Source organism: Schistocerca americana, chromosome 4, assembly GCF_021461395.2.
Source record: "Schistocerca americana isolate TAMUIC-IGC-003095 chromosome 4, iqSchAmer2.1, whole genome shotgun sequence".
Lineage (NCBI taxonomy): Eukaryota > Metazoa > Arthropoda > Insecta > Orthoptera > Acrididae > Schistocerca > Schistocerca americana.
In genome coordinates, this window is record NC_060122.1 from 47,544,645 (window position 1) to 47,616,733 (window position 72,089).

Here is a 72,089-nt window from a genome sequence, read left to right on the forward strand (position 1 = left end):
GGACCACTGTGTAATTGAGTGAGAGTGTTTGTGTATTTGAAGATATGTTTCGCGATTGGTGATGTTAAGTTGATGGCGAAATTTAGGTACCACTGTAAAAAATAGCTGTCTGCTGCTGAAAGAAGGAAAGAAAGGGGTGACCTTGCCCCCAGACCTGATGGATGAGTTATTCAACAACTATCACTTGCTCTTGCCTAATGATGTTCGGATATAGGAGTCTCTAAACGGAGCGCCAGATTTTTTTATGTGGAAATTTATGCAATCTATAGATAGTGATATTCGACCGCTAGTAACAACATTTAAGAGCGGAAAAATAGGTCGAAATCGAGTGCTGGCAGAATGTTGGGGCAATGGTAATAATACTTTATTCAAGGTGGAGGTGTTAAATGTGGATCAGGCTTTGAATATTGGTGTGAGTGTCGTATGTGCTTGATGCTCTGTATAAAAGTTTGACTCATTAATTGCGTTTGGTATTTCTGGGTGTGTGTAATATTAATTTTACTGTTGAAAGTGCGAGAAAGACGAGTTGATTGGTGTTTAGATAGAGGCTACGTTTGTACGTAATTCGAATGGGGGTTATGAGAATGGTAAATTGAAGAACATGGTTTGTGGGGTGATATATGAGTGTCAAGATAGTGTTGAGGACGACTGCGTATGTTGATGGTGGGACGGGTGTGAGGTGAGGTGCTGTGGGAGGTGTAAATTAGATCTCATAAAAAAAAATGTTGCATAGTAAGAATAATATTGAGAAGGTTTTAGATGGCTGGTCACGCGACGAGGCGAGAGCAGGGATGTGTAGTTACGTTTAGTTAAAGGGTCGTGTAATGTCGTGTGAGGAGCAATGCGCAGTGTGCTACAGTGTCATAGGAGGTAAAGACATGCGCTGCTATGATGTGTCTAGCGTATGGAGAATGGGCTTTCGAATTATGCTACGTTGATATTACGTTGTCTTTCACCCGAGTTCGGTGGCCGCGGCTCGGGATTGAGACGGATCTTGGTCCTGGACAGACGTATGTGTGTTCTTTGACTGCTGACGAGCGCGTTTACCGCGCCAAGTCACGCTTGCGGAAGCCGAACAGGGGCTGTGTGAGGTCTGAAATCAGGCGGATGGGTGACTTCACGATCCTGTAGGCAGGGTGCGGAGTGGGGGAGGGGGGGGGGGGGTACCTGAGCACGTCTGCTGAGTTATTTTGCGAGCGGATCTACAGGCTCTGCTATGCGTTATTTGGATAGTTTACGAGTACTGAGCGTATCTACACATCTGTGTGAAGAATTATTTAGCAGCAGTTTGCTATTGTATGTACTGAAATTATGATTGGATGCGTGTCTGTGGGCTGTGCAACATGGCCCAGGGCACATCTGGGTGGGTGTTTAGTGATAGCGTGATAGATATACTGTATGGTTAAATAAGTTGTTCGAAAAAAAAAGAGTGTTCTCAATGATTACACACACCTGCAGCGCAAATCAGAGTGATTGGTTTTCCATCACGATCTCGGTTGCTTGCGAGTAGTAAATGTTTTCCCGGCCGCGTTAATCATGTGTGTCAACGAGCTATAGGCTGTTCTGACAATAGACCTGATGGCAGGTCAAGACCTGAGACGCCGGCGGTAAACATGAGAAGAACAACGCAGCTTTCACATGTCAGAGGAGAGTGCCCTTTCGGGTCGGCTGTCACGAGCGAGCGCGGAAGCTGAACTTGGATTACGCTCCAAGCCAGGCCGCGCGCGCGTGCGGTCGGCGGGAGGAGGGATTCCAGAGCCTCCATCCAAGACGTATAGGTGATATGAATTTTCTCGGGTGTTAGGCGCGAATGCGACTGTGACGAAGTCATGTTTGGAGGCGGCCGAGCGGAGACTTTGTTTGGTCCAACCAACCAACCCATCAGTCCCTTGTTTCAAATGTGGTCCATTCCGGTAGATTGATATCTCAAAAAAGTCAGAACGATGAAAGGGAAAAGGCTAAAAATGTAAAACGGCAGTCATGTTGGCAATGGTAAAAACAAAATGAGGCAAGTCTGCAAGAGAGCGAACCCAACGCTACGCTGAAGCAGCAGAGGCAAGACCACCTGCGACTTAAAAGGTGCAACCGCTGGAATGTAGAAGTGTGTATGGGAAAAGGAGACTGCTTTTATCATTTTTTTTAGGATTGGCTATAGTAAAAGGGGAAGAAAACAGGATCTCAGCCAGGGAGGGGAGTCGGGAATCTCCAAACACGGCGTACAGTGGGAGATACCCCAACACTCACCGCCCTGCCCCAACACCAGAAAGATTAAAAACCTTGAAACTGAGAATACAAACCACTTTCCTTGAGGAAGCCGAGAACCAGGTCGACCATCTGGGAATCGCCAGCCAACATTAAAGGTGAAGTGTGGGGGAGCCTGTACTTAGCACACAGAACCAGTAGAATGGGGCATTCAACCAAAATGTGGGGTACTGACTGGAAGAATCCACAACCACAAAGTGGGGGTGGCTCATCACACAAAAGAAAACCATGAGTCAGCCTGGTATGGCCAATGTGGAGACGACACAGTGTGGTCGAGTGCATTCGGGAGAGGCCAAAGGAAGAACGCCACGGGCCTGGTGTCACCTTAATCGCATCAAGCATATTAGACAGGGAAGTAGCCTCCCAAGAGTTGGTTGGCCCATGATTGTGTGAAGTGGGATTTGATGTGAAGCCGTAAATCCGCTGCAGGAGGGCTTACAGATAACGGGGGTAAGTGACTACTCCCCCAGCCTGACGATCATCGAGCTCATTACCCAGGATACCCACATGGCCAGGGACCCAAAGGAAGTCAATGGAACAAGCAGCACGGTGAATATCATCGAGATGGTCATGGATGACAGATCAAGGGATGGCGCGAAAAACATTGGTCAATAGCCAGAAGGCCACTCATCGAGTCCGTACATAACAAAACATGGTTGTGTTGGGACTGTTTAATAAAGGTAGGGGCCTGGGAAATTGCCATCAATTCCGCAGTAAACACCCCACATGCGGGTGGCAGCAGATGATTTTCCGTTCCAACAGAGGACTTGAAGGCATACCCAATATGATCAGCAGATTTAGAGCCATCAGTGTAAAAAACAACAGCATCCCGAAACTCCCATAAAATTCAGCGGAAAAAGGGACGGAACACCATCGGGGGGGGGGGGGGGGGGATGGAATCTTTCGGGCCTCGGCGGAGATCCATCCGAATTCGAGGCCGAAGAACTAACCGAGGGGGGGGGGGGGTCGGAGGGTAGGGAGCGAGGAACACAGGACTAAGAAGGAAGCTGAAAATCACGGGAAAGAGACGCAAGGCGGAGCCCAACCGGTAAACCTGCCTGAGGGCGGGAATCAGGTGGACGACGTCCATAGAATAGGAAGGATGAGTGGGAGAAGAACAGACAGCGAGTGCATAAGACACCAGAAGCTGGGACCGCCTAATAGAAGGGGGGGGGGGTGATCGCAGCTTCAACCAGGAGACTATCAACAGTGCTAGCAGTGCTAGTAGGGAAGGCACCAGTGGCCAAACGGATACTGTGGTGTCACCGCCAGACACCACACTTGCTAGGTAGTAGCCTTTAAATCGGCCGTGGTCCGTTAGTATACGTCGCCACTAACAGAGATTGCAGACCGAGCGCCGCCACACGGCAGGTCTAGAGAGACTTCCTAGCACTCGCCCCAGTTGTACAACCGACTTTGCTAACGATGTTTCACTGACAAAATACGCTCTCATTTGCTGAGACGATAGTTAGCATAGCCTTCAGCTACGACCTAGCAAGGCGCCATGTTCAGTTACTATTGATATTGTAAATAATGTACAGTCAAGAGCGACGTTCACCATATATGGATTAAAGTTAAGTATTCCACCAGCTACGTCCGTTTTTTTGCTAAAGTCTAATTTCCTTGACCTGTTCCAGACCTCACGCCAGCCTGCGTGAGCTAAAACGCGTGCCTTTCGGCATCCTGTAATATCACTGTGTTGGCTCTCCTGCCAACCCACAACAGATACCACGATGGTGGACTGAATCCAGCACGTGCAGTGTGGAAGGAGCAGCCAAACTATAAACTTGACAACCATAGTCCAAGCGAGACAGAACTAGAGCATGAGAAAGACGGAGGAGGGAGCGGTCCGCAACCCAAGAGGAGTGGGCAAGGAAGCGAAGGACATTGAGTTTAAGGAAACATCCTACCTTCAGAAGTCTGATATGGGGCAGCCAAGTGAGCTTGTTGTCGAAAAGAAGACCTAGGAAACGAAACTGTGGGACCACAGGCAATCGTTGTGCATCGAGAGAGCTCTGGCTCAGAGTGGATCGTAGTACAGCGACAGAAGTGGACTACCCGCGATTTTAAAGGAGAGAATTGAAACCCGTGTGGGAGGGTCCATGCAGTGGCACGTCGTATAGCTCCCTGGACCTGCCGTTCTGCAGAGGCCATCGATGAGGAACCAACCCAAATGCAGAATTCACCCAAATGCAGAATTCACCCAAATGCAGAAATCACCCAAATGCAGAAATCACCCAAATGCAGAAATCACCCAAATGCAGAAATCACCCAAATGCAGAAATCACCCAAATGCAGAAATCACCCAAATGCAGAAATCACCCAAATGCAGAAATCACCCAAATGCAGAAATCACCCAAATGCAGAAATCACCCAAATGCAGAAATCACCCAAATGCAGAAATCACCCAAATGCAGAAATCACCCAAATGCAGAAATCACCCACATACAGGGCAGGGGCGACTAAAGGACCAACAGAGGCCCCAAGTCCATCGATAGCAATGAGGAAAAGAAGTACACTCAAGACAGAACCCTGTGGGATGCCCGTCTCCTGGGTCCGTGGAGAACTAAAAGCAGTACCAACTCGAACTCTGAATGACAGATGGATCAGGAACTGGCGGATAAAAATCGGGAGTGGGCCCCGAAAACCCCACTGATGAAGGGTAAGTAAGATGTGATGGCGCCAGGCCGTGTCATAGGCCTTGCGAAGGTCAAAACCAATGCAACCAAATGGCGGCGCTGGGAAAAAGCCTGCCGAACTGCTGATTCCAAGCAAAGTAAATGATCGATTGGAGACCGTCCCTCTCGAAAGCCACACTAGTAAGAGGACAAATCCCGAGATTCGAGGACTCAATTGAGCCGACGGGCTACCATTCGTTCAAGTAACTTACAAACAACATTGGTCAAACTAATGGGCCGATAGCTGTCAACAGAAAGGGGGTTCTTACCAGGCTTAAGGATAGGAACCACAATGCTATCCCTCCACTGAGAAGGGAAGTCACCCTGTAGCCAGATACGGTTAAACACCTGAAGAAGATGTTGCTGTTGTGGAGCACTGAGATGTTGAAGCAGTTGGTTATGAATTGAATCTGGGCCAGGGGCCGTATCACGAGAAGATAGAGCAGAAAGAAATTCCCATTCAGTAAAAGGTTTGTTGTAAGATTCTGACTCACAAGGGGTGAAACAGCGGGCTGAAGCTTCCACCTTATGTTTTTGATGAAGGAAAGCAGCTGGATAGGAGGCTGACGCTGATGCCATTGCAAAATGGGTCGCAAGATGTTCTGCAAGAACTAATGGGTCCATACAAATGCCATCTGGGAGATGAATGCCTGGGAGGGTGGACTGCCGATGGCAATCTTGGAGAGAGCGAAGTGTAGCCCATACTCGGGACAGTAGAACCAAGGGAAGAAGCAAATCGTTCCCAACATATCCGCTTGCTCTGTTTAAATAACGGGCTTTAGCGCGAAGGCGTTTAATCAAAGGTAGTAAAGCTGCCTATGGATGGGTGCCTCGTAAGGTGTTGCAAAGCTCGACGGCGATCACGGATGGCAATGGCAATGGCCGTACTCCACCATGGGACTTGCCGGCGATGAAATGGTCCACATGAGCGCGAGACAGCAAGGCTAGCAGCGCGAACAATCGCGTCAGACACGTCACCGAGGACGTCATCAATACAATCCGACAAAGATGGAGAAAACACGACATGTGCAGTGTATAGAGGCCAATCAGCACATTGGAAAGACCAACGAGGTAACCTGTCCATCGGGGAGCGGGAAGGGAGCGTGATAATCAACGGGAAATGGTCACTATCACAAAGGTCATCGTGTGGCGACCAGTGTAATGAAGGGAGGAGAGAGGGAGAAGAAAGACAAAGATCAATGGCAGAAAAGGTACCATGACCGGCACTGAAATGAGTAGGGGAGCCATCATTAAGAAGGCACAGGACGTGGTCTGCAATAAATTGGTCAATAAGACGACCTCGTCTAGATGGAAAGGCACTGCCCCACAAGGGATGATGAGCATTAAAATCCCCAAGGAGGAGGAAGGGAGGAGGAAGTTGCTGAAGAATGGCAGTTAAGGCAGCAGGTGTAAGAGTCCTGTCAGGAGGGAGAAAAATATTGCAAACTGTGACCGCAGAGTCTAACCGCTTCAAATGTAGTGTGAAGAGGAATCCACGTGCTAGCAATGTCCGTATGGACCAACGTACAAATGCCACCAGAAGCCCGCAGGGGTCCGACCTGATTTCGACAGAAAACACGGAACCCACGGAGCGTCAGTGTGTGAGCATCATTCCTGTAGAACCACACAAGCTGCAGAATAAGACGAAATAAGGGATTTCAATTCTGGAAGGTGACGGTAGTCCAAATCCATTGGAGAACCACAGAATGATGATTTAAATGGGGGCTGAACACGCTAAAGCCAGTCATACCGCCAGGTCATCACCCGTCACTGACAAGAAGGGTGCTACATCCATGAACAACAGGTCAGAATCTGGTTGTAAAGCTGGGGATGGGACCTCTGATGACACCAGAGGCTCTTTGTCCCAGGACTTATGTTTCTTCTTTTCAGGTTGAGATCGAGGAGGGCTGTGTGGCATAAAGTAGCCAGCTGCAGCAAGATTGGGAACAGAAAGAGACCGGGCGACCTGGAGGCCAACAGACTGTGGTTCTCGCAGTCGTCACGTAGCAGCAGACCTGTGTCCTGGAAGGTGCTGGGAAGGGGCTACCCCGGGAGGGGCGCCCTTGACCAGCAGAACCCGAAGGAGTGAGACACTTCTGTGGCTGGGGAGGGGGAGCAGCGCCCATAGGAGAAGGTGTGGGAGCCACAGGGGAGGGACGGAGAGAGGGAGGGAGGAGAGGGGTCCAGGATTGAGGTACAGAAGGGGCAGGAAGGGGTAAAGATGTAACTAAAGCAAAACTAACCTACACAGAGGCTCGTAAGGCGAATACACGTCTTCACCCTGTGTCCATGACGTCTAAACGATCAAGGGACTTATACTCCTGTATGTTCTTTTCCTTCTTATATACTGGGCAATCTGGTGAACGTGGAGAATGATTGCCATGGCAATTTACACACATAGGAGGGGGAACGCAGGGACTCCCTTCATGGAGTGGACGTCCACAGTCACCACAGAGAGGGGCCTGGGAACAGCGGGAAGACATGTGTCCCATATGCAAGCACTTACAACACCTCATAGGAGGTGGGATGCACGGCTTCACATCACATCGATAAACCATAATCTTTACTTTCTCATGGAGGGTATCCCCTTGAAAAGCCAGGATAAAGGCACCAGTATCAATGCAATTGTCCTTAGGACCCTTCTGAACACGCCGAACAAAGTTAACACCCCGCCGTCTGAGATTGTCCTGAAGTTCCTCATCAGTCTGAAGGATGAGGTCCCTGTGAAACATCGCACCTTGAACCATATTTAGAGACTGGTGGGGGGTAATGGACACAGGAATTGTGCCAAGATGGGTACAGGCATGAAGGGCCGCAGACTGGGCAGCTGATGCAGTTTTGATCAGCATCTAACTCGACCGCATCTTGCTCAGGGAGTCCACTTCACCAAACTTGTCTTCAATGTGTTCCACAAAGAATAAAGGTTTGGTATAGGTAAAAGTATCCCTGTCAGTCCTGGAGCAAACCAGATTGCGGGGAGGGGGGTGGGGGGGTGGGAAGGTTTCACCGCTAGCCGATGGGCCTGTCCCTCTTCCCAGGAGGTAGCCATGGAAGGGAAGGCCGAAGGGGGGAAGAGAAGCAGCACTAGAAGAATCAGTTCCACACAGAAAGACGGCCGCAGGAGAATGGCCAGAGTTCTGGACCCCTATGCATTTCATTTGCCTAGCGTCCGCCCTGATACCACCCACTCCGATCAGGGGCTCTCCTCACAGGCGCCACCCAGGCACAGCAAGGGCCATCTGGCATGGCTACCATTGCCGGGAGTTCCAATGCTCCAGGATGACGAGCAACCACTCCTAGGCTTGCATGAGGTGGTCACAGCTCAGGTATCGGAAGTGTGATCCCTGTGTGCTCAGGGGGCTCAACCAAAAGTGTACATAGCGACCCCACCACACGGGCTTGCTACTGTGCTGGCTATGCACCCTAGCATCAGACAACAACGTGAAAGAAAAGGTGGAATTAACTAGGAGGGATTATGTCGGAGACACTAGGTAAGGTGCTCTTCCCCAAATGGCTCACAATATGGAAAAGAAATTTAGTAATGGGGGTCAAACCCCAGAGGGGGACCAGGGAGTGCCAAAAGGAGGTGATTATGCAACAAAGCTAAATTGCAAAACCAACATAACCAAGAGGATAGCGGGGGTCAACATAAGCAAGGACACCAGGACAGGGCGAGAGGGAAGGAGCAAGAAGAGGAAAGGCAGGGAAGGGGAAGGAAATGGGGCCCCGAGCTATTGCAGCCTTCCTTCTTTCCAGGGCTGCATGCTCGCCCCGCACGTATCCACAAAAGAGTTGTGGACCACTTGGGGGCAGGGTATTGGGTGAGGGTGTTTGGGCGCATCTGTTGGACTATTTTTTTTGTGAGCATGGCTGTGCACTGTGCTGTGCTTTATTTAGAGAGTTTAAGAGTAAAGCACACTCATTCCTTCTTCCATCATCAGCCTAATGCGGGGTGAGTCGTTTTACCAACAGCCCCCTACGAATTGGTGGTGGTGGTACGCCTAGTTTTCAATAATTTTCTTACGTTGGTAGCGACGACGCAAGTGAGCTTTGTTTACTGGCAGATTTCACACTTGGCGCCTGATCCTAGGAGGAAGTGGCGGTCGGGTGGATGAGGTTATTACAAGTGCCCTTTCTTTACGCGCAATTTTCTTAGGTTGGTAGCGACGGTGCAAATGAGGTTTTTTTACTGATTGAATTCAAACTCGGCGAGGGTTCCTAGGAAGAGATGGCGGTCTGGTCCTCAAAAAGTAGTTGTGGTAGGTGGCGAACAGTCGGCATCGACAGGTTTCAACGTGCCCAGGAAAACAACTTTCGCGCCAAAAGTGTGGCAGGGTGTTTTGTGAAATGGCTGACGGTTGTGTGATTCAGCTCCAATGCAAACAATTTTGGCGGGAAACGTGCGGAGGCGACGAATACGTGTGGTGGACGGACAATGGACCGCTGTGACGTCAAACTTGGCAAGCTCCAGCGTGTCCAGCGAAATCATGTTTACGATGTGGGAGCAGTCGCCAGTCCAGCGGCTAGCGCGGGCCGCTGAAGCACGCCGGCAGTCCACCGCGAGCGGCCGCCTCACGTGACAGGCGTCGGCAGTGGGTCCACGCGCTGACTGGCGGGGCCAGGGGGTGGCGACGATTTGATCTAATTCAGTTGGAGCGAGGATGTCGTGGGGACTGCACTGCGATATCAAAGAGGTGTACTGGTAGCCGCTGTCATTCATTCGTGTCTGGTCAGCATTTCCAGAAGATAGCAACTGCGATGACCTTGTTTCCCTCGATCAGATCCTGTGTTGTGCAGGATTATTCAAATTGAGGACAAATTAGCAGGTAGGCCGGCTCTTGCGTTGTTCGGCACTCGCAGTGTGTATCTCCATCAGCTGGAAGAACGCCCCATTTTCGCATGTTGGTCTCGCAAAGAGGAACGCCCACCCTAAGACGATTGAGCGATCTCCAAATAGGGTAGGGCAAGTTATCAATCACTAGAGGGAACACCAGAATCTCTTTCTGAATTTCAGTTGATGAACTACAGTTGATGGACTACAGCCTGCTGACCATGCAGTGGGTGTCAGGGATCATAAGTTCGCTTAGCCCACTCTACGTAAGTAGCAACAGCCCTTCTAATAGTGAGGGGAGCTGTTTCAACAATCGGGTAAATTTTATCAACTGGAGTTGGCTTCATACCTGGAATCTTGGAAAGATTCTCATTGATTGCAATACCAACATGTTTGGTGTGAGTGGATGCACTCCACACAGATGAAGCATACTCTGCTGTGGACATACAGAAAACAAGAGGCTAAATTCTCAGGATGGGACAACTTGCTCCCCAGGTGGTGGATGTGAGCTTCCTGAAGATGTTATTCTGTGAACTAACTTTCAGCCTGGTGTTAATGGCAATGGAATGTAAAGTCATATATCCCTCCCACAAGGCGGTGCTTAAAGTGCTGGGAGTTTGGCCATATGTCTTCCCAGACTGTGGACGCCCATCACATCCCAATACCCCATATGTCCTGCCTCCCATCTCTGTCAACTGCAGGGAACATCATTCACCTTGCTCGCCAGACTGCAGGATTCTCCAGAAAGAGAGGAGAATCATAGACTAAAGGACCCTGGACCAACTGACCTACACTGAGGCTAAGAGGAAATTTGAGCGCCTACATCCTGTGGCTATGACCACCTTAAATGCTGCCACTTCGGGAACAGTTGTCGCCCCATCAGGTCTTCTGTGGCCTCTCAGAACTGGGAGACTACACCTGCTCCCTTGATGGTGGAGTGCACTTCCCTTCCTGTTGATCCCGCACCACCTACTTTGGTAGTAACACCCTCCCAGCCATCGGGGATTTCTGTCCGCAATTCTGAGATGGAGAAGCCTAAGTCTTCCTTGGCTCCTCTCGCTAGGAAGGGGTCCCTTCGGTCATTCCCTTCCCAGGTTTCTGCAAGTGGGAAAGATGACACCCGCCAGAGGCTGAAGAACCAAAAGCAGATGGTTGTTGGGCGTCACGGTCATCCTTAGTCCCGGAGACTTAGCCAGTGAAGTCCTCCAAGCCACGGAAACAAGAAACAGCGCGAGAAATCGAAAAAGAAGACCCCTAAGACCAAGGAGATTGCGGTGCCACCCACACAACCGCAACCTACAAGCTCTGAGGGTCAGCGAGATCCAGGTCCTCAGTGGACCCCAGAATCTCCACCCCATCCTCAGCCACAGACACAATGGATATAGATTGCTCAGGCAAAAAGGCTGTGGCAGCATGTGACCCTGAGGTGTAAATTGCCTCACTGAATGTTCCATGTCTTCCCAGTGGAACTGAAGCGTATTTTTTCCACTGCCTGGCTGAGCTACAGCAGCTGTTGAGCTTTACACCTGCTTTCTGCATTGCCCTCCAAAACACCTGTTTCCTGGCAATGTTGACCCCTGCACTCTGCGGCTATAAGGAATATTACAGGTACCGTAGCGACTACAATCGAGTGTCAGGCGTTGAAAGGACACAGTTTCATTACAGACTGTGTTTGTGTCCTAAACTGAAACACCTCCAGAAGCTGTGGCTACAAGAATACGGATGGAGGAAATAACTGTGTGCAATGAACATCTTTCTCCAGATGGTGCAATACCCCTGAATGTATTAGCTGCACTGATTGATCAACTCCCTAAACGTTTCCTACTCTTGAGAGATTTTAATACCCATAATCCATTGTGGGATGGCACCATGCTTACTGGCTGAAGCAGACATGTCGAAACTTTACTGTCTCAGTTCGACCTCTGCCTCTTAAGTACTTAGGCCGCCCCACATTTCACTGTGGCACAAGGTACATATTCGGCCATTGATCTCTCGATGTGCAGTCATGGCCTTCTCCCACCTATCCACTGAAGAGCACATGACGACCTGTGTGGTTGTGACCACTTCCCCGTCTTCTTGTCACTGCCCGGTCGTCAGGCACATGGGCGCCTGCCCCAATGGGCTTTAAACAGTGACAGCAGAGGTGAAAGCTTCCCACTCCAACTTGTTCAATCTCCCCCATATGTGAACATCGATGAGATGGTTGAGCAGGTGACTACCACAATCGTTTCTGCGGCATAAAACGCGATTTCTTGCTCTTTACGGTGTCCACAGCGAAAGGCAGTCCCTTGGTAGTCGCTAAAGCAATTAAGGAGCGCCGGCGAGCTCTGCAGCGGCATAAGCGGCACCCTTCCCCAGAGCGCCTCATAGCCTTTAAATGGCTCCGTGCCCGCGTTCGCCAGCTAATCAAACGACGGAAGCAGGAGTGTTGGTCGAGACACATCTCGACAATTGGTTGCCATACAACACCTTCTCAAGTCTGGGGGAAGGACAAAACTTGTTTTTTGGAACCAGACGCCAACAAGATGTTCCTGGTGTTAACATAAATGGCGTGTTATCTACCGACGCAATCGCGATTGCGGAGTAATTTGCTGAGCACTATGCTCGAGTCTCTGCGAAAGTCTGGGGGCTAATTCTCCTACACACTCTCAAATGGCAGCTGGAAGTGAAAGTCGTCTAGTTCACTATACGCCACAGTGAATCCTATAACGCCCCATTTACAGATTTGGAGCTCCGCAGTGCCTTTGCACATTGTCCCAACACAGCTGCTGGGCCTGATCGGACCCGCAGCCAGGTGATTAAACATCTCTCATCTGACTACAAGCGACATCTTCTCATCTGAAACCAGATCTGGTGCGATGGCATCTTTCCATCACAATGGTGGGAGAGTACCATCATTCCAGTGCTCAAACCCGGTAAAAACCCACTTGGTGTGCATAGCTACCGGCCCATCAGCCTTACCAACGATGTTTGTAAGCTGCAGGAACGTATGGTGTGTCAGCAGTTGTGTTAGAGCCAGTGGACCACGTGATTGCAGGACCCATGTTAGGGCGGCTTCCACCATGGTCGCTCTACCACTGATAATCTTGTGTCCCTCGAGTTTGCCATCCGAACTGCCTTTCGCAGACGCCCGCACCTGGTTGTGTCTTTTTCGATTTACGAAAAGCTTATGACACGACCTGGCGAAATCATATCCTTGCCACATTATACGAGTGAGCTTTCAGAGGCCCACTCCCGATTTCTATCCAAAATTTCCTGTCACTTTGAACCTTCCATGTCCAATTTGGTGCCTCTCATAGTCCTCCTCCCCCTCCCCCCACCCCAATATCCAGGAGAATGGGGTCCCACAGGGACCTGTACTGAGTGTATACATTTAGTAGTCAATGGTCTAGCAGCAGCTGTACGGCCGTCTGTCTCATCTTCTCTGTATGCAGACGACCTCTGCGTTTCATACTGCTCCTCTGCTCTTTGTGGATGGCTCCCTGTAGGCGCCGCTCTACCCCACCATTACCAGTCATAGTTTCCAGTTTTCGGCCGCAATGACGTGTGTCATGCACTTCTGTTGGCGTTGTACTGTTCTCCGGAACCGGAACTTTACCTTAATGACGACCCACTCACTGTAGTGGAGAAATACCGAATATTAGGACTGGTTTTCGACGCCTGATTCGCTTACGCTCACGACGGTGAGTAATCCAAGTCAGAGTGCTGGCAGCACCTGAATGCCCTATGCTGCCAAAGCAACACCAACTGGGGTGTAGATTTCTCTACACTTCTGCATCTCTGCAGAACCCTTGTTCAATCCCGCTATGACTATGGAAGTCTGGCTTATGGCTCGGAGGCGCCCTCAGTGTTGCGTTTACTGGACCCAGTGCACGACTGTGGCGTTGCCTAGCGACAGGAGCTTATAGAATGAGTCCGGTGACCAGCGTCCTGATGGAGGCTGTAGTCCCTTCATTGCAGGTTAGGTGTGCCAAACTGCTGGCCAGTTAAGTTTCACACGTTCGTAGTTCTCCTGTGCATCCGAATTACAGTCTTCTTTTCGCACCGACAGTAGTTCATCTCCCACATAGGCGGCCCAGGTAAGGGCTTCCAATTACAGTTCGTCCGGTCCCTTGTTTATGAACTGGAATCCTTTCCTTGACCACCTATAGTTGAGGTCCACTCTTTTACACCTCCATGGTGTACACCTAGGCCGCAGCTCTGCCTGGATCTTTCACTTGGCCCTAAGGATGCAGTTAACCCCCGTCTCTCCAATGCCACTTCATCTCTATTCTTGACATATACCAAGGCCATGAAGTGGTTTACACTGACAGCTTGATGGCTGGCGATCCTGTCGACTTTACGTATGTCCACGGAGAACATATTGAACAGCATACCTTGCCTGATGGCTGCAGTGTTTTCACTGTCGAGCTGGTGGCTATACCTCGTGCTCTTGAGCACATCCGTTCATGCCCTGGGGAGTCGTTTCTCGTGTGTATTGACTCCTTGAGCAGCCTACAAGCTATCGAGCAGTGCTAGTCTCGTCATTCGTTGGTAGCGACCATCCAGGAGTCCATATATGCCTTGGAACGGTCCAGTCGTTCAGTGGTGTTTGTCTGTACCGCAGGTCACGTCAAAATCCCAGGCAACGAACTTGCCGACAGGCTGGCCGAATAGTGTACACGGAAACCGCTTATGGAGATCGGCTTCTCTGCAACTGACCTGCGTTCACTACTCCGCCGCAAGGTTTTGCGGCTTTGGGAGACGGAATGGCATAACCTCAGTACGCACAATAAACTGCGTACCATTAAGGAGACTACGAATGTGTGGAAGACCTCCACGCGGGCCTCTTGCAGAGACTGTGCTTTTCTGTTGTCTCCGCATTGGCCACACTTGGGTGACACACGGCTACTTCCTGCATCGTGATGACCCACTTCAGTGTCTGTGTGGCGGCCGGCTGACAGTGGCCCATATCATGGTGGGCTGTCTTTCTGTGGCTGCCATGCAATGGACTCTTCAGTTACCGGATTCGTTGCCATTAATTTTAGCTGACAACGCCTCATTGGCTAATTTAGTCTTAAGTTTTATACGTGATGGTGGGTTTTATCGTTCTGTGTGAGTTTTCACGCATGTCTTTTCTCTCTTTGTGTTCTCCACTCTAATGCTTTTACGTTGGATGTTTTAATATGTCGCAGAGTGGCTGGCTTTTCCTTTTTATTCTCGTGGTCGGCCAGCCACGGTTATCTGCTCTCTTGTTTTCATCCCTTCGACCTGTTTCTTACTTCTCTCTGTGATTTTCTTTTCCTGTCTTCTCCATAGTAGTAGAAAGGAAAAACCAGAAAGACAGGAGGACAACCAACACTGTTTTTGTGCTGTGCGTCTTCTTTCTTTCTTTCTTTCTTTCTTTCTTTCCCTTATGTAATTATTTAACTGCGAACAAGGGACCGATGACCGCGCTGTTTGGTCCCTTCCCCCCCTCCTTTAAACCAACCAGCCAACATCCATTACTACGACAGGACTGAAGAGTACTGGCTTCAAAATATATGCATATGTCATCTGCGTACTATAATATAGTGTCACTGGCAAAGAGGACATGAAGGCCTGTAGAATAGATACTGGATAAAAAGGGAGCCAGGACTGATCTGTGCAGGGAGTCTTCTGTTATTTCTTGGGTCCCAGCGTAATTGCGTGTTGGAAAGTAATTGCCTTTTTTTCAGAAAACATACAACGTTACACATGAGTAGTTCTGGAATGTGGAGTTTATTCAGTTTTTTTTTCCCAAAGGTTGACAAGACATGTTATAATGAAATCTACGAACGAAAGTATCATATTATTAGACAGAGAGAAATTAAGCTATTACCAGAAAAACAACTGATTTTGAGAAAGAAAAACTGAAACCCTTTTACTGTTAAATATTGATACACAACTAATTTTCACACCGCCATTCTAAGCGCCGTACTAATCCTGTCCATTACCTTCGTCGAACACAGTAGTGTGATGGAAGGCCGACGTGACTCGCCCTTATCAGATCATTTTCCCGACTTGTGGATGCGGACACACTATGGACGCAAAAGATCAAGATCCACTAGCTGAAAACACGTAAACTATTGCAAAACTCGAGCAGCAGCGATTTTCCCTTGTGTGGGATGTGTCGTAGCCTGGGTAGTCAATATAATCCGGATGAGGAGCAGTACCCTTCCCTTGGGAGAGCGCAGTCTGGGGTTCTTGCAGCGAAAAGGTTTGTGCAACGACAATTCTCCACTCTTCATTCCACCTCGTCTCCTGTCCATTAAGTCACATACAGCTATCAGACACAACAGCGATTCTTGAAGTCGGATGTCTGTTGTGTGACCGGTTCTGTGTTACATTCCAGATCCAGGTCAATGCAGTTTCTTCGCCGACTGGAGTGCAGAAATTGTCACGATTTTCGGTTTTTGTGCGTGATTATTTTCTTGGCTGCAGCTTGTGCTTTCATAATGGAAGAGCGCGTTTAACATTTGAGATATTTTAGTTTTTTATTAATGCCTTCTTGCGTTCCTTGAGGAGTGCGTCACATTCTGAATCTCACAATCAGGATGATGGGCTAGTGGTTGTCCCTTTTCAGGTGTTGAGACTACCGCTGCTTCATCGATAAGCGACACGAAGTCTCTTTCATGATTCCCAGTATAGGTGATATTCGAAGTACTACTGGACGAAAAACTGGAAACTGTGCGGTTGAGAAAGTGAACTGTAACTTAATCACACGGAAATTTAACACAGTCTCCCTAGATTATGCGTATATCATAATTTGATTAGGCAATGGATCTGAACCTAAAGTATCCGCTATCACTTCCCATGTTCTTCTGGTACACAGTGCAGTTAATGCTATGCTGAAGTCCACTGCTGTCCGAGCTTCATTTGGTCGGATTTTCCATGTGGGTCAGCCGTCATTTAGTACTGCAATGTTTTCCCAATCCAGTACATCAGGTAGCATTTTCCCCGCTCTGCAGCCCCACAGTGCCCGGTGGCCGTTACAGTCACCTATATAGGAACAGAAGGGGTTTTCCGAGCGAGACATGATTGTTGTTAACTGCTGTCTGGAAAGTCTTATTCGGTACGTTGTATACTAAGATCAAATTCAGAGGTAGGGCGTTTATCGGCAGACGGATACCCACCGTTTGCAATGGGTTATGCTGAGTGCCGTAATGACAACGAAAAAGTGGCTGTCTTGTTTTATTAACCACGCTGCACCGTCGTAGCCATCATTTCTATCTTCTCTAATGACAGTAGCTCTGGCGTGCTAACAGTTCTTTCGGTTTTAACCGTGTTTCGGTGATGGTACAAATGTCTACTTGAATTTCGAGCAGAAAATGTCGAAGGCTATGTTTGTTTGCTTGAGCGATCTTGCGAGACGAAATTTACATACCGTCTCTTGTACACTGGCCCACTCGTGTACTTCAAAAACTACAACAACCATCCTGTCAATCAATACCAAAAAAATGAGTATTAAAATTATTCGTGTAGCTGCAATTTTTTGTTATGTGATAGCACGCTGTAAATGATTATCGCTTACACCCAGTGTATTGTTGTATACGATGGTGGTTCGATCAGTTTGGCAAAGAACACAATAAAAATGTTTTTTCGTAAACAATTCACCTTGCATCTCGACATAGTCTCCTTTGAGGGATGTGCACTTGGTCCGACGATCCTCCAGTCAATTGATCTCAACGGAAAAATAGATTGTCAGAATGTGCAAAATACTCGTTGACTGCAACTGTCACTTCATTTGATGAAAGTTTCTTCCTAGCAAGCCAGAGTGAAGTTTGGGAACAGGAGGAAGTTACTTTGGGCTAAGTCTGGTGAAGAGGGTTGGTGACGAAAACCGGGTTGGAAGCCCAATTCATGCACTTCCACCATTGTTAGCACCGATACTTGGGAATGGTGCACTAGCCGGGTGAAACGACACTTTTTGCCTGCCAGCCTTGATCTATATTCAGCCAACAGAAGTTTGAAACGATCCAGCAATGAACCGTAATAGGGTCCAGCGTTGATTGTGTCTTTTACGAAGTAATCTATGAAGATTATTCCTTGGGATTCACAAAAAACCGTGGCCAACACCTTAGTCTCTTTCCATTGTTTCGACGGCTGTTTCGACTCTGGAGTATAATTATTGATCAAACCAGAAACGATCAGATCGTCATAAGTCGGCGTAAAAAGTCTAGCGGATTCCGATGAAACATCGCCAGACATAATGTTGAAATGTTGTGCCGGATGTGCTTTTGGTGAACAATGAGAAATCGAGCCACCCATCTCTTACAGTTTCTTCGCAGTCAACTCTCAGTGCAGAATACTATCCTTTCGTTCAGTTCAGATAAGACTCAAACAGTAAATTTTATTCGACAGCCTTGCATTACCGTATCGTGGATATTTGTTAGTGGTTTACTCTGTGGTGACATCAGTTTGATGATAGACCGCACTTTGTCTTCGGTGCTTGTCCGACCGCGTTTAAATTCATTAACCCAAAAGTAGATCGTTTCAAATGAGTGCAGCATCCGTCTGAACTTCGTACAGTTCTTTTTCGATTTGTGCCTCAGTCCTACCATTCAAATAAAAATGTTTGGTAACAACACGACATCTGGTTTTATCCGTTTTCAGTTACAGTCGACACACTGTAATTCAGATGGCTCTCAGTAATAAACCGTACACTATACATTATTTAAATTCTTTGTACGGTTCTTGGAATAATAAAGCGTATCAACAGTGAAGGTGCAACAAAGATTTTCCATTCTTTATACTGTTTGCTAGATCACAGTTTTCGTTGTCCATTTGCTCGAAGGATTTATATTTTTATCACAGTCAGATTACGTAATCTGAACAATCTTATCAGGGGAGCGCCCCTACTCATCACAGATTCCGTCCATATTTATGGTATACACAGTGCTTAACCAATGTAACACAGGAAGAAGAGCTCCCTATGGTCAAGCGCTTGGAAAAAATTGAGTTTTTAGGGTAGGTCGGCCGATGCATGGGCCGTCTGTCAGCGTAGGTTCCATGCAACGATTGGCACGGCGGAAGGGATACACAACGGTAAATAGAGGGTCGCAGGGTCGAGTCTGTGTGAGAACTATTACTTTATTTTCAATGTTTACGTTACTGGCACTGCAAAACAACCGGGATAATGGTCAGTGTATCATGTTTATTAATATAGTCATGAAAAGCAGACCAAGGAAAAGTTGACACAGTTATCTCTTGAAAGTAATTTGCAGTAATTAAAGTGTACAGGACTAAGATTGCATTAGTTTCATTTTGGCATTTAACAGCGCTCAGCAACTGCACGTGAGCACTATGTTCCCAGTGAGCTAAAATCGGATAATCCAGAATGAAAAAGAAATCGTAGACCGAGAAGACTACATCGAAACACATTTCATTCAACGTCAACGGCGCTTATGACGTCAGTTGTTTCTGCGCCCTCAAACAAATCCAAATACAAAATTCCACATCACCAACTATCCTCATCAAAATTTGGCGAATTACTGGGTAACACTTTGTTGGCAAACTGTGCGATGAATCGCAAAGTTCGAGTGTCAATGGAAAATTTTTGGGCAACCACGTAGCCCAAGTTGTAAAAATGTGGCGTGTAGGACAAGTGCAAGATACCGAGATAATTACGGCTTTCCTCTTTTCACGTTGAATATCACCACAGCAGGTGTAAATTAGCTATAAAATAATGAAAGTATGTGAATTGCATATACCTTCGTGGACATTTATTTCCAGTTCTTAAGTTTCTTTTGCCCTGCCTTTTATACCGTTACCAAAATATTAATACTCGTAAATCTAATACATTGAGATTTTTTCAGTCTATCTGCAAAATAAAAAATAATGAAGCTGCACAGGGATTCGAGACGACAACCTTCGAACCGCCATTCTGTATTACATCTGCTGCCTCGTAAATGAGCTAACATTAATGGTTAATTGCCCCCGACCAGCGCCAGAATTATTTTTTTCTAAACACAAGACCATATTTATTCTGAAGCAACGAATGTTCAGAGAGTTATAGTAATGAATCTTATACATCAGAATCATGTGAAACAACATGATAAAAAAATTGAAAAAAAGGATGTCTTCGAAGGTATATTTGTATTTTCAGCTGTTCTCAATGTTTAGTTTGATAGGAACCGAAATGGATACATGTGTTTTAGGGTGCTGGGAGAGTTTTTACTTTTGAAGATGTATGAAGAATTTGAATAAAATTTTACTTCAGAAGAGGAATGAAGTGCAACACCGCATTCGAAATATTGATTGCGAATCCCCTATGAAACACTTATACCACTCTCTTGTCTTACTCAGAGGGGGTCGAGAAGACATTGAAGACGAAGACCGTCCTGGACTACCTAGCACCTAAATTAGACATGCGGAAGAAGCAAAAAAAAAAAAAGTTCTGGAAAACCGTTGAATTACCATCGGAGAGGATTCAGACGACATCGGCAAAGCCTTCGGCTCATATCAAGCAATTTTTTTCATATATCTTGGGCATGAAACGTCTAGCAGCAAAGTTTTTCCAAAATAGTTGAACGTCGGCCAAAAGCAACGCCGCTTAGGCATAGCTCCGGAATTGGTGAATGAAGTCAACGATACAGAACTTCTAAAAAAGGTTTAGCAGGTGACGAAAGATGGGTATAGGAGCCAAACCATGCCAATGCAGACTGTTGGAAGAGCAAACACCGAAAAAACTTCGACAATCACGGTCAATAAGGAATACGTGAATTTTTTGGCAAAACAACTTTTTTTTTGTTGCCTCAGCCAACGTTTTCGCCTGGCAGTGCCCTGTCCCCCTAGACTTTTTTCTATTCCCAAGGCTCAATAGAATCATAAAATGACATTTTGCTACCACTGATGAGATAAAGAAGAGGCTGAACGGTATAACGAAAAGTGAGTTGCAGAACTGCTACCAAGACTGGAAAAAGGTCTGGCGGGTGTGTGTTCTGAAGGGGAGTACACTGAAGGGCACAAGGTTGTGTTGATGAATGACTATTTAAGGAAACCAAAAATTACGGTTACTTTTGGACAACACGTCGTATAAGCGAATAGTACGATGTTTCGCATCTGCGAGATGATGCTAATTACTGGTTATGTCGATCTTCCCTTGTTTGGAATTATAATGTAACATTTTCACTTCGGTTGGTGGCCCCATGGTATAACATTAGTACCGACTGCACCACAGTTCACGATGTCTACAAATAATAGGGGGAAGGGGGCGAGAGGGATATGCTCACAGCATTTGGGAAAACACAACAGGAAAAGTACAGGTTTTAGTCATAGTTTTTAAAATGCACGTCAGTGTACTTATGTCTGGGTACAGCCATGTTGCTCGCTCCCTCTGCTCCGTCTGCCTCCCCCCCCCCTCTCCTGATAACGACAGCAGGCTCGTTGGTGGCCTGTGTATGATATCACCTGCCCGATGTCTTTGGTTGGTCCCCAAGGATCTCGTGAGACCGTTCTGATGTAATAAAGAGTTGACCTCACTACCTTCCATTACTATTATTATTACTCTAGAAGCAGTGCATAGCGGACTACGCTACGCCTGGTACTAGTATTGATGGCTTTTGCACCATCAAATGCCAGCAAAAGGTCCGTTTTTGGTTAGCAGTGTCCAGTGCATTGTTAGTGGATGCAGACACCTTTTACAGTGCGCAGAGTACATCTGTCTGAATTCTTCGTAGTCTTTGGTCCGTCACATTAACTGCATTTCAGTGCAGATGCACACTTTGTCGTCACTTCTGCTGCACAGACATAGAAAAACGGTGCTGGAAGTGACAGACGATATTGGGGGGCCTCTGTGTAGCTGTGATCAGGTCCCCATCAGGGGCTCAGCATTTGTTTGCTGAGTATGGGCTTAGCGACCTCCAGGATTCCTGAGCAGGGGACTGGTAAGCGCTGCCAGTCCCGTCACCATGAGCTCTGGGTGTGCTTCAGCGACCACTGTTTAGCGCAGCAGTGGAATGGTACGTGTCACAGGCAGTAGGGGTCTTGACTTGACCGTCCAGATCACGAGGATGGTAAAAACCTTTATAAAACGTCCCTCAACCTCAGGGTGTGCTGCACAATGATGAGATTCATGGCTCTTATCGTGGAACAGTCAGTGAGAAACATCTGGGGAACGTATGGCTTACCTAGACATACAGAGGTCTAGGTGGACTTTTATTTCCCTGGCTGCTCATCGGACCAGCATTGGATCCTCCAAAATCTTCTGTTCCTCCTTCCAGCAGGAAGAGTGGGCCGCTGGTAGGTACCAATGCCCAAACAAGAGGGCTCATGTAGCCAGTCTTCCAGACTTGGGATTTACACATACTCTATCAGTGTTGAGTAACAGAACGAATGCTGATCAGTATGTGTTTATGAACGAAAAGGAAGGACGTTAGAGAAATTTTGTATGTAAAAAGGTGAAAAAGGGCTAGAGGAGATTGCTGAAAGCTTAGCCCCCACGTGCTGTTTGATATGCCATGTCTTTGGTTAGACCGCCTCAGGTTGTAAGGTAGCAGCCACTTGGGGCAAATATGATGGTGTGTAAACTGCTTTGATGATCGCCCTGTCTGGAACAGGGACTGCATTGTCTTTCTTGAAGAAAGGAAGATACAGGAAGGAATTGTTGGATAGTGGAGTGCTCAGTGTGGAACTGTAATGAGTTCAGGACACATGTGAAAGAATTGAGACTTCTAGGACAGGAACCCCGTCTGTGCCTCTATTACAAACAGATTTTAAAGCCACTGACACCTATGTGCTATGTGACTATACTCTTCACTGAAAGGGTGACCTGACTGGGGAGAGCCAAGGGAGATGTTTTTGTGTTTGTCAGTAACATGCAGCACTCCTCTGCTCTCACCCTGGCTACCAACCTGCCAGCAACTGCTGTCGAAACGTCATGGGTGGCGAAGGATCACGCTGAACTGTTCAGCCAGCTAGTTTCATCTGAACATTGTGACAGCATCCAGGAATGGGGGGCCATATCACCCAAGTGATCCATCGTGCCACTGACTTACCCATTCTAAAGTCCTCATGTCATCTTATGAGGTGACATCTACCTTTGTGGATGGACGAGAGCCATGCAGCCATCTGAAATAGCCGATTTAAAAGCTATCCTATGGTAGACAACCTCATACCCTCTCCAGCACAGGAGCCAAAAACCTGATGCATGATTACTGAGATTATGAAAAATTCATGGCGAGCGTTCCTGGACTCCATCAACCATTTCACTTGTTCTATAAGAGTTTTTGTTTGCCGGAAATCATCTCAATGGCTTCCCAGTCATTCACCAATGGCAGCAGTGCTGAAATGCTGATATCTCCAAACTTTGCATGCAGACATCACTCAGATACCCGCGGAGAATTTTACGCACACTACTGCAAATGCCAGCCACGATCTGGCGTTTCGTTACCGTGTGGCTGCAGCGAGACTAAAACTGGACTTTAGATCCAACGATTCCGAGACTTAAAACAACCCTTTCTCCATGTGGGAACTGGAATAAGACCTGTCAAACTCGTGATGCAGCACCTGGCCATGACCAGATCTGTAACTGACCCTGTTGGTAAATGTTTAAGCAAGCAATGAAAATCCTCTTCATATGTTTTACTCTTATACAGCAGAAAGGTAACTTCCCCATCTCGTGGAGAGAGGCGCTTTCGACACCTCTCCTCAAACCAGGAAAGGAACGTACCTGTCCCAGTAGTTATCCGAATATCGTCTTAATGAGCTGTGTAGGAAAGACTAGAGTGAATGGTTAGCTGTCGTCTGATCTGGTTGTTAGAGACCAGGCAACTCCTTACCTGCTCTGTATGGATTCCGAATATTTTGACCCATTGTCAACAGCCTGCCTCTGTGAGAGGCGTGGCTATTCAGCAGTCTTTCCTATACAACAATCACTGTATCGGTATATTCTTTGAAATCAGTAAGACGTACGATACTACTTGGAGACACTATTCTCGGGGGACTGCATCAATAGGTCTTTCGGGGCCATCTCAGTATCTTCATACAGTCTTTCCTTTCCTAGCGGTTTTTTAGGATCAGAGATGGTGACTCGCTGTCAGATGGTTTTGAGCAAGAGATCTGAGTCCCTCAGGGCAGTGTTTAAAGAGTTAAGCTCTTTGCGGCAGTCATAAGCAGTATCACATCTGGGGTAAGGATTCCTGTACAGTGTTCCTTATTTGCGGACAATTTTGCTGTTTTCTGTTTCTCCTCCAGTGTTGCAGCAGCGAGCCACCAGTAACAACTGACAGTGTGGAGGTGAGTTTTCTGCAGATAAGTTCACGAGTGTGATGTTTTTAAATTTCCTGCCTTGCATATTACAGACACCATGCTAAATTTTAAAGACTCAGTGAGGTTTCTGGGAATCTGTTTTTGACTTCAAATTGTAGTAATTGCCACACCCGAGAGATCTGAAAGCTAGAGCCCTGAAGGTACTGAAAATCTTAAAGTGCCCTAGCCAGAGGTCTTGGGGAGTGGACATAGTGTGTGTCCTCCAGTTTCAAGCTTTTGTGCCTGAACTATTGCTGCACCGTTTATGGATTGGTGAGGCCTTATTTGTAGATCCTTGATGGTGTCCACTATAAAAGGCTACAGCTGGCCACAGATACTTATAGGACCAGTGCAATACCCAGACTTTGGGGTGAGGCGGGGGAACTGCCACTTACCATCTGGTGGCAGCGTCTCGTGGTGCATCAGGCATGTAATTTCATTGCAACTGACTTCACCCACACGCCATACTGTTGCCAGTCTGCCTCTGGAACGTCCTTTTTCCAACAGTCCACGAGCCACAATGCCGTTTGGGATCCACTTGCTCCACGCCAAGTGACTGGAGCACACATTGCAAGTACAACCCAAAATCCAGGGTTTTAACCGTCTCCCAACCTGGTTACTGGACAGGCCCAGAGTGATTTTAGATTTCTGATGACAAGAGAGATTGGTCTCCCGCTTTCGTTTCTGATGTTTTCTGACATTTTATCTGATTATCACGACTATGAAGCTGTTATTTATGGATTGGTTGAAACGGAATTCTCTTGGTTGTTCTGTTTTCCTGGATTGTGTTCTCATGGTAAGGCTGTCTCAAGCCTGTTTAAATTGTTTGTGTGATCCGATTCTCTTAGTCCCTTTCATTCGCTGAAACGTTTGTACCCAGCAGATAAAGTAGTCTAGCCTATCCAAAGTGCACTCCTACATCTACAACGACTGGGGAAGGTGGTGTTATTCTGCTGGGTACCAGCACATGAGAATTGTGGGGAATGAAACGGCGGATCTAGTAGCCAATGAGGCGTAGCTTGATCAGGTATTTCAGTGTGCCATCCCTCTATACGGTATCTCCTCGCTGTTAAGCTAGAGAGTCTTGGTCACTTCCAACCACTCACACTCCAAATGATGCAACAATAACCTCTGTGTAGTAAATCCCACAACATGGCTGTGGCGTACCTCCTTCCAGCCACATTGAGGTAGTGAGGTCCTCGTCACCAGTCTTTGAATGGGCCACAGCCCTATGAAATATGGCATCTTGCTCCAGCGAGATAACCCTCCAACGTGTGGCGCTTGTGGCGTACACATCACTGTGCGCCACATTTTATTGGACTACGTTTGATTTTCAGACCAGGTCGCAGCTGATTTGCTGACGCATTTGCAGTCTATTCTACGTAATAATCAAATGAATGTGGGTAGTTTTAAAGTTTGTGATTCGTCCAACGTTTTTACCGCGATTTTAGGGAGGTGGTTTTAATATGTTCACAGGGTGACTGGCTCGCCCATATTTTAAGTAAGTGGGCAATCAGTGACATATTTTCCTCTGCTTTCCGTTTAGCTCTCATCTCGTTTTAAGCGTGTTTTAGTCTCCTGTATAGCACCTATTATCTCCGGTTGTCCTAGTGTGTACGATCGCGTCTTAATAATTTTTCCACGTTCGTTTGCTATAATGTGTGTAAGGGTACTGTGCTGATAACCTCTTGCGAGTCCGTAAGCTGTAACCCACACCCACACACACACACACCCACACACACACACCCACACACACACACCCACACACACACACCCACACACACACACCCACACACACACACCCACACACACACACCCACACACCCACACCCACACACACACACCCACACCCACACCCACACACCCACACCCACACCCACACACCCACACCCACACCCACACACCCACACCCACACACCCACACCCACACACCCACACACCCACACACACACACTTGCTAGCAGCATCATCAATAGTGCCAATAGAATCAGCAGATATTAAAACATAATGGAAATACTCGTTTGTAAGGCGCTAGCAAGTGGTAAATTTGAGTCCAGTAGTCCTATAGGTATGTACTTTTGTTCCTCTTCCACCCCCTCCCCCAACCCCCCATAGTTCTGTGTGTTAGTTGCACTCAGAGGTGCAATTGGTGAAGAAAACTAAGTAATTAAGCATCAGACTATCATCTGCAGACTTGGAGAAGCACCTGCAACAATAACAACTTTGACCTCAAATGCATTCATTGCTGCAGTGCTGTTTATCTACAATGTAGGTTGGTTGGTTGTTTGGGGGAAGAGACCAAACAGCGAGGCTATCGGTCTCATAGGGTTAGGGAAGGATGGGGAAGGAAGTCGGCCGTGCCCTTTCAAAGGAACCATCCCGGCATTTGCCTGGAGCGATTTAGGGAAATCACGGAAAACCTAAATCAGGATGGTGGACGCGGGATTGAACCGTCGTCCTTCCGAATGCGAGTCCAGTGTGCATCTACAATGTATTCAATGTGCATTTCACCCCCCCCCCCTCCCCCAAGGGGCCTCAATGCTCCTTGGCCGGCTTGTGCTTGGCTACTACGGTGCCCCCAGCCACTGCAGCATCTTTCCCCTTCTGTGCTACATGTCTATCCTTTTGCTACTCTTTCTCATACTCCCTTGTGGGATGTTTTTGGGAGTGTGCTCTGATGTCCACTACTGAAAATGCAGAACAGTCTCTCCACTGCTTTTTGTTCCTTTTTGCTTTCTTCATTCCCCATCTCATACCATTCCTCTGCTTCGACATTTGAGATTCGCCTTTTTTTCTTCCTCCCAGTGCACTGTTTAAGGCCATCCCATGCGTCTGACGCGTAACAGGTGACTTGATAAAGTGTAATTTCCATGCCTTGGCCGCCCTGCGAGTCTGGGGATTAGAATAGCCCGAGGTATTCCTGCCTGTCGTAAGAGAAGACCTTTCGGCCTTTAAGTGATGGTCCCCGGTGGGGTTTCACCTCCATTTTTTTAAAATTTTCCCGAAGAGCGAACCACTTGGGGAAAGACGCCTTACATGGTGATTGACTCAATCATGCATTGACATCTTTAGTCCACATTCTCGTCGTCGCATTGCAGTCCCGACCATTCTCCAACTATTGGGCAAGGAAACCTTCCTGGGTGCGTTTTCCACCATGCACTATGCAGTGTCACTTTCTGTGCTGATGCTGACAATGGACTTCTTTGCACCTCATATCCACCATAGTAGCTAGTCCATTGTGGTGGGGCCGCCATGTACCCTGTTGGTTGTAGCCCCTGACAACACAGGGATCGCTCTGCTGATGCCTGTGCCGTTAATTCCCCATGTATGCCAAGGAGTAGATGTCTGTCACCCTGGGTCATCGAGCTATCCTGCCAGGTGGCCTCTGCTGTGGCTGGGTGGCGCCCATGGGAAGGGCCTCTGGTTGGAGTGGGGGGGGGGGGGATCAGGGCAGATTGCATGAAGCTTAGTACGACATCTCTTGCTGGTGCTCCGCCGCCAGCACACTCTAAGCGGACGAAGTAACGTTAATACTAAGAAATATGACCCCAAGGCGTTCCTCTTCCTGGCCACACTATGGGAGGCTAAGGATGGCAGTGAAGCTTATTCATCCTGGTATCTCATATGTACAAGAGTTGAAGGGGAATCTTTAGTGTGCATGAAGCCTCAGTTTTATGTGGAGCATTTGGAGAACAAGTATGGGGAGGCGAAGGGCTTGTCCAAAATGCGCTTTGGGCAGAGGATGGTGTTTTTATCAAAACTGACCCAGTCACAGGCGTTATTTGCTTGTGGCAAGATGGGGACTGTTTGTTACCAAGATGCCTCATGAGAGCTGAGATGTGGTTCTGGTTATTATATCCCATAGGATCTTCTTGTGCAGTCTGATGATGAGCTACACCCAAATTTAGAGGGTGATGTGTTCATTTCGTCCAGCACGTCCATCGGGGTCTGAGGGATAACCAAGTTGCCACCAGTGCCTTCATCTTGGCCTTCCCATCTGTCAACTGTGGAGAGCATCATTCACCTTGCTCGCCAGACTGCAGGATTTTACAGAAAGACAGGAAAATCATGAACTAAAAGACCCTGGAATAACTGACCTACACTGAGGCTAAGAGGAAATTTGAGCACCTACATCCTGTGGCTATGACCACCTCATTTGCCGCCACTTCGATAACGGTTATCGCCCCATCAGGTCCTCTAATTCCTGTCGCCTCTCAGAACAGAGAGTGCACCTGCCCCCTTGATGGTGGGGGGCACTTCCCTCCCTGTTGCTCCCGCACCACCTACATCAGGAGCAACAACCCCCAATCATCGGGGATTTCAGTCCCCACTTCTCAGGCAGAGAAGCCTAAGGATTTTTTGGCTCTTCTCATTAGGAAGGATGTCCCTTGGGTGACTCCCATCCCAGGTTTCTGCTAGTGGGGAAGATGACACCTGCCAGAGGCTGAAGATCCCAAAAGCCGCTGGACGTAGGGATTCATGCTCATCATCAGTCCTGAAGACTGATTCAATGAAGTTCTCCCAGCCAGGGAAACCCAAAGAAAAGTGCGAGAAATCGAAAAAGAAGTCCCCAAGAACAAGAAACTTGTCGGTAGCAGTGGTGTGGGTGTCACCTCAAGCTCTGTGGCTAAGGGTGGGGTGGGGTGGAGATTCTGGCGTCTGCTGCGGACCTGGATCTCGCCGGACCCTTAGACACAATGGATATAGATTGCTCAGGCAAACATTTGGTGGCAGCAGGTCACCCTGAGGGATAAACTGCCTCATTGAATGTTTCATGCCTTCCCAGTCTCACGATGACGACATCCTTCAGTGGAATTGCGGTGGTTCCTTCCACTGCCTGGCTGAGCTACAGAAAGTGTTAAGCTTTACACCTGCTTCCTGCATTGCTCCCGGGAACATTGTTCCCTGTAATGCAGACTCCTTCCCTCTGCATCTGTAAGGGATATTACAGGAACTATAGCTACTAAAATAGGTCAGCTGGAGTTTGCGTTTATGTCCTAAACTCAGTCTGCAGTGAACCTGTGCCTCTTCAAACTCCTCTTGAAGCCGTGGCTGTCAGAATATGGATGATGCTGGAAATAACTGTGTGCAATGTATGTCTTCCTCCAGATGGTGTAGTACCCCTGAATGTATTTGCTGCTCCGATTGATCAACTCCCTAAACCTTTCCTACTCATGGGAGATTTTAACGCCAATAACTCCTTGTGGGGTGGCGCCATCCTTACTGGCCGAGGCAGTGTAGCTCTACATAATTACTCGACCATTGATTTATCAGTTTGCAGCCCAGGACTTCTCCCATCTATCCACTGGAGAGCACATGACAACCTGTGTGGTAGTGACCACTTCCCCATCTTGTCGCTGCCCCAGCGTCAGGTCCACTGATGCCTTCCCAGATGGGCAGACAAGGAGAACTGGGAAACTTTCACCTCTGCTCTCACCATTGACTCTCCCCCACATGGTAACATAGATGTTACTACCACAATCGTTTCTGGTGTAGAAAACGCGATCTCTCGCTCTTTAGAGTGCCCCCAGTGAAAGACAGTCCTTGCAGATCGCCAGATGTCACTGAGGCAACTACTGAGCGTTGGAAAGCTCTATAGCGGCGTCAGCTGTTCCCTAGAGCATCTGATAGCCTTTAAGTGGCTTCATGTCCGTGTATACCAGTTCATGAAAAGACGGAAACAGAAGTGTTGGGAAGGTGACTATGGCACTCAATGGTAAACACGTACCTCTTCCAAGTCTGGACGGAGATGTCAGAGACCTAACCCCCAGCCTTTCGCACTCTCAAACAGCGGCTGGAAGGGAGAGTCCTCTCATTCACTACACACCACAGTGAATCCTATAAGGCCCCATTTACAGAGTGGGAGCTCCCAAATGCCCTTACACATTGCCCCGACACAGCTCTTGGGCCCGATCGAATCCACAGCCAGATGATTAAACATCTCTCATCTGGCTACAAGCAGCATCATTTTGTCATCTTCAACCCGTTCTGTTGCGATGGCGTCCTTCCATCGCAGTGGCGGGAAAGTACTAACGATCTGGTGCTCAAACCTAGTAAAAACCCGCTGGATATTGATCGCTATCGGCCCATCAGCCTTACCAACGATGTTTGTAAGCTGCTGGAATGTATGGTGTGTCGACGGTTGGTTTGGGTCCTGGAATCACGTGGCCTATTGGCTCCATGTCCGGGCGGCTTCTGCCAGGGGTGCTCTACCACTGATTATCTTGTCTCTCTCGAGTATGCCATGTGAACAGCCTCTTCCAGACGCCTACGCCTTGTTGCCATCTTTTTTGACCAACACGAAGCTAATGCAACCACCTGGCGCCATCATATGCTTGCCACATCATACGGGTGGGGTCTGCGAGGCCCTCCTGTCGCTCAGTACTTTCGTGTCCAAGTTGTTGCCTCCCATAGTCCCCCCCCATAACCAGGAGAGCAGGGTCCCGCAGGGCTCTGTATTGGGTGTATCAGTAATTTTATTGGCCATTAATGGTCTAGCAGCAGCTGTAGGGCCGCCTGTCTCACCCTCTCTGTATGCAGACGTCTTCTGTATTTCGTACTGCTCCATCAGTTATGGTGGTGTTGAGCGGCACCTACAGGTAGCCATCTGCAAGGCGCAGTTATGGGCTCTTGACCATGGCTTTTAGTTTTCGGCCGCTAAGTCGTGTGTCATGCACTTCTGTCAACGTTGTACTGTTTATCAGGAACCACAACCTTACCTTCATGACGATCCATTCACTGAAGTAGAGACATATCGATTCTTAGGACTGGCTTTCGTCGCCCAATTGACTTGGCTACTTCACCTTCGTCAGCTTAAGCGGAAGTGCTGGTAGCATCTCAATGCCTTGCGCTGCCTGAGCAACACCAACTGGGGTGCAGATGGCCCGACTCAGCTGCAGCTCTACAAAGCCCTTGTTCAATCCCACCTTGATTACTGAAGTGTGGTTTATAGTTCAGAGGCGCCCTCAGCATTGAGTGTACTCGACCCATTGCACCACTGTGGCATTCGCTTAGCGATGGAGCTTTTAGTCCGGTGACCAGTGTCCTGGTGGAGACCAGAGTCCCTCAGTTCCAGAACCGACGTGCACACCTGCTCGCCACTTTCGTTGCACACATTCTTAGTTCTCCTGAGCATTCGAATTATCATCTCCTTTTTCCATCGGCGGCAGTTCATCTCCCGCATCGGTGGCCCAGGTCAAGGCTAACGACTGCATTTCGTGTGGGCTCCCTTCTGAACTAGAGTCCTTCCCTTTACCACCTCACATCCAGGTCCATCCGCATACACCACCTCCATGGTGTACACACAGACCGCTGATTCGTCTGGATCTTATGCATGACCCTAAGGACTCAGTTACTCCTGCCGCTCTCTGATGTCACTTCCTCTCGATTCTTGTCGTGTTCTGGGGCTTTTAAGTGGTTTACACCGAAGCCTCGATGACTGATGGTCATGTTGGTTTCTCCTACGTCCACAGCCCATTTTGAATAGCATTCCTTTCCTGATGGCTGCAGTGTATTTGCTGCAGACCTGGTGACTATCTCTTGTGCACTTCAGTATATCCGTTGAAGCCACAGGTATTGTTTATTTCGTGTACTGACTCTTTGAGCAGCCTACAAGCTATCGACCAGTGCTACCCTCGCCATCCTTTCGTAGCGTCCATCCAGGAATCCATCTATGCCGTGGAACAGTGTCGTCGTTAAGTGGTGTTTGTGTGGACCGAAGGACATGTCGGCATCCCAGAAACGAATTTACCGACAGGCTGGCCAAACAGGTTATGTGGAAACCACTTCTGGAGATGGCATCTCTGAACCTGACCCACATTCTGACTTATACCATTCCGTCTCCCAAAGCCGAAAAACCCTACAGCATCACAGTACACACAATAAATTGTGTGGCGTTAAGGAGATTCTGAAAGTGTGGAAGTCTTCCATGTGGGTCTCTCACAGGGAATCGGTTGTCTGCCGGCTCCGTAATTTACACGCTTGGGCGACCCAGGGTTACCTTCTGTGCTGTGAAGACCCGCCTGCGTGTCGGTGCTTCACCCTGTTGACAGTGGCCCGTATTCTGGTGCACTGTCCCACTTTGACTGTCCAGCGACGAAATCTTGGGTTACCGGACTCTTTGCCGCTAATTTTATCTGATAACGCCTCATAAGCTGATGTAGTTTTACCTTTTATTTGTGAGGGTGAGTTTTATTGTCTGATCTAAGTTGTAGCACATGTCCTTTGTTCCTCTGTGTCCACCCTAGTGCTTCTAGGGTTGAGGTTTAAAGGTTTTGCAGAGTGGCCGGCTTCTTTTTTATTCTCATGGTCAAGTAGCCATGGTAAACTGCTATGTTATTTTAATCTCTTCATCCCGTTTTTTGCTTGTCTGGTTTTCTTGAGCTCTTTTGTCCATTTACATATTTGTTGCCATTCATCGTTCTTGTGCTCCGTCCTTTCATTCCGTATTGAGTTATCTGACTCTTGTTCTGTTCTCACACATGTGGCATTGTTTTATTCAGAATAATCGTATGATGACCTCGAGTTCGGTCCCTTTCCCCCCTCTTTCAATCCAACCAATCACGCCTTGGCAGACAGGTAGAGTTCGAATGTACCTACTGGTACAAGCCAGGCCCAGGGAGGGGTTGTCGCCTGAGCTGATACCTTCCCATACTGCCGATTGGTCCCTCTGTCAGGTGTTTGAATCCCTCAGACGGGTGCACACCTCACGAAGACCCTCCCAGTCGCACCACGGTTCCTCATGGTTGCACTTAGAGAAAATGGTCACTGCTTTGCTATGATAAATCCTGTCTACCCGGGGTGGGGAATTACGCGTTACCCCGTCACCGGCTACGCATGGAAGTGCGTGGGTCGGCCTTCAGACACGCACAGGGAGGAAAAAAGAGAAAGGGAAAGGAAAGAAGAGGGGTCTCAAACGCCGCAGCGGAGAAAAGGGCAAAGAAGAGGGAAGGAAAAGAGAAGGACAGAGGAAGGACGAAGACTTGCAAGTATAGAAAGCAAGGAATTTGGAACAGTTTCGAGCGTCCGTCTCCGGACGTAGGCACAAACCATACTCCCAGAGGGGGAGAAAGGGATGGAAAGAGCCAGAGATGAGGGGGGGGGGGGGCGAAGATGGCGGACGGGGAAGGATGCGGAAAGGGAAGGTATGCAGCCCGGAAAAGAAGGAGGGCCACATTAGCTCGGGGTCCCGTGCTCGCTACTCACGTGTCCACGAAAGAGTTGTGGACCCCCGGGGGGGGGGGGGGGGGGGAGAGGTGGAGTGGTTGCATGCGAGTTTTTTAAGAGTATATCAAATAACCCTCATCGACTAACGTCATGGTATTGAATATAACTCGCACAATTGCCTAAGGAGTGCGGTTAGTTTCCATGGATGACTTTGATGAAATCCCAGTGGTTTCCAGTGAGAAGGGGAGTGATCTTGAATATAAATTGGCCAAGTGGGTAATTTGACGCTGGGTGTTCAATAAGTGGTTAGATTATCTTCGCTAAAACATACATTGCTATAATGTTGCCCTTTAAATCGCGTCCCCTTAAATCCTGTTCTCTGGAGATGGCTGTCCTAAATCTAGAACATACGCTGCTATCCTGTCCCCAGACAAAGCTTATTTCACTCGCATAAGACACACACTGGGGATAGAATTTTCAGTATCATTAGTGCATATAACTAGTGCATAACATTTTTTTAAATTAAATGATATTCACTCAAGGAACCAGATTCCTGTGTACTGTAGAATAATTTTTACACATCAGTAAATAGTTCATTAATTGTAACAGAAGTTCCACATTATTTGGCCACTGAAGTTATATTTTATGGTGGTTTTGAAATGAGTTCCTCCGGTATTAAGATGAGCAATAAAAGGAAATGCATATTAACATTTTGAGGACTGAGCAGTTAGGGTTTAGTTCAAACGACGGATCCTGTGATATTTCAGTTTCTTGACTTTGTAAGAGGGCGCTTTGCCTGTGAAATTATGAAAAAATTTCAGAAGTCCTGTTTTATTAGCACCAGGGATATTCTTAGTGTTGTTAATTATATTTCTGACATTACTAGTAAATTACATTATTACATTGTACAATGTGTGCTCATTCATTTCTTACAGTTCCCTACACACAAACTGTCCAGAAGGCTAACGATGTTGCCCTTGGAGTTAGCAGAGGAGGTAAGTGTTTTTGTACATTATTCAGTGAATACTGGGGGTCGGGGGGGGGGGGGGGCGGGTGACATCGACATATTAACAACTAAAATATGCAGCGTTGATATTGCTCAATGAAACTAAGAGAAAATGCAATTTTACATTGGAAATTGGTTACATTTACCTCACTGTGTAGAATTTCCATAGGTTTTGGAAAATGAATCTGTATATCACAATCTTCAAAATAGTGCATGGCATCTTCTCTCGCATTTGTGGAACATCGTTACTGTGTATTTAAGTTTTTAATGACTGTATTTCTTTTACATGGTTAATTTCTTGGAAAATGTACTTCTGTGTGTTTTCTTCTTAATTGCTAGGAAATCTTATCATATTGCTCAAAAGTGTAAGTTGTCTCACATTTTTTCACTTGACCTTCTTTGTCGATGAATTACGTTGAAAAATGAAAAACGTAATGGTAGGACACACAAATGTTAGTTATATTCGGTGTCTTATGTATGGTCTGTTATCTACAATACTTATAAAAGCAAACACACTTGAATGTACACTCCTGGAAATTGAAATAAGAACACCGAGAATTCATTGTCCCAGGAAGGGGAAACTTTATTGACACATTCCTGGGGTCAGATACATCAAATGATCACACTGACAGAACCACAGGCACATAGACACAGGCAACAGAGCATGCACAATGTCGGCACTAGTACAGTGTATATCCACCTTTCGCAGCAATGCAGGCTGCTATTCTCCCATGGAGACGTTCGTAGAGATGCTGGATGTAGTCCTGTAGAACGGCTTGCCATGCCATTTCCACCTGGCGCCTCAGTTGGACCAGCTTTCGTGCTGGACGTGCAGACCGCGTGAGACGACGCTGCATCCAGTCCCAAACATGCTCAATGGGGGACAGATCCGGAGATCTTGCTGGCCAGGGTAGTTGACTTACACCTTCTAGAGCACGTTGGGTGGCACGGGATACATGCGGACGTGCATTGTCCTGTTGGAACAGCTAGTTCCCTTGCCGGTCTAGGAATGGTAGACTGATGGGTTCGTTGACGGTTTGGATGTACCGTGCACTATTCAGTGTCCCCTCGACGATCACCAGTGGTGTACGGCCAGTGTAGGAGATCGCTCCCCACACCATGATGCCGGGTGTTGGCCCTGTGTGCCTCGGTCGTATGCAGTCCTGATTGTGGCGCTCACCTGCACGGCGCCAAACACGCATACGACCATCATTGGCACCAAGGCAGAAGCGACTCTCATTGCTGAAGACGACACGTCTCCATTCGTCCCTTCATTCACGCCTGTCGCGACACCACTGGAGGCGGGCTGCACGATGTTGGGGCGTGAGCGGAAGACGGCCTAACGGTGTGCGGGACCGTAGCCCAGCTTCATGGAGACGGTTGCGAATGGTCCTCGCCGATACCCCAGGAGCAACAGTGTCCCTAATTTTCTGGGAAGTGGCGGTGCGGTCCCCTACGGCACTGCGTAGGATCCTACGGTCTTGGCGTGCATCCGTGCGTCGCTGCGGTCCGGTCCCAGGTCGACGGGCACGTGCACCTTCCGCCGACCACTGGCGACAACATCGATGTACTGTGGAGACCCCACGCCCCACGTGTTGAGCAATTCGGCGGTACGTCCACCGGGCCTCCCGCATGCCCACTATACGCCCTCGCTCAAAGTCCGTCAACTGCACATCCGGTTCATGTCCACGCTGTCGCGGCATGCTACCAGTGTTAAAGACTGCGATGGAGCTCCGTATGCCACGGCAAACTGGCTGACACTGACGGCGGCGATGCACAAATGCTGCGCAGCTAGCGCCATTCGACGGCCAACACCGCGGTTCCTGGTGTGTCCGCTGTGCCGTGCGTGTGATCATTGCTTGTACAGTCCTCTCTAAGTGTCCGGAGCAAGTATGGTGGGTCTGACACACCGGTGTCAATGTGTTCTTTTTTCCATTTTCAGGAGTGTATTTCTAGGTTGTTAATATTTTACTCACTGTCGATGTACACACAAAGTTCTGCATCACCACAGTTTCCAGAACTCCTGAAAATAGATGTTGGCCGTGGATGTTGTATTACAGACAGTCTGACTGTTCAGAGAGATCACTGAACCCACCCAAAGATGTAAACAACAATGCATGAGCAACGCCTATTACACAGAGGGGGGCCGACAGCCGATCAGTTCTAGTCATTCTACCAGTTGTGTTGTCTGTAGGCCAACCATGCTTAGACAGTCAATACCGCGGTTTGGTCGCTTCCACATGGTTACTTTGTGCCAGGAAGGGCTCTCAACAAGGGAAGTGTCCAGGCGTCTCAGAATGAACCAAAGCAATGTTGTTTGGACATGGAGGAGATGGAGTGAGATAGGAACTGTCGATGACATGCCTCGATCAGGCCGCCCAAGGGCAGAGGATGACCGCTACTTACGGTTTATGGCTTGGAGGAACCCTGACGGCAACGCCATGTTGAATAATGATTTTTGTGCAGCCACAGGACATTGCGTTACGACTCAAACTGTGCCCAATGGGCTGCATGATGCGCAACTTCACTCCCAACGGCGATGATTAGGTCCATCAATGCAATCACGACACCATGCAGTGCGGTACAGATGGGCCCCAACAACATGCAGATTGGACTGCTCAGGATTGGCATCATGTTCTCTTCACTGATGAATGCCCCATATGCCTTGAGACAATCGTCGGAGATGTGTTTGGAGGCAACCCTGTCATGCTGAACGCCTTAGACGCACTGTCAAGGGAGTGCAGCAAGGTGGAGGCTCTCTGCTGTTTTGGGGTGGCGTTATGTGGGGCCAACGTGCGCCGCTGGTGGTCATGGAAGGCACTGTAATGTATGTACGAAACGTGAATGCCATCCTCTGACCGATAGTGCCACCATATCTGCAGTATACTGCCAAGGCGTTCGTCTTCATGGAAGACAATTCGCGCCCCCCATCATGCACGTCTTGTGAATGACTTCCTTCAGGATAACGACATCGCTCGACTAAAGTGGCAGCATGTTATCCAGAAATGAACCCTATCTAACATGGCTGGGATAGATTGAAAAGGGCTGTTTATGGACGACGTGACCCACCAACCACTCTGAGGGATCTACGCCAAATCGCCTTTGAGGAATCTCTGAGGAACTGGTGGATAGTATGCCACGACGAATGCAGACATGAATCAGTGCAAGAGGACGTGCTATTAGGTATTAGAGGTACCAGTGTGCACAGCAATCTGAACTACCACCTCTGAAGGTCTCGCTGTATGGTGGTACAACATGCTATGTGTAGTTTTCATGAGCAATAAAAAGGAGGGGGGGGGGGGGGGAGAATGATGTTTATGTTGATCTCTCTTCCAATTTTCCGTACATGTTCCGGAACTCTAGGAACGAAGGTGGTGCGAATCTTTTTTGATGTGTGTATGGAGTTCTTGTTTATTAAACACGTTTTCAATTTATGGTCTCCCCTACCCCCTCCCCCCCCCCCCATCCCTGAGGCTCGGGGTTCTATCATGAGTTCATGCATGGCTTACACAGGACCCAGAGTTATTCCAGCCCTTTCTTCCTTACCACTCTGCATTTCCATGCCTATTATCCTCCTTTCCTCCCTGTCCTAATTCCTTCCCCTCTGCCCCCTCTTTCCTCTCTTGGTTTTTGTGCCTACAGTATGTTGACCTGGCGAGCCATCTGGTTTTTTGTATGCCTTCCAGTTTTGTTGCCATTGCTTTTTCTTTTTGATCCTTCCTTGTTTAGTGTTTCTGGTCCCTCTTTGGAGTTTGACCTCCACTTATAAATTTTCTCTCTGTAGTGTGAGATAAACAATCTGGGGAATAACTCCCTCCTAGTACCTATGACGTTGATACCTCTCCCCCTTTTTTCCCTGGGGTAGCTCCACATGGCATTCTCTCCTTCAACTCTCCCATTGGGCGTCTTCCACCATCTGCCATTTCGTATTCGCCATACTAGGTTGACCAGTAGTTTTTAACCCAGCAGTGAGCGCCGCGCCCAATCCCCCTCACCTTGTAGTTGCGCCCCTCCCCGTCCACCACAGTCATCCATATTTTGCTGGATTGCCCCTGCGTTTCGGCCCTTCTCACTACATATCCCCTCCAACCTTCCTTGTCCTGCGTGTTAGCAGATGATCCTCAAAACAGTAATATCTGTCCTCGGTTCTCTTCGCGAAAATGGTGTGTCTTTCGGTGTTTAAATCTTCGAATATTCGTCTGGAACTGGAGGCCATTTGTTAGCGTTCACATTGCTTATGGAGCCCTTGGCCTTGCCTCCACAGTGGCCGGGTTCTTCTCCCCTTTTTTCCCCTACATTTTGCCTGGTTTATCTGCCATTTTGATTCCCCTTTTTTGATCTTCTTCTCGTGGTGTTGCCCGCATTATGTCACGATCATGGGATTGCGCATGCTACGGTATTCTGTATGGAATGGTATGGTATGGTGTGGTGTATGATATGGTATGAGTGGTGGAGCTGATGCCCCAAACCGCATTGCGTATCTGTGATGGTCCTGCTCTCTCTGTTTGCGCCCACCCCATCCTGATCTTTCCTCTCCCTGCTGCCCTTTCGTACCTTTAACCTCTTTCTTTGCCCATTTTACCTTCTCCTTGACTGACTGACTGTCCTTTGTGTTGTCCCTCTCTCTGTTTCTGCCACCTTAGATCACAGGACTGATGGCGCTGCTTTTTGGTCCCCTCCTGCCTCCCCCGCCCATCCCCAATCAACCAACGAAACAACCAAACATTCTTGATCTGCCCTTTACACTCCTTGATGTCGCAGTTTCGCTGTTTTGGAACAAATATCTTCAGGTACTGTTTCCTTAAAATTTAGTAATTTACTGTTACTAACTTTATGGTTAACGTTGTGAGATGCTCTGTTTTCTGAAAACTGCCTGCACGTTAATTCCACTGCATGGGCTGACTAGCAATTACAGAATATGCAAGTGGGAAACCGATCTACTGTAGAAACACAGTAGATTCTGTACTTTCGCATAGCAGTGTTAGTCTCATTTTTTGAGAGAATGGTACAGAGTAACAGAAATATGTGTCTGTATAAATGGCGCAAGTTGAATACTTGTTTAGTTTTTCTTTCGTTCTTCATATTGATTTTATTACGTTTTCGTTGTAGGAAAAAGCTTCAGCGTATCCCATAAATGCTTGTCTCTGAACGTACAATGGCAAGAAATGTATGCTAGACTTTCGTACTGTCCAACCCTATCTTGGAAAGTTTTTCCTATATAAGTCAGTACTTATCATTAAGTTCCTTCCTTTGAAGAATTTATGTAACAACATTATAACAGAACTCGCTCCGTCCATTTTTCATTCAATTTTGATTCTGTTGTTTACTTGTCTAAAATCTTGACTTGGCTGCAAACAAACACCTGCACAATAACCATACTGAATTTGTGCTCACTTTAATGCAGATCAGTGTTGTAGTAGTTCCATGTAGAGAGCTCTGTTTGAGACTTACCTACACCGGAATAATTACTAGCACCGCCATTTCCCCCTACATTTCGTCATTCAACCAAAGCTTTTACACTTTAGCCTCTGGCAGCTAACTGTTGCTGCTATTTTATTTTCGAGTCAGAAACATAAAAATTTACAGTAGCCACACACATCAATAAACACTGTATTTATATTACATGTGCCCAGTACTTTGCAACCTCTAAGGCGCTTGGAGTGGCTTGCAGGAGATCAGTCTTCGTGCAGGATATAGGGCACAAAAGGCCCTGGAGCATGTGGCTTGTGGTTTGTTGTTTGTTCTTGTCCACAATCACAAGACGTAATTTCTGTTATGAAGTCCCATCTCTTAAGGTAATCTGTCTAAAGATTTCCACACCAGCCATCTCTCGTTGTGTCCAGGTGGTAGTTCTTCAGCTTCTGGCGTCTGCAGGTGAGGCGTCGACTTCTTCCTGAGAACATCCGAGAAGCTCACCATTTCACGAGAGAAGGCAAGGCTGGAGTTATGGAAGCTCTTGCGCGATCTCAGCCGTTGCTCTGGTGGATTATGTCCGTCCAGTGGATGGGCACTGTCCTGTTCCACTTTGTCTCTCCTTGTTGGAAGCCACCGTTCTGCGTACCCATGGTGGCGCTATTCCAGCCAGGCAGTAGAGCGTATCAGTTTGGGTAGATCTTAAGCAACCTGTGATCAATCTGTAGGTTTCGTTGAGAGCAATGTCTACTTGTCTCTCATGAGATGACCTGTACCAGACTGGAGAAGCATATTCAGCAGTAGAAAAGCACAGTGCCATTGCAGTACAGCGAATAGTCTGTGGATGTGATTCCCACAATGTCTCCGCTAGTTTGCAAATTAGGTTGTTTTGAGCGGAGATTTTCATTTTGGTGTTCTTGCAGTGAGTTTTGAATGTCGGAGTTCTATCGAGAGTGACTCCCAAGTATTTAGGTGCGTGATGATGCTGGGGTGGGATGCGTGACCATGCAATATGTAGCTCACGATTAGCTTCCCTGTTCCGTAAATGAAAGGCACACACTTGTGTCTTCGAAGGGTTTGGTCTGAGTTGGTTCCGATTGTAGTAGCTTCACAGTGTTCTAAGTGCTGTTTTCAGGTTTCTTTCGACTCTTTCAAAGCAAGAGCTCTGTGTAGCAAGGGCTAGGTCATCTGCATGTAAGAATCTCCTTGTGACTGGGGTCAATGGCTGGTCGTTGGTATAAATGTTGAAGAGAAGTGGAGCCAAGACGCTTCCCTGAGGTAGACCATTTTCCTGCGCTCTCAAGCGACTGTGTTGTCCTTGGAATTCGACAAAAACCTGCGGTTTTGGAGGAGGGTGCTGAGTAGTCTAACGAGGTGGGCGTTCTTGATCTTATTGTGTAATTTTGCATGGAGTAATCGATGATGGACAGTATCATAGGCTGCTGTGAGATCCATGAAGACCATGCCCATTACTCGACAGGTTTAGAAGCCATCCTCTATTAACTGAGTGAGATTCAAAAGTTGCCCTGTGCAGCTTCTGTTTGGTGGAAATCCTTGTTCGGGCATGAGAAGAGGGTCTATTACTGGTAGGATTCTATTCAGAATCATACGTTTCAACAGTTTACAAAGGTGACTCAAAACGCTAACTGGTCTGAAATTCTTGGGACGATTTGCTTCCTTTCCAGGTTTCAGAAGAGCTATCACCCTGCTCTTTCGTCAGATCTTTGGTATTTGGCACTGGTTCATGCGGTTGTTGAAAAGCTGCAGGATCCACTTTCTTGTTTCTGGGCCGAAATTCTTTAGTTGCTCCATACGGATGTCATCTAGACCAGCTGCTTTACCAGTTGTGATCTTAATAGCCTTGTTTAATTCAGATATCTAGAATGGGAGAGTCAGATCCCTCTTTTGTTCTTGGGCCTCTTGCTGTACTTTCAGAACTTTGATTCTATAGCTTCCCTTCCCATTCATGAGCAGTTTGTGTGCTATCTGATCTGCAGTAATGTTGCAGTGTGATGTGGAGCTGGTTGGGTCATTATTGAAGCGTCTCAATAATCTCCACGCTTTGTGACTGTTTCTGATGAGATCAAGTTCTTCCGTCGTTTTAACCCAAGAATTCCTTTTGGATTCTTTCAGAGATGCAATAAGTTTATTCCCAGCCAGTAGCATTGTCTCGTCGAATGGATCTTCTTAGAATAGCACCTTATACTGTGTAAATTGGGCAGTGAGTTCTGAAGTTAGACCAGGAATGTATGATGTTCGACAACCCCGAGGAATTGCAATTCTGGAGCACCTCATTACAGCCCTCACAAAAGTGTCATATGAGTCAGGTGAAGGTTCAGTATTGGGAATTTCAGCGTCCAGAGTTTCTGTAAACTTCGGCCAGTTGGCTTTCCAGAAGTTTAACCTCCTTCTGAAATGAACTGTCTGTGGTCTAACTGCTGCGTGGATTTCGCACATGAACGGTCTGTGCTGTGTATTTGGAATAGGGTTGCAGACAGTTTTTATGCACTGTTGTGAGATGTTCTCGCTGCAAAATATCAGATCGGGGTTGTATCCACTTTTCCATCTGCCACTCATTGAAAAATGCGGGTTGCTTAGGGTCATGTATAAGGCTCAGATGGTTGCCTTCCGCCCATTCTTGTAATGCTGTACCATTCTCATCATCATGCTCATAGCCCCACGTGGTGCTGTGACAGCTGAATTCACCAGTCACTATTTGCGTGTGTTGACTATAAAAGCTATCAGGTAGATTGATTTTGAGATCAACGTCCGGTGGTTTGTATACAGATGCGACTGTACAGCCTTTGATTTCCAAAGTTAAGATTTCAGTATTATTTGCTTCAGTAAAGGCTGATAATATCTGTGTATCTGGTTGGACAAATAGCACTTCCGTATTTTGCGTGGGGTCTTTCCGTAGCCAGTCGCATTCCGTTCATCTTTGGTCTGCGCATTTCACAGCTTCTGTGTGTCTCCGGTATGCAGAGTACACCGCACTTTGTTTGTCTGCACAGCTATTGTAACAGTTATTCTTTTGGTGGTGATATACCTTCTATATTCATCGATAGGATGGTCAACCGTGGTCCTGAAAAGGACGAAGATGATGATTCTGGTGCGGAAGGATCAGCCGCCAGAGAAACCTGACGCCCGGGGTACGCCCGATTGCAAGTCTTATCTTGGTCGGAAATCATTTCAATCTTCGTGGAGGCTCCTTTCATGTACCCTATTGCTGCTATGTCCGCGGATGAGGAAGCTGTGTCCAGTACGAAGGAATGCTGTAACACAGTGATACTGAGCGCCATTTAAATTAATGCTTCATTATGACAAATAGTGAAATCCAAAATTTTCAGTCAATTGTCACATTCTTGGCCAACAGGGCTTGCTAAGAAAATTAACAGTTAAGATAAAGTTTGTATATGCCTGTTAACACAATATTATAAGGACCTGGGTTGACACACACTGGGGATGGGAAAATGTGAAGTACAGCATTTAGGGCTCGTTGTTCCTCTGTGCACTAGTCAAGTAGCATTACGAAGACAGATCTATTAGATTTTAGTATTGCAATCTAATCACCTCATTTGCAGCTGCGTTGAGAACACTGGATTCGGCATCAGTCGCAGAAATCAGTGACTTGTCCTCAACAGATACTGGAAGTCATTGTCTCAATTGCCGCTGCTTATGTAGCAGTGCATCCCTGTGCAGGACAGTCGGTGGGAGCTCTAACTGCCTCTTACTAGGGCGATCTAGTGGACATCGAAGGGTGTCTGCCTGAGTGAACTCGAGCAGCTCTGCGTGGGATGTGTGTGCTCACAGGTGCAAGTCAGGGACAGCAGGCTTTAGCGTGCCTCATGGATATGCCAAAAGGTTGCCGTTGCACCAAAAAGCTTCAGTTCAGCCGTTGGGAAGCTGGAGGTAGATTTCTAAATTTTGCGTTTCCCGTGATATCTCCAGGTGGCAGAACAAAGACATTTGAGCCATATCCATGAACGTAAAGCAATTCTACGTCCAGTACACAAAACTGAACTGGCAACCGCTCTTTGGTAAGATTGTTCTGTATGGAAACTCTACTTCTCATCGGAACATATGCTGATTCCAGGTAATTGTCCAACAGAAACCATAAAATGGCGCGTGATCTGCTAGCATCCAGTATACTGGTTAATGTTCCTCACATACACACCAACCGATTTCAGCCCCTGAAGTTTCCTTGGACTTCTAAAGAACTGGAATACTATTCAACACTGGATAGTAGTTTAGACTCTAGCCTCTATACGGACACACACTAATTTCCACAGTACTAAAGCTACCCATTAAACTACTGTATTCACTAGCAGTAAAATTCTCATATTAACCTACTCAAATTTTTAATTTCAACTCCATTGTGCCCAGAACAAACGGACACTCACGGCCTGACGACTGTTTGATGGCCTGACAAAAATCAAACTGCTGTTAAGACCGTATTAAATTTCGTGATCCTTTAAATTTGAAGAAATGAGGAGAGAACCGCATTTTTTTAAATTTAAACTCATCATTGTATGTTATGTCAGTGAATTTCTCAGCAGTTAGCTGTGGATCAGTGTAGGCTGTTTGCCGCTTATGTTGCTGCATGATTGGAAATATCCGGATGACAAATGCACTGGACACACAGTTTACAGTATCTCAGATTTGACAGCGGTCACCTGTTCGGCACTGAAGTCGCTTCTGCACAGCCTACTGGCCGGCGGTTGCACCACCTTGCAGACCAGCGACTCTTTTGTGAATGTTCCAATGGCCTTCCTGAGGCCTTAACAGATCGAAATCATCCTCCTCACATCGTGCAGAAATTAATCTCCCACCCCTTCTCTTAATTCATGTGCCATTTCACAATGCACAATTTCCAGCCACAGAGGAGTGTCCCCCTCACAACTATGTACCACATGAGATGGAAGCAACATGATAATGTATTATGCTGAAGTTTCGACTACTTCTCATTGTGCCTGAAAATGTGAAATATTTCCCACGTCTTCAACAGCAGCATTCCACTTTATACCCGACCTAAGCAGTATCGGCATCCTTCCCAATTTGAACACAACTCCCTACTCCTTGCTGCACATCACGTATCAGTAGAACATACATAGATGTAAGAACTGTCCCGTGTGTCCTACCACTGTCAACTATTTTTGTCTCATCGTGGGTATATCTTGCAGTGTCAGAAGCAGGGCCACCTGTGAACGTCGCCACACAATCTACTGACTCTGCTCCAACCACTGTGCCGCACCCCCCAGTGTGGCTCGCCACTTTTTGGCAGGTTTGTGCTCGGCTACCGTGGAGCCCCAGCCTTTGCAGCATCTTTTCCACTCTGTGCTGCATGTATATCCTCACGCTATTCTTTTTCCCCTCCCTAAGGGGACATGTCTGGGGTATTGCTGGGAATGTTTTGCATTATCTGTGGCTGGCGTAAGAGCAGTCTCACCCATGTTTTTCGTTCCCTTTTCCTTTCTTTGTTTACCTTCTCCTCTCGTTCCTCCGCTTGCGTGTTCGAGGGTCCTCATTTTCTTCTTCCTCCCTGTGCACTCGCGAAGGCTGGCCCATGCGTCTGATATGTAACAGGTGACTGGGTAACGCGTAATTTTCAGCCCCGGGTCGACAGGTAGAGTTGGCACGTACCCCATGGTACAGGCCAGGCCCAGAGAGGGATGATTGCCTGAGCTGCAACCTTCCCAAATTGCCGATTGATTCCTCTGTCAGGTGTTCGGGAGGTGCGGACAGTCACCTAGGGCAGGTGCGCCCACTTGTCAAGGAGTGTGCCATGGGAGATGCTGGCAGTCGTGGCGGATTTTCTCGCCGTGAACAAATAGTCTTTACAGTCGACGTCTATGAAACGTAAACGGTATGAGGCTAACGATTCAAAGTCCCTTCCAGCTGCACCACGGTTCCTCGTCGTTTCACATACTGAAAACAGTCAGTCCTTCGCCGTGGTAAATCCGTTTATTATTCAGAAAGGTGTTCATGTAATTATGAGCCCTGTGAAATCCTGCTATCGTTTACAGAATGGCATGTTGCTTTTGGAGGTTGCTTCTGATTCTCAAGTGCGACAACCGCTTACCACCTCAGTTATGCACGGCTACCCTGTTTGTGTCGAGGCCCTTGGACCTCTGAATTCTTCCCGTGGCGTTAATTACACTGGGCTGCTTGAGGGTTTAACCGAGGCTGAAATCCAATCTTATCCATCGGGTTATAAAAATGGTAGATTCCTCCGTTATGCCAACCCGCACTATTTTTCTCACCTTTTGATATAGTGGTGCTTCTGTCCAAGATCAAAGCAGGCTATGAAATTATAACAGTCAGACGGTACATTTCGAACCTGATGTGCTGCTACCAGTGTCTTCGTTTTAACCACACTAGAAGGTAATGTCGACACCCAGCCAAATGTGTAATCTGTAGTAGGGATGTGCATGAGGGCAATTGTCTTTCTCCTCCTCTCCACTGTATCAAGCGCAATGGCGGCCATGCCGTCGCCTCTCGGTGTTTTCTTGTATTCCTTGATGCGTGGGCTGACCGAGAGATCTGGTTAAGGGAAAAGTACCTTACCCAGTCACTCGCAAGTTATTGGCCAGTCGCAAATACTGTGTTCTCCCGTCTGGTACCTATAGTTCTGTTCTTAGTACGTCTAGATTCAGGAAGGACATGCCCACACAGACATGCGACCTCAAATTCAGCTCTGAGGATATGAAATAGCCCAGCTTCACGGTAGCATTGCCATCCCCTCGTCCAGATATGCAACAAGACATCAAACTCTCACCTCAAGGGGCGAAGCCACTAGCTACACAACCGGTAGGCCAGAAAGGGCAGGAGTAGTTAGGCTAGCCGGGGTAGGAAGTCTCCATGGGAGTACTGAGTGTTGCCTGTGCGCACCACCAACCGTTTTTCTGCGTTGGACTCCATAGACCGACAGCACAAGCAAGCCAATGCTTCTGTGCACCCCATGGAGCAGGATCCTCCTGCATTTGCGCCCTGAAGCAGTGACTCTTCGCAGGCTGACACTCGGCAGCCACCGAGGTGACACTCCATCTCGTCCACATCGTGACTCTCCTCCACTCGAACGTTCGTGGCCTTCGGTCCCAATAAAGAGGATTTACGGCAGCTTTTAGCATCGCAGCATCCCCTTGTACGCTGCCTTCAGGAAACGAAATCGCACTCTCGTGACCACTTGAAGCTTTGATATTCCTTCCTGGGTCGTTTTGACCTTCCCCCTGGGGTCGGCAATCCATCTCATTGGGCTGTCATGCTGCTCGTAGGGGATGACGTTCGTAGTCTACCCATCTTCAAGCTGTTGCAATTCCCCTTTATCTTCCTCACCTGCCTTTTCCCTCTGTAACGTTTATATACCTTAGTCATTTGATGTCGCCAGGGCAGACTTCCATCAGCTTATTGGGCAGCTACCTCCTCCATTTCTGCTACTCGGCGACTTTAATGAACACCATCCCCTTTGTGGTTCTCCCAGAACCCGTCGGAGAGGTTCCCTCTTGACTGACCTTCGTAGCCAACTCTACCTCTTCTGTCTTAACAGTGGAGCACCCACATTCCTTTCTCACTCCTCCCACACATTCCCATATGGACCAATACTTCTGCACTTCCCGGCTCTCCCATCGTCTTGTGTGGTCCATTCTTTGTGACACCTACTTGAGCGTCCATTTCCCATGTGCTATCCATTTGCTGACTCCTACCTGACCTGTGTGCACACCCAAATGGCACCTTACTAAGCCTGACTGGCGGCTTTACTCCTCCCTGGAGACCTTCAAAGAACAGTATTTACCCAGCTGTGATGACCAGGTGGAATATCTCACAAATGTTATCATTACTGCTGCAGAACATTCCATTCCTCGCAATTGCTCTTTACCACGTCGTGTCCCAGTCCCTTAGTGGACTGAGGCATGCCGCAACAATTCGTGCACGGAGATGTTCTCTCCGCGCTTTTACTGCCATCCTATATTGACAAACTGCAATCATTAAAAGCAGATGCGTGCAAAGTGTTGTCGCGTTCTTCAGAAAAGCAAAAAATCTAGCTGGATTGCATTAACTAGGTCTTTTAACAATTCCATCTCCTCCTCTGTCATGTAGACCAACTTCAAACGACTGTCTGGGACCAAGATCCATTTGCGAATTTCTGGCTTGAATGTAGCAGACGATATCATCGTGGACCCTATTCCCATCTTAAATACTTTGGGTCGCCATTTTGCCGACCTTTTGAGCTCTTCCCACTATCACTTTGCCTTCCTCTACCACAAATGAAAGAAGGAGGCTCTGGCGATACCTTTCTCTTCTGAGAATAGTGAGTGCTACAATGCCGCCTTTACTATAAGGGAGCTAGATAGTGCTCTCAGCTCATCCCGATCCTCTGCTCCAGGGCCAGTGTTGTTCAAATTCAGATCTTGCAGCACCTCTCTCTTGTAGGCAGGCGTTTCCTACTTAACATGTACAACCGCATCTGGGCAGAGGGCACATTTCCTGGCCATTGCCATTAAGCCACTGTCACCCTCATACCTAAGCCCAGTAAGGATAAAAACCTTCCTTCTAGCTTAGGCCCCATTTCTCCCACCGACAGTATTTGCAAGGTTACGTATGAATCACGCCCAGCTCCAGTGTCATTTACTAACGACTGCACAATGTGGATTTAGAGTGTGGCGTTCTGTAGTTGACCATCTCGTTAGTTTGTCCACCCGTGTCATGAATGGTTTTCTGCGGAAATCCCAGACTTTGGCGGTGTTTTTCGATTTGGACAAGGCCTACACCACCTGATGGAGAACTGTTTACATGTGGGGCTTCCATGGCTGCCTGCCCCGTTTCCTACGGGATTTTTTGAAGGCATAGTTTTCAAGGTGCACATGGGTTCTGCCTTGTAGGACACCTTTGTCCAGGAAGGCGGTGTGCCTCAGTGTTCTCTCCTGAGCATCATCCTATTAGCTATCGCCATTTACCCTATAATGGCCTGTCGCCCACCGAACATCTTCGGCTCCCTCTTTGCCTTCTATTCCAGTTCTCACGGACCTGTCACTGAGCGGCGTCATCGACGACGTCTCGATCGTCTGTACTCCTGGAGCACTTACAATGGTTTTCGTTTTTTCACTGACAAACCCGTCGGTATGAATTTCTGGCGGCGCAAATGGTTTCTCCTACCATCTTTACATCTTCGGCATGTTGCCCTTCCGTTCGTTGAAACTACGAAATTCATGATGCTCATGCTCGCTAGGAAACTCTTGGTCCTCTCATGTGTCTTACTTGGAGCCAGTGTTACGTGGTTCCTCAATGTCCTACGTGTCCTCAATGTTACCTCATGGCATGCTGATAGAACCTCCGTTTTTACCGATCCATTTTCCATCCGAAACTCGACTATGGGTGCTTTGTTTATGCATCTGCACGTCCAGCCTCTTACGCCATCTCAACACATTCGCCATCATGTAATCCATTTGCCCACTGGCGCCTTTTACACTACCCCAGGTGATAGCTTGTATGCTGAAGCTGCTAAACTACCACTGTCCTACCGCCATGACTTTTCTCCTCATGCATGCCATTTGTCTGCCATGCGTGGCCACCAATCCTATGCCTCCTCGTTCGATGCTTACTTCGATCGCCAGTACAGGGCACATCACTCTTCTCTGTTACCTCCTGGAGTCCGTTTTCGGCACCTGCTTTGGCAGCTTAATTTCACACTACCTGCAACTTCCCCAGTGAGTGTGAATTCTTCGCCAATTTCGCTTCGTGAAGTGGCCTTTGTTAACCTTGCCCTTCATTGACTTCGTAAGGACACTACTCCAGCCTTACTATATCGCCTTCAGTTTCGTTAGTTTCGCACGGAATTTCGCGATAGTCTGAGAGCCATCAGTGTACACGAATGTACAGACTGTTGGAAACCGACTACTAAAGACGTGAGTGCCAATGACGAAGGAACATCTGACCCTACACACTGCTCATTATTTACAGCATAGCTCTTCGCCTTTTATCAGGCCACAGAGCACATCTGGCTTCAGAGACTATTAAATTGTCGTGCTCAGACACACACAGCGCCCTTCAAAGTCTCTGTGCGTTTTACACCGCCCAACCCTTAGTGCAACGGGTTCAGGAGAACTGTTACTTGATCACTCGTGGTGGAGCCACTGCGAAGTTTGTGGATTCCTGGTCATGTCGGTCTGCCAGGAAACGAGGCTGCTGACGCTGCTGCCAAGGCTGCAGTCCTTATCACAGCCCGCTAGTTTCTATATTCCCTCCAGTGATCACTGTGTTGCTGTAGATCAGGAGGTGGTGTCCCTTCGGCATCGCCATTGGTCGTTCCTTAAGGGAATAAGCTCAAGATTATTAAGCTTCTCCCAGTGGCATGGGTGGCCTCCTCTCGGCTCTCCCGCCTGGAGGAAGTCATTTTAACTCGGTTGCGTATTTGGCACTGTCATTTTAGCCATCGTCATTTGGTAAGTGGCGCTCCCCCACTACCTTTTACACTGCGCCCAAATTTTAACTGTCCGCTTCCTCCCGGCTGAAAGTCCATTTCTTAACCGTTTATGTTCCGTCTTGCCGTCTGATTTATCGACCGTTTTAGCATTGACGCGTGGGCTGTCTACCGCGATTTACTTTCTGTCCGTGAAAGCAAAATGGTGAAGGGCACTTAATTTTTAGTTTTGGACCTCCGTTTCTGTATGGTGTGTTTAGTAGCTCTTTCTCCACGTCCCTGTTTTTCACTGACTTCTAAAATGTCGATTGGGATTGACGTTTAGTCATTTATTAACACCTGTGTCTTCGTGTTCTCTAGTTTTGACGTGTGCGCATATGACCCCGGTTGTTTTTGCGCCCAAAAATGAGAAACTGTACCGCATTCTACGTGAGCATCTCCTCTGACGAGCAGTTTGTCACTGTGAATGGCCACTGCTAGACTGTGGCTGAGAGGCATCTGGACCGCCCAGTTTCAGTTGGCTGCCTGACCTGATGTGCTAGACTTCGACAGTCACTGCGCTGTCACTGTTAGGGCCTCATCTACACCTGCTTCTGTCCCAACGCCTGCTCCAATTCCAGCTCTATTCGCGCCTTCTGTCACCCCCAGTGCACCTGTACAGTTTTTTCACCTTTTCTGTTACTCTCCCCAAACCTTCCTCCTTCCCCATCCAAACTTCCTGTCGCAACAATGTGTGTGCTTCCTCCCATAGGCAGCACTGCATCATCCTACCCCACCCTTTCCTCGTACTGCCCTCCATCCCCATGACATTTCGTGTGTACAGCCACATAAGCTGAGAGAGCTGTTCACGTTTAGGCCCTGCTACCCCTCCGTGTGTGTGCATGGTTTTTCTATTTCATCATTTCATGGAGGATTAAGTTCTGTAGCTTAAAAAACCCTGTGTTCTTACAATGTGCTTGGCTGATGCTCAACATCTCTTCCATGTGGTGAATTGTAATCAATCCTATTTCATATTGCTGCCACATCCGAGATTTTCTATGGCGTAAATTACACATTTTGACATTCTCAGCATCCTTGCATCAAGACACCCTAACAGAATCTCAAAATATGTATCAATGTAAATAATATTGTTTGCTAGGAGAGTAATTGTGCTTCACCTACACTGTCCACATATTCTCGTAACTGTGGATTGCATGCACTATTTGACTAGTGCTGCTCGATTAATCTCATCTCACAGCACGATGGTAGAATGTGGTGTATCACAGGTAATGGGATCTTGGCTTGACCACGCACATTGTGAGGATGGTGGAAACCTCTATGAATAGCGCCTCAGTCTTGAGGTGGGCTGTGTGCCAAAGAGATGCGCGGCTGTGGAGATGGAATAGTCGTTAGCGGGCAACCTCTGTGGGACCTGCTGCGCCTCAGTTGTATAAAGTCTACCTAGGCACACAGGGCTCTATCTAGAGAGACTTATTTAACTAGTCGTTCCTGGGACCGAGATGGATCCTTCAAATTTTTCTCTTCCTCCTCCAGTGGAATGGATGGGCCACTGGCAGGTCCCCCCTGCTGATATGGGGGTTAGAATAGGCCCGCGGTATTCCTACCTGTCGTAAGAGGCGACTAATAGGAGTCGCGAACGTTTTGGCCTTATGTGATGGTTCCCTGTCTGGTTTTCCGAAGAGCGGGCCGATTGGCGAAGGGCGCCTTACTTTGGGCAATGTGTACATCTTGCATCGATAACTTTCGCCAGCTTATTCGTCGTTGCATTGCAGTCCAGCCTGCTCTCCAACTCTTTGGCACTGCACATTGCGTGGCGGAAAGTGCACGCATGCCAATTTCTGCACTGACAGCGACCATGGACTACATGTCACCTAAAATCCAGCATGGTAGCCAGTCCGTTGTGGTGGGGCCACCATGTACCCTGTTGGTTGTAGCCCCCTGACAACACAGCGATCGCTCTACTGATGCCTACGCTGTTAACTCCCCACGTATGCCAAGGAGTAGATGCCCATCTCCCTGGGGCATCAGGACTCCCGGCAAAGGCCATCCTGCCAGGTGGCCTTTGCTGTGGCTGGGTGGCGCCCATGGGGAGGGCCCTTGGTCGGAGTAGGTGGCATCAGGGTGGATGACACGCAATGAAGTGAGGCACATCACCTCTTGCTGGTGGCCAGCCACAAGCAGTCTCTAAGCATTCTAGGGCTCATTTTAAAGCTAACGTTTATGACCCCAAATCTTTCCCCTCCCTGGCCACACCATAGCAGGAAGGAAAGGCTATGAATGACAGTGAAAGGTATTCGCCCCGGTATATCGTCTGTACCATACCTGACGGGGAATCCTTTGTGTCTGTGAACCTCAGTTCTTTGTAGAACATTTAGAAGACACCTTTGGGGAGGTGGAGGGCTTGTCCAAAATGTGGGGACAGGATTCTGTTTCTACTGACTGACCATGACTGGTCACGAGCCTTGCTCGCTTGTACAAAGGTGGGGGATGTTTCTGTTACAATTACCCCACATGAAAGCTTAAATATGGTCCAGGGCATTATTTTCCACAGAGATGATCTTTTACAGTCTGATGACGAGCTGCACACCAACCTAGAGCGATGAGGTGTCCATTTCGTCCGGCACGTCCAACAGGGTCTGAGGGAACACGAAGTTGCCACCGGTGCCTTCATCTTGACCTTTGATGGTGACATTCCCTGAGAAGGTCAAGGTGATGGTGTACTGCTGTCATGTCAAGCCATATATCCCTGGATCGACTGACCTACACTGAGGCTAAGCGGAAATTTGAAATTCATCCAGTACAGATGACGTTCTCTTATGACGCCACTGTCACTCCTACTGCAGTTCCCATAGCTGCACCACACACTGTCAGCTCTCAGAGCCAGAGCACCACACCTGCCCCCTTGATGGTGGGGGGCACTCACTCCCTGTTGCTCCTGCTCCATCTACTTCAGGAGCAACAGCCCCCCCCCCCCCCCCAACCATCTTAATTCCCCTTCCCAGCCGGTGAAGCGAAAGACTTCTTCGGCTCCTCTCACCAGGAAGGGGTCCCTTGGGCGACCTCCCTTCGCAAGTTCAGACCAGCGGAAACGTGGATACCCGCAAGTGGCTGAAAACACCACCGGTCGCTGGTCGTAGGACCTCACGGTCGTTGTCCATCCCTGAGACTGACACAGGGTAGCCCTCCCAGCCTGAACCACCGAAGGCACAGCGAGAGAAGCAGAAAAAAGTTTCCCAAGAATCCCGACATTGCAGTGGCACCCGTCCCACTGCTTCCTACAAGCTCAGCGTCCGAGGACGAGGTCGAGATTCTGGCGTCTGCTGAAGACGTGGATCTCTCCGGTCCCTCAGACGCCATGGATGTCACTGCCTGGGTACTGACTCGGTGGCAGCGAGTGAACATGCGGTGTAAACTGCCTTCCCAGTCCCTTCACGCCTTTCTCAGCCATGGACAATACCATCCTCCAGTGGAACTGCAGCAGTTTCTTCCATCTAGTTGAGCTCTGACTACTTATCAGCCTTTACCTTTTCATCTGCATTGCTCTTCAGGAAACTTGGTTTCCAGCGATGCGAACTGTCGCCCTCCGTTGCTATCAGGGTTATTATAAGAACCGCGCAGTTTATGAAAGGGTATCTGGTGGCGTCTGCATCTATGTCCTTCACTCTCTGCACACCGGGTCTGTCCCTCCACAAACACCTTTAGAGGCTATCGCTGTTCGGGTGTGGACGCCACAGGCTGTTACCATCTGCAGTCTTTACCTTCCATCAGATGATGTCCCACAGCATGTCCTCGCTGCGCTGATAGCCCAATTGCCGCCACCTTTCTTGTTACTAGGCGACTTCAACACCCATAACCCTCTGTTGAGGGAGTCAGTGGCAACAAGTCGAGGCGCCACCATTGAGCATGTATTGGCACAGCTCGACCTTTCCATTTTAAATGACGGTGCCTTCACACATTTTAGAATGGCACATGGCACATACTCCGCCATCGACCTTTCGATTTGCAGCCCTAGCCTCTTACCATCTGCCCAATGGAGTGTGCATGAGGACCTGTGTGGTAGTGCCCACTTTCCGATCTTCCTGTCACTGCCACAGCGTCACTCTTCTGGGCGCCCTAGCAGATGGGCTATGAATAAGGCTGGCTGGGACATGCTCTCATCCATGGGCGCTATTGCGCCTCTTTCTAATGAAGCCATTGATGCGGTGGTTCACTCTGTCACCACTGGCATCGATACTGCCACAGAATCTGCCATTCCCCGTTCTTCTGGGTCCCCTCGGCGGAGGACTGTGTCTCAATGGTCGCCTGAGATCGCTGAGGCAATTTGAAGATAGCTGGCGGGCGCTCCAGCGTCACAAGCGACATCCCTCCATAGAACACCTCATCGCCTTCAAGCAGCTGCATGCGCGGGCCCGCCGCCTTATCCGTCAACGCAAGCAGGAGTGCTGCGAACGATATGTCTCCACCACTGGCCTCCATATCTCTCCATAGCAGGTCTGGGCCAAGATTAGACGCCTCTATGGCTATCAGAACCCTGTCAGCGTCCCTGCACTCTCACTGAATGAAGCAGTTTGTACTGACTACGACGTAATTGCCAATCGCTTGGCAGATCATTTTGCTCTTTGTTTCGCTTCTGAAAATTGCCCACTGGCCTTCTGGCTCCGTCTCAGGGTGGGTTCCGTAAAGGCCGCTCTGCCGCCGACAATCTCGTGAGCCTGGAGTCAGCCATCCGTACGGCCTTCGTCCACCGCCAGCACCTCGTCTCTGTCTTTTTCGACATGCGAAAGGCGTACGACACAACATGGCGCCATCACATCCTCTCTACGCTTCATGGTTGGGGTCTTCGGGATCCGCTGTCGATTTTCATACGCAATTTTCTATCGCATCGTATCTTCCGTGTGCAGGTCGCGGCTTCCCATAGTTCCTCCTGAGTTCAGGAGAACGAGGTACGGCAGGTGCCTGTTTTATGTATCTGCCTGTTTTTAATTATGATTAACGGACTCGCTGCGGCGGTGGGAACGTCTGTCTCAGCTTCCTTACATGCTGACGACTTCTGCCTTTACTATAGCTCTATTGGCATTGCAGCTGCTGAACATCGGCTGCAGGGCGCTATCCGCAAGGCTCGGTCTTGGGCTATAGCACGTGGCTTCCAGTTTTCGGCTGCCAAGACCAACGTTATGCATTTCTGCCGGCGGTGAACAGTTCATCCCGAGCCGCAGCTTTATCTTGCCAGCGAACTTCTTGCTGTAGGAGACACATCGTTATTTTGGGTGTGGTTTTTGATGCCCGGTTGACTTGGCTCCCACATATTCGGCAGCTTAAACAGATGGTGGCGGCAGCTTAATGCTCTCTGATGCTTGAGCCACACCAGCTGAGGCGCCAACCTATCTACCATCTTACGGTTCTATCAGGCGATAATCTAGTCTAGTCTGGATTATGGGAGCCTGGCTTATGATTCAGAATCCCCATCTGCTTTGCGGGTGCTGGACCCAATCCTTCACAGCAGGATCCGCCTTGTGACTGGTGCTTTCCGGACCAGCCCTGTGGACAGCATACTTGTGGAGGCGGATGTCCCTCCACTTCGGTTACGGCGCCAGTGTTTACTGGCTGCTTATGCTACACATATATGTAGCTTGCCCGGGCATCCTAATTATCGTCTTCTGTTCCCGCAGTCGGTCGTCCGTCTCCCAGAACGTCGGCCCCAGTCGGGTTGTACGTTCGCGGTCCACGTCAGAGAGCTTTATTCCGGGCTTGAGGTTTTCCCACTTCCACCTCCTTTCCGGGCCCCTCTGCGTACACCCCCGTGGTGTGTGCCCCGCCCTTGCCTTCGGCTCGAATTGGCACAGGGCCCTAAGGATTCGGTCCCTCCAGAGGCCTTCCACCGCCGTTTTCTATCCATGCTTGCCCCGTTTCAGGGCTGTGGCGTCGTTTACACTGACAGTTGGATGGTTGCTGGTCGTGTCGGTTACACTGACTCTAGGGGACCATCACGAACAACTTTCATTGCCGGCTGGCTGCAGAATTTTCACTGCTGAACTAATCGCAATCTTTCATGCCCTAAAGTATATCCCCTCCTGCTCAGGTAAGTCCTTTTAAATCTGTAGCGACTCCCTGAGCGGTTTATGAGGTATCGACCAGTGTTTCCCTCATTCTCGTCTGGTGATGGCTATCCTGGATTCCCTGCCAACTCTTGCCCGTTGCGGCCGCTCTATGGTCCTTGTGTGGACCCCAGGCCATATTGGGATACCCGGCAATGAAAATTTTTACCGCCTGGCGAAACAGGCCACCAGTAAACCATGTCTGGACATTGGCGTCCCGGTGCCTCACTCACGAGCGCTCTTACGCCGCCAAGTTTTCGGACTTTGAGCCTTTGAGACACGGAATGGCGCAACCCGACCACACCAAACAAGGAGACTACGTATGTGTGGCGGTCATCCCTGCGAGCCACGCGCAGGGACTCAGTAGTCCTTTGTCTGCTCTGCATTGGCCACACACGCTTGACACACAGCCATTTACTGCGGCATGAGGACCCCCCTCTATGTCTATGCGGTCAGCTTTGACAGTGGTCCACATTTTGTTGGCCTGTCTACTTTTAAATGTGCTCAGGCAGACGTTTGCGCTGCCTGATATGCTCCCTGCCCTCTTAACTGATGACACTGCCATGGCAGACTTAGTTTTGCGTTTTATTCGGGCAAGGGGTTTTTATCATTTAATCTGAGTTTTTTTGTGTTGATTCTGGCCTTTGGCCTACTATTTTAAATTGAGTTTTTGATGTACCTCTCGGTGGTTAGCTCTATGGTCGGCCAACCACTGTCACACACTGTGTGATTTTAGTTGCTTTTGTCTGGTCTCTTTCTTGTGATGTGTCGTCTGTTATCTCCATTATTCGTTTTTTTATGTGTGGGTGTCTTCACGTTTTGGAAAAAGGGACCGATGACCATAGCAGTCTGGTCCCTTTAATCCAACCAACCACCCAACCACCCAACCACCCACTGGTAGGTACCAACACCCAGTGAACAACAGGGCTCAACCAACCAGTCCAGCAGGCTTTGTTAACAGTAACAGATGCATGCTGGTTGTCTGAATGTGCATGTGATAGTTAAATGCAAAGAGTAGTTTTGATGAAGTTACACTATTCTGCGTATAAAGAGGTTTAGAGAGTTTTGCTGGAAATTAAAATCTGTCAAACCCTAGACAAATGGGACGCTGTTGGTAGAAACGTCTAGTTCACAACAAGTGAACGACATCCAGCACAATGCCCCATAGAGTATGCAATAGAAAATGAACTGCACAGTGGGTGACGCCAGGAAGGTATTATTGGTGTGATAAACCTAATTGAATGGGTGTGTGGTGATACAGTGCAATCACTCTTTTACACTGACTATCAACAGCACGAAACTTCCAGAGCATGTTAAGGCAGTATTCCATAGTCTATATGTGTGGATTTTTTTTCCCATGAACACCATGCGCCGTTTTAAATACCAACACTTGGGACTAGCTACTGTTCCTGAAAGGGAGACGCCACTTGGGGCAAATGCTGTAAGACTGCCCTTGAGGGAGTCGGTTGTTCATCTCTTTGGAAGTTTGTAAATTGCTCCAGGGATCTCCTGGTCTGGAGTACGGATTGCAGTGTCTTCCTTGAAGAAAGGAAGATGCAGAAGATAAAAACATCAAAGTGCCTCCCATATGGTGAATCCAAAAAGATCTATAAGGCTATGCAGCTGCCTCCTTTACTTCAATTCTCAATATCCAATTCGGAAAACCGATGCTGCTACATGAATGAAGATCCCTATTGCTAATACTACTACTACTACCAGCTGTGTTTCTCAATGCACTTTAGCGCTGGAGCTACTTCGTAGCCCCTACCTCCTCTCAGAACGCCAGACAAGGCAGCAGTTGCCAATGTTGCAGAGCTCCCTGAACCTCCAAAGGTTTGAACTGGCCCACCATCCAGCACTGCGTCTACCATCTTGGTGGTTGTGGCTCCGAAACCTACCCAAGAAAAACAAAAATAGACGTCAAAGAACTGACTGCTAACGAAGACAGGAAGGATATTGTCTGGCTTTCATGCCGTCTAGGTTAATGAGGAGCAAGGAGAGGATGCTGTTTGACGGCTGGTATACTCTTCCAATAACAAACTGCACACACAGATTAGGTGGGTTCTTCATTCATAAGAATGGAAAGTTTACTTAACTCAGTAGGTATTCGTTGTGGTACAAGCTCTTCAGGATAGTCCTCAGCCTCACTGCTGAAGAAGTACAGTGTCTCCTACGTTCACAATTACGGTTCCTATGTGCTGCCTGGGTCTGTGCTAGTGGCAGAGCTAACTGCTTCTGTGACTCCTGCCGGGCTGCGACTCCTGCAGGGCTGTGACATCATCTGGAGACATTTTTTTCAGACAATGGCAGAGCAATTTGCGCTGACTAGTGCCACTAAGCCGGGATACAACATTCTGTCGTTACCGCTACACCACGGAAAACGCTGAGTTGGACATAAGGTCTGACAGTTAGGAGGTCTAAAATTGCCTATTTTGCGTGGGAGAGTTGGACTCTGCACTGTCAGCAGCTTGTGATATCGTGCCCAGTCACGACGAAACCCGCACAGCATGCTGCAAAACTTGCTACCAGCGCCAAAGAAAGTCCTCCGAAGTGGTCTAATTTGATAAGGCAGACAAGCAACTCTCCCAGCAAATGGAAGCAGGGAATTTTGGTGCCTCTTCTGAAACCGGGAAAGTACCAAACGTTTCGCAGTGGTTACTGGAGCGTCGCCTTAACGAGCTGTATAGGCAAGACCTTGGAGCGAATGGTTGACGGTGCTCTGGTCTGGGTGTTAGATACAAGGCAGCTCGTAAGTGGCACTTAGTGTCGATTCAGGAGATAGCTATCCACTGTCGGCAACGAGACCCTGCAAGAGGCCGCTATACAGCAGGGTTTCCTGTGCAAATAGCCTCATTCTTTATCAGTAAGATATACGGCACGACTTTGAGACACCATATTGTAAGGCAGCCCCACCAATGAGGCTTCTGTGGTGATCTCCCATTCTTTATGCGGTCATTTTTATTAAAGCACTTTTATCAGTTCAAAGTCGGTGACGTGTTGTCGAATAGTTTCGAGTAGGATGATGTCGCTCAAGGCAGTGTTGTAATTGCTACTATCTCCGCCATATCCATTAACAGTGTCATATGTATGGTAAGGAGTGCCATACAATGTTCGTTATTTATGAATGATTTTGCAGTGTTCTGTTCCTCCTTCGGTATTGCAACAGCAAATCGTCAGTTGCAAGTGAAAGTAGAAAGGATTGATTGATTAGGAGCGGGCTGCAAACACCGCCTTTACATTTTCTGCAGAGAATAGTGTGTCTGTGTGTGTGTGTGTGTGTGTGTGTGTGTGTGTGTGTGTGTGTGTGTGTGTGTGTTTCCATGTCGTATTTTTAATTTACTTGAACTGCATATGTGGAACACCATTCTCGCTTTTAAAGCCTGTGCAGTTTCTATGCCTCATTTTTGACTCCACACTATTGTGGTTACCACACCTGAAGGCAAGTTCCCAGAAGACACTAAACATTTTAAAGTTTCTTTGACACAGGTTTTGGGGAGCGTGTGAGATATGTCTGCTCCAGTTTTACAGGGTTTACATGCAAGCCTGACTGGACTTTAAGTGCCTAAACAGAGGGACTCTTTTTGTTCCTCCGTTTTCCCACAGTTTGTCCTCTAAATTCGGTTGTCTCCAGAGTTCACTGTATTCGATGGCAAATTTCCATGATCCTTAGGGCCTTGTACGAGACGAGATGTGCCATGCCTGCTAAATTCCTCATGTTTCAACCCCCCCTCCCCCTGAGTTGCCTTCAGTCTCTACAATGCTTGTATCCAACTGATAAAGTATTCCAGGATGTCCAGAACGCCTTCCTCTGGCCACAAAGCCTGGAAAAGGAAGACACTCTGCTGGGCGCCAGGGCACACGGGTATTGTGGGGAGCGAAAGAGCGGCTGTAGCAGCCGAGGAGTCGTCGTGTTGTAGTCCTTGGTTAGTTTCGTGTGTCATTCCCCTTGCATGCTATTGTCTCACTGCTGAGGTGAAGAATCGTGCATCGACGGAAAGAGGAGTGGTAGGAACTGATAGCTGACAAGCTGCTCATAGTGAAGACCACTATGTGGCCACAGTGTACCACCTTCCATCCACACAGGCGGGACGAGGTTCTCCTTACTTGTCTACACACAGGCCACACCTCTGTCGCATGAATTCTTGCTCAGGCGAGAGGACCCTCCGACATGAGCTGCTTGTGGCATACAGATCACCGTCCACCACATTTTATTAGACTGTGTTTTACTTTCAGAGCAGAGGGCAGAAGCGGATTTCCTGACAGACGTGCCCTCTATTTTAAGCAACATTCAAACGAATGTGGCAAGAGTTTTAAGGTTCAGAGATCTGTTCGACTTGTCTCCAAAAGATTTAGGGAGTTGTTCTTAACGTGGTATCTGGGCGATTGCCTTACCCATGGTTTTTGTAACTGGTCAGCCAGACGCATTCCTCGTACCTTTCTTTCAGCTCCTGTAGTTTTACTTCTGTTCCCAGGTGTAGCACCTTTCACCTGCTCTGTTGTATGAAAGGCCTGTGAGATCGAGTGGTTGTGTGTCTCAACGTGATGTGGGAGTGAGCGAATGGGTGTCATTTTATAAGATTTCCTCCTCATGTTTCCCCTCCCCTCCTTCCACCCCCCCCCTCCCCTCAACCACACACAGTGAAAGAGAAACAGGGCTATGGATTCCCATAAGGGTTTCGATAAAGTTTCTTACCACAGACACATGCGTGGTGGTACAAATCCACCAAAACACCTCGATTTTTCGTTACTTTGCTATGAGAACTGTCATCCTAAAGGAAGAACCAATTTGTTGTTTTCTTCATCAGAATGACTTGGAAATAACTCCGTTGCTCATCGGTTGGTTGCACCTCTTAAGCCTCGAAATACCTTTTATTATAACTGAAGCATCCGTTTAATCAAAGCGTCCGTGTAACATCACAGAGCCATTCCTAGCGTGCACTGCCCCTCATAAGGGATCTCCCTGAGGGCATCTCGAGGTTTGTCGTGTTGAGGAGCTGCACGCCGTTTACATACAGACAATTAACGATGTGTGTCTGTGTGTTCGGCCAATCCGTTCTGTGTACGATATTTTGGCGACCGACCAGATCATTTTCTTAGGGTTGAGTCTGGGTGGTGAGGACATGAGACGACTAAGCTTGTGGCACTAAGAGGGGACGATCATGTCGGTCGTCGAAGTAATGTGCACGAATTGGAAATGACTCATCTGAACACGCGGACATGCACTGTAGATGGCTTGTGTGGAGGAAACCTGACAAATCGAGCAGAAGATTAATTCACATAAATGGAGGACACTGGAAGGCTCGAAACATATGCTGTTTACATCTTTGTTTACTATAAAGGGGCGGATTTGTGGGCTGGAGTAAGCAAGGCTCGCTAGTGTGTAAGCAAGCTCCAAACGTCTGCGCAATCCAAAAATACATTAATGGTGTTTATTCGGAGATTTAACAAGAAAACAAGAGGATGAAAATTTAAGTGCTTGGTTATTTATAGTGAGGCAGTTCTTGGTCCAGAGTGGGCGTCATATCCAAAGTTCCCTTCTGTCATGTTCGCCATCTGTCTCAGATTTAGATTCAGATGGGAACCTTCCCTTATAAGCTTGTCCGGTGGTGTGGGGTGATAAACACTTCTAAGATTTGCTAATCCATTCGGAGATCGACTTTTCGTACGTCTGACGTCAATTAAGTTTTCACACGCAACCTCAGTTTTGTACATAACCTCACGTGTGGTGAAAGGAACGAGTAGGCTACAGGATTCTACAAACATTAGTAACACTGTTAACGAAGGTCAGAGCATGTGCAATAGGTTCCTAGGTATGAGAGTGACACGAAGGCTTCGTAAGTAAAAGAGCCCAGTACATCGTTCTCGACGGCAGTGTTAATCAGAGACAAGGTTAACGTCAGCAGTGCCCAAGGAAAGTAAGATGGGGCCACTGTTGTTGTCGTCTATACACACAAATGATATGACGGAAAGGGAGCATCAATCTGCTGTTTGCTGATGATGCTCTGAAGTATGGGAGGGTGTTGAGGATGACTGTATGATGATAGATGTCTTGGCCAAACTTTCTAGTCGGTATGATGTATGGCAGCTGGTTCTAAAGTAGAGAAGTGTACGTTAATGCAGATGAGCATGAAAGAAAACTCAGTATTGAGATACAGTGTGAGTAGTGCTCTGCTTCACACAGTCACGTCATTAAAATACCTCTGCATAACGTTGCAAAGGTACGTGAAATGGAATGAGCACGTGAGGATTGTGGCAGGAAAAGCGAATGGTCAACTTCGGTTTATTGGGAAAATGTGATTCATCTGTAAATGGGACGACATATAGGGCACTGATGCAATCTGCTCTTGAATACTGTTAGTGTCTGCGAACTATGCCGGGTCAGATTAAAGGAAGATATCAAAGCAATTCAGAAGCAGTTTACTCGTTTGTTGCTGGTAGATTCGAATAACACAAGAATATTAGAGATTCTTTGGGAACTCAAACAGGAATCACTGGAGAGAAGACGATGCTCTTTTCGAGAAACTCGTGAGAAAATTTAGGGAGCTGGAATTTGAAGCTGACTGCAGAACGATTCTAGTCCCGCCAAATATACAGGTTGCGTAAGAAGTATGTAGTTAAGACAGGTGAAATTCGGGCTCATATGCAAGCAAATTGTTGTTTCACTTGCAAACAGAGGGAGCTGAAAACGACAAAGAATATGACAAGATGTGATACAGGGTATCCTGCGCCACGCACTGTACAGTGGCTTGTGGTATATGTGTGTGTCGGTAAAGAGGATTTCTTGCCTTGACAGAAAAAGTGTATTTTTGATATAAACGCACCAATTGTATTTCACCATCTCTTTTAGGTCCGTACATTTTGTACAAAATTTTTCCAGTGAGGAGATTCCACTCCCCAAGTTCGGCTGGAGGATGTCAATCTATACTTGGCGGGAGTAACAACGTTGTTGATCTAGAGGACAACAGCCAAGGAATGCAATTGTCTTTAATTATCCGAGTCACCACCACCAGGCTAGCTAGATTTGGTACACAATGACGACCAGCTACTCCAACATCTATTTCCTACTGCCACAACACCTTCTTGTGCAGGTACACTTTCCTGATAAGGTGATTTGTTTCCGTTTGCAATCCAGTCTTCTTCTCGCATGTTTGTCGCCACTCAGTTGGCGACCAAAACTTGCATAGTATTTTTTCCCCATTGCAAGTTGAACTGTAAATAAGAAGCATAATTTTTATTTATTCCAGGGAAAAGAATCACAATGCTTCCGACATAAACCTTTCAATCTCTGGTGCATGTCACCTGGGCGCCACCTACTACGATGCTACTGATTTCCTCGCACGAAGCAATGTGCCCTGTCATTGTAGCAAATTATCAAACAAAACCTCAGTTAAATTTTTTGATAAGCTCCAAAATTTAGTGAACTGCTTTTTGCACTTCATTTTAATACTAAACGAACATCATGTTCACCTTGAATAAGACTTACTCTGAATGGTCAAAGTACGACGACTCTTCATGATCATTGAACGACGTCTCTTGAAAAAAAATCCGGAGCTTAGTCCACAAAAGTTTCTAACTGTGCATGGTTTCCTTAGACACACTCTCTTGCACAATTGATACACCGCTGCAAATGCCGTTTATACATCCGGAAGCAATCTTCGTATGCCTTTTGCTGGGTCGCGTGAAGTGTCGTCTGCCAATTGTCTATCGTTGCAAATCTTCGTTCTTTTAACGTCTCAATATCATAGCCGTAGACCCACGTCTCACCATTAGTTCATATTATCCTAACGAACATCTGGTACCCATTTGAGCCATACAAAAGCTCTTCACAGGTTCAGAGGTGAAGGTCTTTCTGGTCTTGACTCCATAGCCGTGTGACCAACCTGGCGGCAACCCGATGCAGTGTTAGGGTTTTGTGACATGATCCAACTGAAATGCTACATTCTTCTGCAGTCTCTCGGGCAGTCTGTCTTAGATTGGTACGCACAGTTTCGTTGACGTTCCTGACATGAGCGTTGTCGGTAGACGTCGAAGGGCAACCTGAATGGGCCTCACCTTGAACTTCCGTCTTGGCATATTTAAAACGTGTGAACCATTCTTAACAACGAATACGGCTTAAGCACTCATGAAAGAATTTCTGCAACATCTTGTTTGTGTCTGTAAATGTTTTCTCGAGTTTCATGCAAAATGTAACGCAGCGTGTTGCTCCTCTATCTCTCCCATTTCTAAAGTTTCATTGCTGTACGTCCGTTACTTATTGCTCAGAACTTTACTGAGTAGAATGTTTTGTCGCACAGTTTGCGAATTTAGAGTTACACATTACATGCAGGTGTGTGCAAGGATGACACCATTTCGTTCCAACACACCACTGGCGCAATTACGAAATTTTGAAACTACAATATTCTTTTTTATGATTTTCCTATGGCATCACCTATTCCCAACACCTTGAATTATTGATTGTGTAGTAGATCTCTCTGCACTTTGTCGATATGTTAATGTGTGATTGCAACTTCCGAATTCCCTTCAGTCGACCATTTCTGAACTGCCGTTATTGTGGCAGTGGACATTTCGTAATCTTGCACCAGTTTCTGACGGATTTTCGTCAGTTTTAATCCGTTTTAAACTTTCTGGTGGTGTGATACTCCGAGTTATTGTTTGAGTGGAATGTATACGACATGCCTGAGTAGAAAGAAGTGGTTAGATCTAATGTGTGGAACTATTGAAACCTATTTCGTTGTGGAGCATCACAACACTACCTCCATTCAGATCATTCATTGTCAGTCCTCTGCCAGGCCAGGAAATTTTCTTCCTGTAACCATAATGGGATCATTCACCAGTCACAGATTTTAATTAGAGAGGACTATTTTTGGTTTTCATTCAGATGGCTTGCTGGTACATTTAACGCAATGGGTAGCTAAATTGTTGTCTGATGACTTAGTTATGTAACGGTGTGTTCCACAAAAATCAGTTAAATACAGCAGCATTCTCTGTTGACAAGGTACTTTGTGGTTTTAGGGCGCACAACTTCAATGGTCATTAGCGCCCAAACTACGTTAGGAATGGACCGCGAGGCACAAGTTTAAAACAGCAACTAAAAGGCCACAAGGCATAGGATTAAAAAAACAGCATAATCAAATGTCCTTATAGAGGTTTGTCAAGTTGATAATACGAAGAACGCGAGCAGCTGCTCCTGTGTCATTCGCTAAAATGGCATCTACAGTACATGGCAGGCCTAGATCAAGACGCAGGCTATTAAAATCCTGACAGGACGTTAAAATGTGGCGGACCGTCAGCAATTGCCCACATGGGCAGAACGACGCCGGCGCAGCCGTCAGCAGATGGCGATAGCTGAACCGGCAGTGGCCAATTCGTAACCGGGCCAAAACGACCTCCTCCCGCCGAGAAGGGCGTGAGGAGGACGTCCAAGCCGCGGGAAGTGGTTTCAAAGCCCGAAGCTTGTTGTCCGTAAGTGAATCCCAATCGGCATGCCACACCGATAAAATGCGCCGACAAATGACCCTGCTACAATCTGATGAAGGGACAACAAGCTGTCCGAGGCTGGAAGACCGCAGCCTTGGCTGCGGCATCTGCAGCTTCGTTCCCAGGGATACCGACATGGCCAGGAACCCACATAAAGCTAACCGGAGAACCGTCGCCCAACAGCTGCTAAAGAGAGCGTTGGATCCGGTGCACGAAAGGCTGAACCAGATACGGATCACTGAGGCTCTGGATGGCGCTCAGGGAATCGGAGCAGATGACATAAGCAGAATGTCGGTGGCGGCAGATGTAAAGAACAGCCTGGTAGAGGGCAAAGAGCTCAGCTGTGAAGACTGAACAATGGCCATGGAGCCGGTATTTGAAACTATGCCCCGACAATAAAAGAACACCCGACCCCGTCATTGGTCTTCGAGCCATCTGTATAAATGAAGGTCATATTAATGAACTTCGAACGAAGTTTGACAAAAAGGGAGTGGTATACCGAGCCGGAGGTAACCTCCTTTGGGAGCGAGCTGAGGTCAAGGTGAACGCGAACCTGAGCCTGGAGCCAAGGTGGTGTGGCTCTCGCCCACTCTAAAGGTTGCAGGGAGTGAAAAATCAAGGTGTTGAAGGAGGCGACGAAAGCGAACTCCAGGGGGTAGCAGGGCAGAGACATACAACCCGTATTGACGGTCGAGAGAGTCGTCAAAAAAGGAACGATAAGACGGGTGGTCGGGCATTGACAGTAGCTGACAGGCATCCTGACAAAGCAGTATATTGCGCCGGTAGGTGAGTGGCAATTCACCGGCTTCAGCATGAAGACTCGACGGGACTAGTATAAAACGCTGAGATCGCAAGACGTAAACCCCGATGTTGTATGGAGTTGAGGCGGCGTAAGATGGACGGCCGTACAGAGGAGTATACGAAGCTCCCATAATCCAGCTTGGAGCGGACGATCGACCGATATAGGCGAAGTAGGACGGTTTGATCCGCTCCCCACGACATACCACTGAGAACACGGAGGACATTTAGAGAATGGGTACAACAGGCAGCCAAATATGGCATGTGGAAACCAGCTAAGTGTCCTGTCAAATGTAAGACCTAAAAATTTTGTTGTCTCCACGATTGGCAGAGCAACGGGACCGAGTCTTAAGGACGGTGGGAGAAACTCTTTGTAGCGCCAGAAGTTAATACAGACCATCTTCTCGGCAGAGAAACGGAAGCCATTGGCGACACTCCAGGAGTAAAGACGGTCAAAAGAACGCTGAAGACGGCGCTCCAGGATACATGTACGCTGCGCGCTGCAATAGATGGTAAAATCGTCCACGAAAAGGGAGCCTGATACATCAGCTAGGAGGCAGTCCATTATTGGATTGATCGCTATGGCTAAGAGAGCGACGCTCAAAACTGAGCCCTGTGGCACCTCATTCTCCTGGTGAAAGGTGTGTGACAGTACAGAACCCACACGTACCCTGAACTGTCGACCCATTTAAAAGGAACGTATAAAAAGAGGGAGGCGACCGCGAAGGCCCCATGTATGCATGGTGCGGAGAATTCCCGCCCTCCAACAGGTGTCGTAAGCCTTCTCCAAATCAAAGAACACAGCCGTGGTCGGGCGCTTCTGCAAAAAGTTATACATAATCAAGGTCGACAAGGTAACCAGATGGTCAACAGCAGAGCGGCACCTACGAAATCCACATTGTACATTGGTAAGTAGGCGTCGAGATACGAGCAGCCAAACCAAACGAGAGTTAACCATTCGCTCCATCACCTTACAGACACGGCTGGTAAGCGAGATGGGTCGATAACTGGAAGGCAAGTGCTTGTCCATCCCCGGCTTAGGAATTGGGACAACAATAGACTCACGCCAGCATGCGGGAACATGTCCCTCAATCCAGATGCGATTGTATGTACGAAGAAGGAAACCCTTACCCGCAGGAGAAAGGTTCTTCAGCATCTGAATATGAATAGAATCAGGCCCTGGAGCGGAAAACCGTGACGGGGCAAGTGCATCTTCGAGTTCCCGCATGGTGAAAGGGGCATTGTAACTTTCACGATTCGAGGAGCGGAAGTTAGGTGGCCTAGCCTCCTCTGCCTGTTTTCGGGGGAGGAAGGCAGGGTGGTAATGAGCGGAGCTCGAAACCTCTGCGAGAAAGCGGCCGAAGGCATTGGAGACATCCTCAGGGGCCACAAGGACGTCATTCGCAACTGTGAAGCCAGAAACTGGTGAGTGGACCTTAGTGCCAGATAGCCGGCGCAGGCTACCCCAGACAACAGAAGAAGGAGTAAATCTGTTGACGGTGCTTGTGAAAGCAGCCCAGCTGGCTTTCTTGCTTTCTTTAATAATACGACGACACTGCGCACGTAATCGTTTATAATTGATAGAATTCGCCACTGTAGTGTGGCGTTTAAATGTGCGTAAAGCACGTCGACGAGCACGTAAAGCGTCTCTACATCCCGCGGTCCACCACGGGACCGGTAAGCGACGTAGAGAAGAAGTAGGGTGAGGGATGGAATATTCAGCAGCAGTGAGAATGATTTCCGTGAGGTGTGCGACCTGACTACCACAGCTTGCGAAGGTTTGATCCTGAAAGGTAGCCCTGGAAGAGAAGAGCCCCCAGTCTGCTTAGGAGAAGTTGCAACTAGTTGAGCACTGAGAGGGGGTATGATGCAGTAGATGGGTAACACACGGGAAGTGGTCGCTCGAATATGTATCAGAAAGTGCATACCACTCTAACCGGCGTGCAAGTTGGGTAGTACATATAGAGAGGTCTAAATGGGAAAATGTGAGAGATGTGTCCGAAAGAAAAGTAGGGGCGCCAGTATTGAGGCAGACAAGATTGAGCTGGTTGAAAAGGTCTGCTAACAGAGAGCCCCTAGGGAAGGATGCTTGAGAGCCCCAAAGGGGATGGCGGGCATAGGAGTCGCCAGTTAACAAAAATGGTGCAGGTAGCTGAGCAATAATTTGCATCATATCTGCCCTGGTAACGGCAGACGACGATGGAGTGCAAACGGTACAAATGGAAAATGTAAAAGTGGGGAGAGTAATTGGGACGGCAAATGGCTGCAGGCCAGTGTGCAATGTGGTGAGATCGTAGTAAATATCATCCCAGACCAGCAACATCACCCCTCCATGAGCTGGAATACCTACCACAGGGAGTAGGTCAAAACGCACAGAGGTGTAGTGTGCCAAGGCAATTTGATCGCATGGGCGTAGCTTCGTTTCCTGGAGGGCTACGACGAGCGGACGGTGCAAGCAGAGCAGCAACTTCAAGTCCTCTCTGTTGGAGCGAATTCTGCGAATATTCCAGTGAATAAGTGCCATCGTGAGAAGAAGAGGAAGATGAAAGAAGGGGTCACCTAGAAAGCCGCTGAGGGCCTGGCTTCGAGGGAGCACTGCCGCCGCTATCAGTAGGCGGACCGTCATCGTCCATTGGATCTATAGGTTCATCGGCCATATTGTTAAGATGGCCAGGAGGGGGAGCTTCCTCTGCAGGTGAACGGCCAGTTGTTCGGCTACCAGCGGTGCGGCCAGGCGAAACGGATGACGGCCTGGAGCGGCAGGAGGAGAAATGCGCCGTGGCGGAGGAGGAGGACTGTGCTTCCTGTGAGCCTTCTTGGAAGGTCGTGTAGTGGAAGTACTGGTCGATGGCTGCGAGTTCGAGGTACGTAGGAATTCTGCACGGGACGGTCCCTTCTTGAAGGCCCGTGCATCTGACTTCTGGGTCTTCGTCTTGGCAGAAGCTGATGAAGATGCTTGTGTCTGAGGGGTGACAGGAGGAAGAGGAGACGTCGACCGAGCGATCATAGCACTGGCCGAACGGACGACCGTGGTGCTGAAGGTCAGATCACATGTCTGCGTCGCCACCTCCCTCATAGTCCAAGGAGAGGCGAGGACAGTACTGTATTTCCCCGCTGGGAGCAGCGTGGGCTTCCAACTAGCAAATATCTTGTGAGCAGCCGAGGTGGACACTTTCTCTTTGACCCGAATTTCTTGGATACAGCGTTCTTCCTTGTAGATGGGACAGTCGCGGGAGGACGCTGCATGGGCACCCTGACAGTTCACACAACGAGGACACGGAGGTGGACAGTCACCCTCATGGGAATCCCTGCCACAAGTGACACATTTAGCCGTATTGAACAAGACTGGTGAGTGTGATTAAAACGCTGACACTAGTAGCAGCGCGTAGGTGTCGGGACATAGGGGCGAACAGAAATAACCTCTTAGCCCGTTTTGATGCGCGACGGCAGCTGAAGACTATCAAAAGTCAAGAAAAGTGTCCGGGTCGGTACAATGCCATTGTTGACCTTTCTCATGACCCTATGGACAGCCGTCACGCCCTGCTCAGCGAGGAAAGACTGAATCTCCTCGTCAATCAATCCGTCGAGTGATCTAGTATATACCACACCGCGAGACAAATTCAAAGTGCAGTGAGCCTCCACCCGGACAGGGAACGTGTACAGGTGTGTGGCCCAAAGCAGTTTTTGTGCCTGAAAGGCGCTCTCAGTTTCTAGTGACTAGGTACCGTTACGCAACCTGATACAAGACTTGACAGATCCGGCTATGGCATCTACGCCCTTCTGGATAACGAAAGGGTTGACAGAGGAAATATCCTTTCCGTCCTCAGATCGAGAAACTACGAGGAACTGTGGGGCAGGCGGTAGTACTATTGTCACTGGTGGCTCGTCAGGTTTCCGTTTTTGGGCAGAAGTCGAGAGAGAAGAGAAATCCATTGCGGAGGAATCCTCCATGATTGCCAGCGTCTCCGATGGCGCGCTCCTTGTGGGGACCCTCTCAGAGAGCACTCCCGCCTTAGGTGAATGTTTACACCTCAGGTCACACCTCCCGAGAAACATATGGAGCGACCAATCGGCATGGTCAGAAGGTATCAGCTCAGGCAATCACCCCTCCCTGGGCCTGGCCTTTACCAGGGAGTACGTGCGTGCCTTACTTCTCTACACAGGGCGGGGAATTATGCCTTACCCCGTCACCGGCTACGCGGGCGAACGCGTGGGTCAGCCTTCAGGCGCACACAGGGAGGAAGGAAGAAGAGGAAAAAGAAGAGAGGGAGGGAGAGAGAAAGAGAGAGAGAGGACAGACTGACTCAAACGCCTGGCAGGGGAAAGAAGGCAGGGGAAAGAAGGCAGGGGAAAGAAGGCAGGGGAAAGAACAAAGAAATGAACCAACCAAAGGAAGGAAGAAACGAGAAGAAGTGAAAAACCAAAATGACCGGAAATATAGGTCGTGGAACCGTCCGTCTCTGGACGCAGGCGCTAACTACCCCCTTGAGGGGTAGGGACTCCATTTATTCGCCTCTTACGACAGGCAGGAATACCTCGGGCCTATTCTAACCCCCGGACCTGCAGAGGGGGACAAGGTATTGTGAAAAACTGGTGATCTGAACCCCCAAGGGGTTCACAGCCCTTCTGAATAAATGCTTGGCTATCATGGGTCCCCAGCCTTTGCAGCATTACTTCCTTTCCATGCTACAAGCTTGTACTTCCAACATCCCCTTCCCCCCCACTCTGCATCACCAGATGGTTTTTCTTGGTGGTGCACACCTTGCTGGGACCTGGTTTATAGTAGGGAATCGAGTCTTCACTTCAGACATTTTCTGTTATTTCTCATTAAATAAAAACATAGTCCCCATTCTTGGGTTTGACTTTCCACCTATTTTCAAAGTTCTATGGAAGAGCATATCATGCAGGGAAGGTCACCCAATGCAGTGCATGCTCCAAATGTTGTGCCTTTCCATCTTTGCACCTGTAGCATTGTATTACTGGCCAGGTAGCCATTGGTGAGGCTGGGTGGCGCCCATGGGAAGAGTTCCAATTCAGAGTGGTGTCACTACAGCAGATGAGCTGCAAATGTAGTAGATGAAATTATCTGCCACTGGCAGTCATACAGCCCAGCAGTATCTAGGGAAGGAAAGACCTCGCTTGATGCAAAGAGATATTACCCTAGAAGTTCCCTTCCTTGGTAAGCACGTGGTTTGCATAAGGACTGGTGGGGATTCCTTGTTGGCCAGAAAATAACATAAAAGACAAGTCTGTGTGCAGGAGATGCTGTTTTGATCAAAACTGACCGACTTTTCATTTTAGAGATGACTGCCACTTCCAGTCACAGGTGCTGCTCGCTTGCAACAACCTGGGTGACATACAGGTGACTGTCACTCCTGCGTAACAGTCTAAATATAATTCAGGGCATCATTTTCCGCCAAGACCTGCTCTTGGAATCTGATGAGCTATGCACCAGTTTGGAGTGAGGGGTGTACACTTCGTTCCTCATGAACATAGGGGACCAAAGGACAATGGGTTGCTATAGGTGCCTTCATCTAGGCCTGTGAGGGCAATTAATTGCCTGAAAAGGTCAAGGTGATTATATACCGATATCTGATGTGAAACTGTATGCCCACCTTCCACCATGCAGTGCTTAAAGTGTCAACTGTGGAATGCACCATTCCCCCTCCTCACCAGAATTCACCATTTTCCAGAGAGAAGATAA